We start from the raw sequence: 72,089 nt of genomic DNA on the forward strand, positions 1-72,089 counted from the left end.
GGAAAGTAAGATTGACTTCAAAAATTCCTTGAAGCCTATTGTTAGAGCAATTCATTAGTACATGCCAGGGTAAGGAGACACTGCCAGCCTGCTTTGCTTTGTGTTAGTGGCAAATTTGGTGGTGGTTCCTCGTTCTTGTGGGGAATCCTGAATCTTATGATTTTTGTTGCTTTCTAAATGCCTGGATATTTGTGGTCAAAGGAGAATCTGAGGTATCAATTTTTATACTGTTTCTAGGTCTCTGACCATCAAGAGAGATGGCTAATCCTGGTAAACGTGAAGGTGAAGATATCAGAAGTGAACGGCACCTCAGGTAGGCTAAGATTTTCTTGTTTGCTTATTTTCTTGTCTTTTTCACAGGATCACAGGATGACAGGATGGTAGAGGTTGGAAGAGATCTCCAAAAATCATCAAATCCAATCCCCTTGCCAGAGCAGGACCATAGGATCTAGCACAGATCACACAGGAATGCATCCCAATAGGTCTCGAAAGCCTCCAGAGAAGGAGATTCCACAACCCCTTTGGGAAGCCTGCTCCAGTGCTCTGTGACCCTTACAATGAGGAAGTTCCTCCTCATGTTGAGGTGGAACCTCCTGTGTTGTAGTTTATATCCACTGCCCCTTGTCCTATCACAGGGTGTGACTGAGCAGAGCCTGTCCCCTCCCTCTTGACACCCAGACCTCAGATATTTATAAACATTTATTAGATTCTCTCTCAGTCTTCTCTTCTCCAGACTAAAAGGCCCCAGGTCTCTCAGCCTCCTCGTAGGGCACGTGCTCAATCAAGCACAATACTTAAGTTGCTCTTTAATCCAACATCACAATTTGGAGAATCATAGAATCATAGAATCAACCAGGTTGGAAGAGACCTCAGAGATCATCAAGTCCAACCTATTACCCAATACCTAACACCTCCTGACAACTAAACCATGGCTCCAGAAACCTGAATCATGGACTTATAAGCATGTGAGACTGGTTGTATTTTATTTAGCTGTAGCTCTCTTTGCCTGTATATCCTCATCAGGCTTGTTCTCTATTCTGCCATTAGACCACAAGTGGTTTTTCCTCAGGCACACTGAGTACAGAAGTTGGATGGGAAAATGGTAAGCAGTCACAACATTCCTTGTCTTTTCTCACCCAAAGTTTTCTAGGGAAAGAACTGCTCCATGTCAGGGTTTTGGACAGGAAATTACCATGCTGAGTTTCTGCTAAGGTTACCTCTCTCTCAAACATTTGGTTTCCCCACATGTCACTCCTTGCTCCAATTTCCAGCTCTCCCAAACATGGAAACTGAGAAATAATGGAGAAAATGAGACAGCCTGCCCTTTCAGAAGACATTTTATAATGCCACTATGTTTCCCTGCTCACAGCCTGTAGGTGATATTGATGATGTTTACAGGAAATACCATGAGTAATTTGCAAAGCAAAAGCATCTTCCTATCGGGTTGGGGCTTGTCTGACTGGAAAGTGCTGCGCTGCATGGTGCTGGGCTCATGGGCTGGGCTGACTGCCTCCACAGCACTGTGACATGCCAGAGGCTTAGAGAGGCCAGGGTGTGAAGCAAGGCCTGGGGAGAAGGTTGTGCAATGCTTCTTCCAATACTGGTGTAGAAAGGCTTGGAAAAGCTTGTGACCAGCATAACCCTGTCAGAAAGGCATGGCTTAGGAGTTGCCATTGTACTGGAGGAAGGCCTTTCTAGAGCCTTCTTCACGTTAACTTCTTATATATTCACTGCAGAATGGAGCAGAGCACCAAAGTCTTTTTCATCTCCCTATCTCAGTCCAACAGCACACACCAATTACCTTTTCTAGGACTTGTGTCTCTATCTGTCACAATAAATTCCCTCCCTCAATGTAAGACCTTGCATTTCTGATATCTGCACAGTGCATTGCAATGTTGTAATTGCTCCTAGTTTAAAGCAATCAAGAAACAGCATCACACCACCCCCCACCTCCTCGCCCACCCCCCACTACTCCACACTGGGAGCGCTAGCCTAAAGGAAGGATGAAAATTCCTTCCAAAATACAAGATCCAGCTCTGGTGCCCACTGAGATCAGCTGCAAAACTCTAAGGGACTCCCCTACAACAAGGCTTCTCTCAAGGGCTAGTGTTTGCCTCTGTGTGTCCTGGGACAAGTCTGTGTGTATCTTGCTTTGTTGCAGTCCTAGCTGGCTACCCACACCAGGAATGCCTTGTTCCCACAAGCTTCTCATACACCACCTGCCTGCTCCTCCATGTTCTTGAGGATCCTGCCAGATCCTTTCACCAAAGCCACTTTGCTCCCTGCTTCTCCCATCCCACGCCCAGCGTCTCTTTGTTTCTGCTTGTCTGGCAGCTTCATATACTCATCTCCCTCCTCTCTCTCTTCCTTTCATTCTCTTCCCTCTCAATATCAGGATGCTCTACCTATCCTTCCATTTTTACACAAAAGGGTGTTTAGGCTTCCCTCTGTCTTCTGACCCACTTCATTCTGCACTTCCCTGAGGATTAGGCAAAAGAGTTCAAACCTCTCAACTGAAAATTATGATCTAGAGGTGAAAAAATTTCCCCAGCATGATTAGAAGGATGTCTGCAGTGCAGTCATAGTAGTCTGGATACATGTATCAACAGGGCAAAGGGTGGGGATGATGCAAGTTTTCGGGCAGTGGGGGCAGATACACTGCCAGGCTGCACGCGTGGGGTCCTGGGCTGGGTGGCACAGAAGGATTTATCTTCCTTGTTGCAGCACTTAAGTTGTGCAGTTGAAGGTAACTTCTCAAGTATTGTGATAAGGTCTGCAGTCTGAATGCACTTGCACAGGGAAGGCTTTAATGGTGCAGGGGGTTGTCCTCTACCATGGAAGTCACTTGAGCAGCCTTGGCTGAGCAGAGCCTTTGGAAAGAGCCACAGGAACACTACCCCAAGCCCAGACCCCTCACAGCAATGATGCTTGCCCTTTCTTCCAGGGCTTGGGTCTGGTTCTGAAGAAGTCTCTTATTGAGGAGACCAGGCAAGGGGTAGGACTCTTTCAGCTAGTCTGGACTCAGAACTGAGTTTGGTGCTTCTTTGAATTTACACCTGAGCTGAGAGGACTGCCTCAGTTATTGACTGAAAATTAGGAGATCCACGGTGTTGAAGACTCATGTTTATCAGTCCCTGACAGGGCCCACAGTTCACAGGCAGAAGTTAGAGACAGTAGGTGACTGTTGAGCTCTCCAGGTAGTCCTGTTCAGGTTACAGTGCTCCTGGAAATTCTGCACCTCTGATATTCCAATTCCTGAGCATCTCATGAGTGCTATCTTCTCTGTTTCTCCCTCCCTCCACTTGTTATTCAGAGTGAAAACCTAAGTTAAACAATGCAATTTCTTCCCTGTAAGTGCTGGCACAACAATGGAGGGGGACTGGGTAGAGGCTGGGAAGGAGAGAGATATGGCACAGTATCTCTTCAGCTCCTTGGCTGCTAACAGAAAGACTCCTTGCTTCACAGTGTAGTATCAGCCTAGTCAAGAGCTCTTACACCCTCTGTGAGCAGGATGGGTGACACTGAACCCAGCTGTCTCTTCAACCTTGCCTGAAGAATCAGCTCTGCTTTTCTACCTTGTGCACCAGCAGGAGGGCAGGATATTGGCTGAGCATGGTCCTCAGCCTGCACCATCCTTCCACTGACAAACAGCATCTTCAGTTTGCATTAAAACAAAAAAAGTATTCCAACCTCTAAGAAGCCTCGAGGGAATCACTCTGGGTTTTAGAAATGTTGTGACTGCTTTCAGTCTCTCCACTTACTCTTCACATTGCCTCATGTCTGCTTGTGGTTCCCAAGCCCTCTGAGCCTTTTTCCCAGCTGCTGCAGGGCTGGCAAAGCTGCTGAAACTGCACAAGGCAGGAACTGAAACAGTGGCTGCAGAAGGAAACAGAAGGCCCAACATGTGCCTTGTAACAGGGTTTAGCTGGGGAACTCCTTCCCTATGGCATATGATCAAAGAATTATAGAATGATTTGAGTTGGAAGGGACTTTAAAGATCATCTAGTTCCAACCCCACTGCCATGGGCAGGGACACCTTTTGCTAGACCAGGTTTCTCAAAACCCCATTCAACTTGGCCTTGAAGACATCCAAGGAGGGGACATCCACAGCCTCTCTGAGCAGCTTGTTACAGTGCCTCACCACCCTTAAAGAATTTATTTCTTCTATCTAAACTAAATCTACCTGCTTTCAGTTTAAAGCCATTACCCTTTGTCCTATCACTACACTCCCTGATAAAGAGTCCCTCTCCAGCTTACTTTTGGGCTCACTTTAAGAACAGATAGGCTGCTGCAAAGTCTCCCCAGAGCCTTTATTTAGCCTAGGCTAAATAACTCCAATCCTGTTAAGTAACACAAGGCCTTTCCTTGGCCTTGCACACTTGATCCCCACTGTCCCTGCTGTAAATAGCTTTACTAGCTACACACAGAACATATCAGGACTTGCCTCTCTGGGTGGACATTTTCAGAGTGCTTTGCTTGCAGCCTGAAGGCTCATTTGTGACCACCCCTGCATCCCTTTTCCTCTTCCACAGATTTTTTTGCCTCCCTTTTTGGCTCACCTTTTGTCCACTGCTTTAAGAAGACAGTTGTGGAAAGTCTGATGAGTACCAGGATGACAACTCACTCCACACAGGATACACAGTGCAGTGCAACTCTTGTGTTTGAATTCTCTCCGCAGACTCAGGATGTCTGATGGAGAGGGTCCAGAGGAGGGTCATGAAAATGGTCAGGGGGTTGGAGCACCTCTGCTATGAGGACAGGCTGAGGGAGCTGGGGTTGTTCAGCCTGGGAAGAGGAGGCTCTGGGGAGACCTAATAGTAACCTTCCAGTACCTGAAGGGGGCTAACAGGAAGGATGGAGAGAGACTGTGTACAAAGGCCTGTAATGATAGGATGAGGGGCAATGGCTTCAAACTAGAGAAGAACAGATTTAGGTCGGATGTTAGGAATACGTTCTTTACCATGAGGGTGGTGAAATACTGGAATAGGTTGGGGTCCCATCCCTGGAGATATTCAAGGGGAGGCTTGACAGGGCCCTGGACAGTCTGATCTAGCTGAGGAGTAAGCAGGGGCAGTAAGCAGGACTAGATGCAGGACTAGATGACCTATGGAGGTCCCTTCCAGCCTGGACCATTGTATGACTATGATTCTGTGATCACAGTGAACTTGCACTGTCTAATTTGTCTATCCTCACCATACACTCATCTTCACAAATCAGTTATTTTGTGTCTGATTGTGACAGAGCAAGCTGTCTCTCCTGTAAGCCAACACACTGTATTTTAAGTCTGTATTTGCCTGTGCTCTCTCCTGGCCTGCTATCACTTCACATCAGTGTGCTTCCAGCTCTTTGTCATTAATGGTGTGTATTTACATGTGCACACCATTACTAGTACTTAGAGACCCAGAATAGGAATAGGTCTTGCTGCCAAGATCTGCAAGGAATGATCCTGCCAGAAAGTCGATGTGGCTGAGCTCAAGAGAGAGCTGTAAGGGAGTACACCACGTCCGGTGGCAAGGGGGACAGCCCGTTTTTGTGTGGCACCAGCCCTTCCTGGCGTTTCTCCCTGATCCTCACAGAAAGAAGAAGATAAAAGAAGCACATTTTGCACCTGTCCCAGCAGAAGAATGGGTTTAATGTTCCCTCTTTTTCCCAGAGTATAGCAATCTAGATTACTGACTGGATATGGAGGCACTGAGAGGATTTGGAGGGAGGTGGAAGAATGAGGAAGGATATAGGGGGATATACAGGGACAGACAAAGATGGGAGATGGCAGGTCTGGGACAGATGGGGAGCAGCATCCCATGAGCGTGTAGTAGGAGGGGTACCTGGTGAAGAAGTCAGGTTGTTCTGGAAAGAGCAAGTTGCCCAAGACTAATTTTGAGCTCTGTTTGCCTCCTCACAGCAGCTTAGCGTGTTTGTACCTCACCCATTAGTAGGAGGAAACCTGCCTCATGAGCATCACACCCAGCTGACAGCCAGCTGTGCCAGCTAGCTGGGGATAACATGGCAGTGAGGAGGAATGGCACATGGTCAATATGAAGTATGACATCAGCTGTACCAGGCTCATGGGGCATTGGATGTAGGAGATGTTGACCATGGTGGGCCCAAGTCTCTGTCTAGACTCTACCTCTCACCTGAGGGTGCACCAGGCTGTCTCTTGCATCAGAGGTAGACCTGGCAGCAGGGCTGAGGAGTAGGGTGTCTGCCTTTACAGGGTTTCTGTGTTGCTTCTTCTCCAGCAAGCAAAGTGCCAGGGAATGTAAAGCTCCCTCTGGGGCTGCTGCATGGGGTTGGGGACGGAAATAGGGGGAGCACAGTGGCTGCGTCAAAGGTCCTAGCAGAAGCTGAAAGGTTGGCATCTCTATCAAGATTTTACACAGCAACAACCTATTCCTGGTTCATTTTTGTGACAGCAGGCAAGGATCAGTACCTGATGCCATGGTCCTTTCCTCACCCAAACACCGTTTCCAACCAAAACGCTGAACTGCGTAAAGACAGCAATGAAAGGTCTGCAGCCAAACTGCTCAGCAGGCTGCCTGTGTTGGTGTGCTTGGTTCAGAACAACTCTGCCTGGCACACCATGGCTGCCAGAAATAGGTCTGGAAGCCCCCTGCTTATCTGGGACTGCTGGTAGGGCTGTCTCTGCAAAGTTAAATTAATATCCTGGAATAAATGCATCTTTCTTGTAAGTATGTGAGCAAATCTATGGTGACCATAGCTTTCTTTGGCTTGGTCTAATAGCTGTGGCATGTGTGACAAGTCAATTGCCTCAGGCTTGCTTCTTCCCCCTTTGTTGTAGTACAGAGCACATAAAACATAGGTGTGATTTTTGTCTCCCCAAGTGTCTCCCTTTAATACACTATTGATCATATTAGAAGTGCTCATATTTCCATGAAGGATTTAGTTGTGGGGGTTTTGTGCCAGCCAATACATATATCTGTAACAACACCATGATTTGAGTCAGTTCTCAAGTATTTTCTTTCAGTTTCTCTGAGCCATAAATATAAGAATCTGGCACATTTGGGTACTTATTATTTTGCTCACTTGAGAGTTTCCTTGCAGCTGGAAACATGTCCTCCAGTTCTTCCATTGCCCTTGCCACACTCTCACCACTGAGTATCTACACTTGACAAGTCCAAATACTTAAAATGCCTTTCATCTCATTCTAGTTACTCTTTAAACCTGGTTCCATTACAAACTCTCTTTCCAGATTCTCCTGTCTCATTCATGTACTCCTTCCCCAGGCATGGAAGTGTGACTCATTCATAGAATCATAGAATGACAGAATGGTTTGAATTGGAAGGGACCTTTAAAGATCATCTAGTCCAACTACCTTGCCACAGGCAGGTACACCTTTCTCTTGCTCAAAGTCCCATCCTACTCAACCTTGAATACTTCCAATGATTAGGCATCTACATCATCTTTTGATCTCTTTAGGTTTCTTAGAACAGGCTTCATGGGTAGGTAAGAGCAGAGCCAAACTCATTTCACTCACACCATGTCATTCACATGCAAGACACATGCAAATTAGAAGCAGTGTAACTCGACAGGCAGTCCTGGGCACCTTGGGGGAAAAACTGACATTTTACTCTCTACCCATCTGAAAGTGGATACAACAACGCTGTGAGGCCTGTAAAAAACCTGCATCTTGGCTTGCCTTTATCAGTTCTCTGCACTTGGTGCATCCAGGCCCTCCACTGAACCAGAAACCTTGTGATTTCCTAGGATCAAGTGTATCTGAGTGTGTGTTTGTGGAAGGAAAATGCTATCTTTTTGTATGTTTGCTTAAAAACCTAGTTCACATGGACATCTTATTAGTCACTTCAGGATCAAGAGGTTTGTGAATGTCATGGGTCAAGTAGTGTCCTGTTATTGACTCTTGCATAATGCCTCCAAACTTACAGTTGCCATGGAAGGAAAGTCTCTTGTCCCTTTGGCTAAACTTGCCTGAGGTGGGGAGCTTTTTCATGTCTCTGAAAGAAGGAGCTTAATTCTTCCCCATGAACTGCTTCAAGCAAAGCTACAGCAATCAAATGGACCAAGCTGTGAGAAATGCAAAGTCACACTAGTGTGAGTCAAACATCCCCCTCTGGTGCTGGGGAGCTCAGCTAAGGAGCAAAAGAAAGACAAATACATCAGCAGCTGAAAGCAGGTGGCTTTTGCTTTCTTCATGGCTAAAGCCCAGCAGACCCTGACTGAGATCAAAAAGTAACATACCACCTGGAGGTCCATGGAGAAGCAAAGAGATTGAACCTCTCACCATTTCCACTCTCAAAGCTTCAGTAGGTTATTTTCCATGTGTTTTTTCGGAGGCAGCTTCAGGGACAGCAGCTATTCAAAAGGGACATTAGGTGTACCTTCTGTTCTCTGAACCAATGAAAATTACCCTTCAGTGTCACCAGAAGCACACACATACATCAAAAAAAAGGGAAAAATTAAGGAAGAAAACAGAAACACAGAGTCCTACCTAGGGAACTAGCTGGGGTACTGGTAATAGGACTGTGCTGCCATGCTTCCAGGTCACCAGTTCAACTTCACATAAGTTTAGAATAGAATAGAATAGAATAGAATAGAATAGAATAGAATAGAATAGAATAGAATAGAATAGAATAGAATAGAATAGACCAGGTTGGAAGAGACCTTCAAGATCATCGTGTCCAACCCATCAACCAATCCAACCCACCTAAACAACTAACCCATGGCACCAAGCACCCCATCAAGTCTCCTCCTGAACACCTTCAGTGATGGTAACTCCAGTTTAGCAACAACTAAACATGTTTATCAGTGGCTTTTGGGTGGTCTGTGTGGAGTCAATGGACAGTCTCTTGTAGGCATTTAATTAAATAACTGCTGTATGCTTATGAACAAATATCCCCAAATGAAGTTGTTTGATTCCTTGATGAGCTGATGAATGTGGAAATAAACAACAGAGCTCAATGGTGTCTGTTGCACTAATTTATTAAATGGTTATGCATTCAGACCTCTTAGCTGCTAAACTTCTACACTGTTTGATGGAGTGTGTCCAGAGGAGGGCCACAAAAATGGTCAGAGGGTTGGAACACCTCTGCTATGAGGACAGGCTGAGGGAGCTGGGGTTGTTCAGCCTGGAGTAGAGGAGGTTATGGGGAAACCTAATTACAACTTTCCAGTACCTGAAGGGGACCTACAGGAAGGATGGAGAGAGACTGTTTACAAAGGCATGTGGTGATAGGACAAGGGGCAATGGCTTCAAACAAGAGAAGAGTAGATTTAGATTGGATGTTAGGAACAAGTTCTTTACCATGAGGATAGTGGAACACTGGAAAAGGTTGCCCAGGGAGATAGTTGAGACCCATCCCTGGAGATATTCAAGGTGAGGCTTGACAGGGCTCTGGGCAACCTGACCTAGTTGAGGATGCCCTTGCTCATTGCAGAGGGGGTTGGACTGGAAGACCTTTGGAGATCCCTTCCAAACCAGACCATTCTATGATTCTATGTTTTTTGCAGCTGGACTTTAGAGCTTTAGAGCAGAGATGTTGGCAAAGGATCTTCTGTATGTTTCCAACTTACCATCTTTTCCAGTGAAAAGGTAAAGGACTACCACTTACTAGGGCATGACCACCATTACATGCAACTCTAACTTTAAACATGCCAGAAGATAAGAGCAGCATCCAATTGCTGGCCATCTTCCATACCACAGCTTGCTGAGAACATTTAGCCTGGAAAGATGCAGCTTCTTTATGTCCTGTGCTTTAGTGGGGAGAAGCCAGGGCTCCTGCTGCAGGGTTCTGTCAGAGCTTAAATAAGTCTGATGTTGCTGAGCCCTGTTTTTGCTGAGCTCACTGCATTAAAAGTGAAAGTATCAGTAGCATTCAGTTTTGGCTTTCAGCAATATTATTGCTTATTTTAAAATACTTCCCAAACTGCTCTACTGTTGCAATTTTTTTCTTGTTTGAGTGTTTTTAGTTGGCTTTGAATAACAGAAGTTAAATGCCATTAATATCAGCAAAAATGAAAAGACAGACCAAAACCACAGCTACCATATCTTTCATTTTGGTAAAGTGGGGTAAAAGAAGAGATCAAAACTGTTTTGTTGTTGGTTTGGGGGGTGTGGGGTGTATTTGTGTGTGAGCATATATACATCAATAAGGTACTCAAACTCCATTGTTAATGATAATATCTGCTAATAATATCCATCGTTATGAAGGGCAACAAGGCTGGGGAGGGGTTTGGAGCACAAGCCCTATGAGGAGAGGCTGAGGGAGCTGGGGTTGCATAGCCTGGAGAAGAGGAGGCTCAAGGGTGACCTTATTGCCCTCTATAACTACCTGAAGGGAGGTTGTAGCCAGGTGGGGGTTGGTCTCTTCTCCCAGGCAATCTGTGACAGAACAAGAGGACACAGTCTCAAGCTTTCCCAGGGGAGTTTTAGGCTGGATGTTAGGAAGAAATTCTTCACAGAAAGAGTGATTGGCCATTGGAATGTGCTGCCCAGGGAGGTGTTGGAGTCACCATCACTGGAGGTGTTTAAAAAGAGACTGGATGAGGCACTTAGTGTCATGGTTTAGTTCAGTAGATGGTGTTGGGTGATAGGTTGGACTTGATGACCTTGAAGGCCTTTTCCAACCTGGTTAATTCTGTATTCTGTACAATATCTGCTAGCAAAGGTACCTCCTGACTACCAGTAAGAGACTTACAGAATGACTTTGTTGCTGTTATTAATGTTAGATTAGTCAAGTTTTTATTTTGAGGATTTTTTCTATTGATTTGCTTTTTGCAATACTAGAAATAAACCCCAAAACTCTACTGTACTTTGTTGCTGTAGGTGCAGCCCTGACATTTTGTTGCATGTACACACCAGGCATCACTTCTGAATCTTGGAAAAGCTGCAGTGTGAAGCTGCTGCTAGTGAGCAGAAAACACATTTGTAGGTGGCGGAGGCATAGTTTGCTGACTGTGTTTTGGAAAATACTGTAGGTTGTTCAGAAAGGTGGAAGGTTCTACCACTTTGCTCTGGTGAGACCTCCCCTGGAGTACTGTATACAGGTCTGGAGCCCTCAATATAGGAAGGACGTGGACCTGATGGAGAGGGTCCAGAAGAGGGCCATGAAAATGATCAGGGGGTTGAAGCACTTCTGCTACAAGGACAGGCTGAGGGAGCTGGGGTTGTGGAGACCTGATAGCAGCCTTCCAGTACCTGAGGGGGGTCAACAGGAAAGATGGAGAGAGACTGTTTACAAGGGTCTGCAGTGACAGGACAAGGGGCAATGGCTAGAGAAGGGCAGATTTGGACTGGTTATCAGGAAGAAGTTCTTCACTATGATGGTGATGGAACACTGAAACAGGTTGCCCAGGGAGGTGATTGGGGCCCCCTTCCCTGGAGATATTCAAGGTGAGGCTCAGTGAGGCCCTGGCAACCTGATGTAGTTGGGGATGTCCCTGCTGACTGTGGGGAGGCTGGTTAGGGTTAGGCTGGTGATGACCTTTGGAGGTCCCTTCCATCCTGGACCATTCTATGATTCTAAGTAGATCAGAATTTAAATCTGGGGACTCTTGAACATTTTCCTCCTGAGATTTGTGTCTGTAGAAAGCTAATGTTAGAGTGCTCTTTCTTCTCCTTGGGGAAGGGATAATATCCCCTTGGCAACATGAGTGATCACTTAAATGGAACAATAATATTAGGCAAGTGTTTGTAGTTGCCTTTCAGGACACATTAGCATCTGAGCACAAGAGAGGGAAGGGTAAGCAATATATGGGTAAGCAATTAGGGAGATAGGAATGTGTCAGAGGGAGAGCAGCATATTTCAAAGCTGTAGTAGTTTTATAAAAGGACTGAGAAAGGTAGGGTCATTACTTGTTATCTATATGCAAATGCAAGAAGTACTCTTTGAAATAATGCTGTAATTGCAATTTTCTCATTATCCTTGTTACATTAGAGGAGGGAAAAAGAGAGATGGGAGTGTAAAGCTTTTCATTTCAGGTTGAAAGGATACTTCTAAGTGAACATTTTGGGAAGATCTGGTCCTGTGGGCTACTTATGACCTGACTATTGAATATCAGATATTCGCCCCTGGTGGCAAATGGCGTGGGCCATTGTCTAAGGCATTAAATTGGCTCAGACTTATAGAATAGAATAGACCAGACCAGGTTGGAAGAGACCTTCAAGATCATTGCATCCAACCTATCATCCAACACCACCTAATCAACTAAACCATGCAACCAAGCACCCTATCAAGTCTCCTCCTGAACACCTCCAGGGATGGTGACCCCACCACCTACCCAGGCAGCCCATTCCAATGGCCAATCACTCTCTCTGTGTAGAACTTCCTCCTAACCTCCAGCCTAAACCTCCCCTGGCACAGCCTGAGACTGTGTCCTCTTGTTCTGGTGCTGGCTGCCTGGGAGAAGAGACCAACCCCCACCTGTCTACAACCTCCCTTCAGGTAGTTGTAGAGAGCAAGAAGGTCACCCCTGAGTCTCCTCTTCTCCAGGCTAAGCAACCCCAGCTCCCTCAGCCTCTCCTCACAGGGCTTGTGTTCCAAACCCCTCATCAACTTTGTTTCCCTTCTCTGGACATGTTCCAGCAAGTCAACCTCCTTCCTAAACTGAGGGGCTGAGAACTGGACACAGGACTCGAGGTGCAGCCTAACCAGTGCAGTGTACAGGGGCACAATGACCTCCCTGTTCCCTGTTTTGGGAAACCCCTGGCCAGTGACTGCCTCTGTGAAGGTCATGCCTGGCTGGCTATGTGCTCAGTGCCTTCTTCCAGGCTGGGAAGGAAATGAACAATGAACACAGTCACCTCCTTGGCATCTCTGTGTGAAATGCAAAAGCTCCAACAGAAACAAGGTGCTTTGCACAGTAAGTCCTGGACTCACACACGATTATTCAACTCAGAAGTAGTTCCTGCAAGCCTCCCACTAACATTAACAATTTACCCCTTACTTTAAACTGAAGACTGTTGTGATGCATGAGGCTCTGGCCAGGAGTCCTTTTGGTCCAATAGGAGTGCTGGGCCCCAATCCACTTCACACTATGCCATCCATTGCAGAACTGTGGACAGTTTGAAGCTGCAGCTAAAGCTCATCTTTCTTGATCAGTTCTGATGGCATCAGTCTTGCTGCTGCAAAAGTCAGATTTTTACCTATGCCAAGTTCACGGTGGCTCCTTACTGTGAGTCCCAGGTGCCACTGCCCAGCCCTCCAGGGTGATGCCTCCCCTTGGAAAAGAATATGAAAGAGTGCATCTGGGTCGAGGCAATCCCAGGCACAAATACAGGCTGGGCAGTGACTGGCTGGAGGATAGCCCTGAGGAGAGAGACTTGGGGGTGCTGGTGGACAAGAAGCTCAACAGGAGCTCTCAGTGTGCACTTGCAGCCCGCAAAGCCAATCAGATCCTGGGCTGCATCAGGAGAAGTGTGGCTAGCAGGTCGAGGGAGGTGATCCTCCCCCTCTACTCAGCCCTGGTGAGACCCCACCTGGAGTACTGTGTCCAGTTCTGGAGCCCCTATTACAAGAGGGATGTGGAGGTGCTGGAACGTGTCCAGAGAAGGACCACGAGGATGATCAGAGGGCTGGAGCACCTCTCTTGTGAGGACAGACTGAAGGAGTTGGGGCTGTACAGTCTGCAGAAGAGAAGGCTCCGAGGTGACCTCATTGTGGCCTTCCAGTATCTGAAGGGGGCCTACAGGAAGGCAGGGGAAGGACTTCTCAGGATCTCAGGTAGTGCTAGGACTAGGGGGAATGGAATGAAGCTGGAGGTGGGGAGATTCAGGCTGGATGTGAGGAGGAGGTTCTTCACCATGAGAGTGGTGAAACCCTGGAATGGGTTGTCCAGGGAGGTGGTCGAGGCCCCGTCCCTGGGGGTGTTTAAGAGCAGGCTGGATGAGGCTCTGGCCAGCCTGATCTAGTGTGGGGTGTCCCTGCCCATGGCAGGGGGGTTGGAACTAGATGATCCTTGTGGTCCCTTCCAACCCTGAATGAAACTATGAAACTATGTCTCCAGCAACATGCAGAGAAGGGCTGAAACACTACTCACACTGCAGCTGAAGAAGGAAATTACTAGTATGATGCCAAGGCAAGCAGCAAAAATATGAAAGTCAAGGAACCCAGTGAAATTAGAGTTTGACAGATGATAGGCTGGTGCAAATCAGACACAATTATTCTCTTTACCTTGGTGGTTCTATTTTTCCCCCTGCCTTTTGCATTTTTAGCTTGGAAATAAAGGTGTTTTGAAGGTCAGAGCTCTAAGAGGCAGAACTGGGAGTGAAATTTCAAATAATTTCATAACAATGCTTATTTTGCCCACTCCTGATGCTAAGAATACTTGATGTGAAAGATCCCTAAGGTCATAATCCAAGCATCCACTGGAGGCTCATTTTGTGGTAGACTGCCTCTGGTGGTTTTGTTTTTTCAGGATTCCTCTCTGCATGTACTTGCATTTGCAGTTGTTCTGTGCATCCAGGACAGCTAACTTCTTCCCTTTTCTTTCTCCCCAGATGAATGCTGTGGCTTTATGTGGGGATGGGTGACACTTGTGACAGAAGAGCTGACAAAAAAATGGCAGAATCATAGCAGTCTGTCCCAGGGGATGGAAACACCAACAGCTGCACTGCTGTTTCTGTGTCCCTGGGGATGGGACGTATTTCACCATTGCTCTGTGCGTGCATACAGTCCTAATGCATTCAGAAGGGGTAAAGTTGTAGTGACATGATTTAAAAGTTGTTTGTTATGGCAGAAAGAAGTTGGACTCAGTTCTCAGAGCTCCAATATATTGTAAAGCTGGGGGCTGGTGTTGATCTGTTAGAGGGTAGGAGAGCTCTGCAGAGGGACCTCGACATGCTGGACAGATGGACAGAGTCCAACAGCATGAGATTGAACACATCCAAGTGCCGGGTTCTGCACATTGGCCACAACAACCTCATGCAGAGCTACAGGCTGGGGTCAGAGTGGCTGGAGAGCAGCCAGGTAGAGAGGGACCTGGGGGTACTGGTTGACAGGTGGCTGAACATGAGCCAGCAGTGTGCCCAGGTGGCCAAGAAGGCCAATGGCATGCTGGCCTGCATCAGAAACAGTGTGGCCAGCAGGAGCAGGGTTACACTGCAGTGGTTAGGCCACACCTTGAGTCCTGTGTCCAGTTCTGGGCCCCTCAGTTTAGGAAAGATGTTGAGTTGCTGGAACGAGTCCAGAGAAGGGCAACAATTTGAAGAGGGGTTTGGAACACAAGCCCTATGAGGAGAGGCTGAGGGAGCTGGGGTTGCTTAACCTGGAGGACAGGAGGCTCAAGGGAGACCTTATTGCTCTCTACAACTACCTGAAGGGAGGTTGTAGCCAGGTGGGGGTTGGTCTCTTCTCCCAGGCAATCTGTGACAGAACAAGAGGACACAGTCTCAGGCTGCACCAGGGGAGGTTTAGGCTGAATATTAGGAAGAAATTCTTCATAGAAAGAGTGATTTGCCATTGGAATGTGCTGCCCAGGGAGGTGGTGGAGTTGCCATCATTGGAGGTGTTTTAAAAGAGACTGGATGGGGTGCTTGGTGCCATGGTTTATTTGATTAGATGGTATTGGATGATAGGTTGGACTCAGTGATCTCAAAGGTCTTTTCCAACCTGGTCTGGTCTATTCTACTCTACTCTACTCTACTCTACTCTACTCTACTCTACTCTACTCTACTCTACTCTACTCTACTCTACTCTACTCTACTCTATTCTATTACTACAGGCAGCCTGTAGCAGAACTGCAGTGGTGCAGCATGACTGTTTCCAGCACTTCTTACCTGGCTGAAGTGACCTTTTTCCTGAATGGCCTACACTGCCAGGATTAATTCCTCCAATCCATACCATATCTGTCTCCATGCTCCTCTGCTGGCTACACAGACAGCACTACACAATCATGCATAATTCATTACTCTTAATTAAAATGTAAATCTATTGTCAGCCATTTGGGGTAATTAAAGCTCTGTTGTAGGAAAAGGCTTAAGTTTGGTATCTGGAGCTCCTTTTGCTAAAACAAACACAAGACATTTTATGCTGTTGGAAACGGTGCAATTAATTGCCAGGTGGGACAGAACTGAGCTTCCAGGAGAGGTTGATCCGTTGGTGTGTGTCTAATACCCAACAGAGTGTGAATCTACACTGCTATAAAGTGAGCTGTCTTACTTTCTGTGGTGTTTGATTCCTGCATTTCAGACTTGGCACAGACAAGAAAATTATTTATAGGTATATTCCTTCATTTCCCCCCAGAAAAATATGGACTATTTTATTGGCCTCAAGCTGTTCTTCAGAAGCCTTGAGAAGGATGTTTGATGGATTTTTTTTTGTGCTTACTGTAAACATGCAGCTTAAGAGAGAGTCTTGCAGGTTAGGGTTCACCCTTTATAGACCCTGAAGCTTTGCATACAGTTGGCTATCCATTGAATGAATGATTAAATACATGGGGGGAAAAAAACATATTCCACAAGGTTGGGTAATGACAGAGTGCTCAGTGGGGGGTCTTAGTCACAGTATCACAGTATCACTTAGGTTGGAAAGGACCTCGAGGATCATCGAGTCCAACCTATCAACACAGACCCCATGACTAGACCATGGCACCAAGTGCCATATCCAATCTCCTCTTGAATGCCTCCAGGGTCGATGACTCCACCACCTCCGTGGGCAACCCGTTCCAGTGACGAATGACTCGCTCGGTGAAGAACTTTCTCCTCACCTCAAGTCTAAACCTCCCCTGGCGCAGCTTGAGACTGTGTCCCCTTATTCTGGTGCTGGTTGCCTGGGAGAAGAGACCAACCCCTTCCTGGCTACAACCACCTTTCAGGTAGTTGTAGAGGGCAATGAGGTCACTCCTGATCCTCCTCTTCTCCAGGCTAAACAATCCCAGCTCCCTCAGCCTCTCCTCACAGGGCTGTGCTCAAGGCCTCTCCCCAGCCTTGTTGCCCTTCTCTGGACATGTTCAAGCGTTTTGATGTCCTTCTTAAACTGAGGGGCCCAGAAGTGGACACAGGACTCAAGGTGTGACCTAACCAGTGCAGAGTACAGGGGCACAATGACTTCCCTGCTCCTGCTGGCCACACTATTCCTAATGCAGGCCAGGATGCCATTGGCCCTCCTGGCCACCTGGGCACACTGCTGGCTCATATTCAGGTGGCTGTCAATCAGCACCCCCAGGTCCCTCTCTGTTTGGGAGCTCTCAGCCACTCTGACCCCAGCCTATAGCTCTGCATGGGGTTGTTGTGGCCAAAGTACAGCACCTGGCACTTGGACTTGTTGAATGCCATCCTGTTGGACTCTGCCCATCTGTCCAGTCGGTCGAGGTCCCTCTGCAGAGCTCTTTGACCCTCTAACTGACCAACATCTGCCCCTAACTTGGTGTCATCTGCAAACTTGCTGATGACTGACTCTACCCCCTCATCCAGATCATCGATGAGTATGTTGAAGAGGACAGGGCCCAGCACTGATTGTTAGCATTTCCCCTCTGTACCCTCAAAGCAATAAAATCCTGAAATCCCAGAAGCATGTAGAGAAGGTCTTCTTGGGGTTGTGAATGAAATGCAGGGAGCTCTTCATGAAAGAAAACTGCCATGGGACTGTCATGAGAGAGAGAGAAAATTCCCAGCTCCATTGTACAAAGAGTCATAGGGATGAGGAATATTTCACCAGCAGGCCTTCAATTATTTTTCCCCTCTAACAAAAACATGACCACTCCTCTGCCTATGTCCTGTCTTTGTCTGTCTCTCTCTCCTGTGGATAGGCGCAGAAGGTCATTTCAACTCCCAGAGAGAGCTTAGTACTGAACAGAAGCCTTTTGGACATGAAATGGAAATGTTTTGCTTTGCCATTCCCTGAAGTCACATTATTCCTATGTTTGTGCTACACACTGCTCTCTTGGAAGGTCTAGGATTCATTACCTACCTTCTGTCCATACCTTCTGGCTTTGGAAATACACAGAGAGTTTCAAGATTAGCTCCTCCTGCCAAACTGTAACATGAAACTTCAGTTGACCAAGAGGCAGACAGATTGTGTATGTGGCTCCTGGTGTGCCCAATCCTGCCCCTGCCTAAACCACCCCAGAAGCTCTACCCTTGTGCTGGCAGCCTGTAGCTAAGCAGGGTGAGGAGAGCTGGGGCAGGAATAGGCCACCAGCCTCCTTGTGTGTCCACTGGTTTGCAGCACTGGAGCAGTTTTTGCAGCAGTGCAGAAAACAGCTTGCAGCTGTCTCCAGGTTACAGTGGGTTGGAGAAAGTAGCCTGGTGTTTGTTTTCTGGGCTACTTTTTGACAGACTCTCAGGAGCCCTGTTTAAATTAGATTTTCTGTCATTGTCCTTTGCAGTACATGCTGCAGGACAAGGGATCTACAGGAAGTCCTCTGCAGCAGAGACAACCAGAGCCACCTGGCAGACAGTCTTGGATGTTAGGAAGAAATTCTTCACCATAAGTGTGATGAGACACTGGAACAGGTTGCCCAGGCAGGTGGTAGAAACTCCATCCCTGCAGGTTTTTAAAGCCAGACTGGATGGGGCTCTGAGCAACCTGATCTAGTGTGAGGTGTCCCTGCCCATGGCAGGGGAATTGGAACTGGCTGAGCCTTGAGGTCCCTTCCAACCCTAACAATTCTATGATTCTATGATTCTCCAATCCCAGTCTGAGTTTCAGGCTTTGGGCAGCTGAGATAGGGTCCAAGCAGAACATTCTGGCATGCATGTAAGGGGTCAGGGGAGGAATGGCACATCAGGCAGTAGGGCAGTCACTCAGTGTCAGAGGCTGGTTTGAAAATGGGTTGCTGAAGCTCTCTGACGTCAGCTCTGTCGCTGTAGGAAGCACTGAGTTAAACTGATAATTATCTACAGCACGTGTATGAATTATGAACCTTTTGATGTTCAGGCTCATATGTTTTGAGTTAGCCAGCACATCTTAATCAGATTTTCTTTCCTTTTTAAATGAATATTCGAAGCTCTCTTATCTCCCATTCCCTTCTCCTTTGAACTTCTCCCTCACTGAAATTTTCACAGACACAGCCTTTCCTCAGCCAGGTCCCACCAGCTCCCATCCACAAAGCCAGATCAGCAAGGTAAAATGGCAGGTGTTCTTGGCTTTGCAGTAACAGGGCTCAACCCTCAAAGGCTCTCTCTGTCACTGCTTTTCTTTCTTCAATACTGAAATGTATTTTATCGATGGGACTGGGTGGTGGAAGAGGGAGTATGAAAGAGGAGAAAAGAAGGCCCTCAAAAGAGTCACTCGTTAGTTCAATAGCAGCCTGGCTATTCTGCCTTCCCTGAGCAGGAGCAATTTCCTCACTGGTGCAGGGTGTCTCCAGAAAACAAACTCTTAAGTCTCATTGGCTCTGCTTGCAAAATTCAGTGTCTATGGCCTAACCACAAACCCTTCACCAGCACCCCACCCACCACAAAGCACAATGGCTCATTCCCTCCGTGGTTCTTCAAGTTTTTCACAGATATTAGTCAACATTTTTGTATTATCCTTACAGCTTCACTTTATTGCTTTCCATCTTTCCATAAAAATAAACCACTCATGCTGCTTTGGCTCAGGTTGGGTTTTTTAGTGATTTTTCATTAGTAGTAGTAGTATTTTATTCATTTATAACCCAATCTGTTTCAATAGCTGCTTTTGTGACTGAACTAAGGAGAAAATTTAATGTATTTGACTCATTTCAGAATCATTACTGAAGGGTTACTTCATCACTTTTAATGGCCTGCATCCTCCTGGGAGGCTCAGGTGCTGGCCAGTGTTAGGTGACCTTGTTGTAGCTTGGTGCTGGACAGCAAGCTTTCCTGCTGCAGCATGTGGCAAATCCCTTGTACTTGTCCCTCTGCCATTCATATTGTGTCTGTAATCATCTCTTTCTGTCCTTCCCTGCATAGGACTAGACATGGTTGCCACAGCCACTGAACTCAAGTCTCTGCTACAGACATGACCTTCTACTACACTTTCTATGAAGTATGTGAGTTAAAAATTATGTGAGTTAGAGATTTGCTTCCCACCCTGCCTGCTTGGGAGGCTGGTACCTAGTGATGTGATGGCACCTTCTCCCCATTCCCAGCTTCAGGTCACACACCTATTCACTCCTCAAGATGAGCAACAGCAGCAGTTTGAAACTGGCCCAATACCTGTCCTGAGAACTCTGTGGCCAGCACAAGCCATTTGTGCGGCCTGGGAGAGGCCTGGGCAGAGCCCTGGCCTCTGGGGGATGGTGGCTGAGCACATGCAATGGCTTGGCAGGATTATCTCACAGCCATGCCAGAGTGATTTCTTAGGTGGATTACTTCCAAAGCCACAGCAAGAGTGTGCTATTTCAGGAGTCTCAGGCTATGCTCTCACACGGCTCTTTCTCTGTCTGCTTGACCACTGATAGTTGATGAGCTAGTTACAAGCCATGCACTGCTCAACCTCCTGATGACCCTCAGTGCACACCTGCCCCTTGCCAGGAGGGAAGAGAGGCTGACTTTTGCAGCGTTAGAAGAGCTTTGAGAGGATGGCTGCATATCACAAGGCTCCTGAGCTCTCTGAACAGCATTATCAAGGGGGTAAGCAATGAGATGACAACTTTTGGGTCAGTTCCAGAACAGCTTGCCAGGGAAGCCTATCAAACCCCAGTAACAAAGTCTGATTTAAATCTTTCTCATCACTCTTTCTGGATTAAGTCATCTTCACCAAATAAGAGAGAGGTTGCCTTGAAAGAGGCAGAGCCAAGCTCTTGTATAGGTTTTGGGGAGAAAAGGGAAAGGTAGGCAAGTCATCATCACTTTTAGATCTTATCATCTCCATCCCAGTTCTGCTGCCCCATTGGAGTCATGAAATGCTAATAATCCAGAAGCCAGCAGCTTTTCAGGCCACTTATTCTCCTCTGGTCTGGTTGATGTATAGAGTCATTTCCTTGGGCACTCTGGAATCACGGTGGCTGCAGTGGGATTTGTGACACTGGAGCAAGAGGGCCCATGTACTCTGATATTTCTGGATTGAAGGAGACCATTTCATGGGGCTTTTTTATTTCATTTCACCCACTGTTTCTCACACTGAAGAAAATGCAGATCTTTACCTGAGGCTAAAAGCCAGCACAGGATTCCCTTGTGAGTAAGCAACACCCTGGTTTTCAATACAATGCTTTCTGTGTGCTACAAGGGCAGGAGTAGATAGGAAAGCTGGCAGGGCAACCTAGGCTTGGTCTGTCCTTTCAGTGTGTCCTGCTGCTATGAACGAAGAGAAAACATCAGCATGGTGTTGCCTTGCTCATGGCCTTGGAGGAACAGGAAAGTGGGTGGGAAAGGTCATCACAGCAAAGAGAAACAGATGGCAAAAGCTAACTGAAAGAGTTAATAAACACCACGTTTGCAGGGAGTAGTACCACCACTCAGAGAACAGTGCTCTTAAGGCATCAAGGTGAAGTAAAGGGGATCCAAACTGGCCAGATCTTGTGAGGGGAATGGCTGAAAAGGGAGGCTTGCTTTGCAGCAAGTAGGGGAAAGGAAAGGTTTTTATTTCTCCCCAGCTCAGTGCTCAACCTGTGAGTGTGAGAGGGAGGTCGTTGTGTGCAGCGCATGTGATCTTGCAGAGTAAGAGGGATCACTGGCCGGGTGACGCAGGAAAAGGAGGATTACTCTGCATGTGATGGCAGAAGAAGGATGGAGGAACATTCTTGCAAGGGGTGTAAGGATAGGGATTACTAAGGGATTTTCTTGGGGATCTAGGTATAACGAAGAAACTCCTCCCTCTGCCTTACACTTGGGGCCCCTGGAAGGGCAGGTGAAGGTTCATCAGGAGGCATGTCATGCGTGTTACAGTCCTGATGGCTTTCTGTCACCCATTTAAGTAGCTGCTGCTTACGCAGTTGACTTAACTACTGCCAGGTTTCGCTGACTTTCGCAATGCTGTTTCCAAATCTCGAGTCAAAAAGAAGGGAACGAGGCCATCTTTGTGTAAGCTAAGTTTCTGTCTTCACTGCAACAACTTAAACAGTTTGGCCACTTCCCCCTTTATAACCAAACTGCCACTTCCCATCCACACAGAACGCGGTAAACAAAAGTGTGAGCAGTATATGGAGGCTGACCCACCTCAGTCCAAGAGACTCCAAAGCCTGCTGAGTTAATGGGAAGGTGCTTCCATTCATTTCAGTGGGACTTCCTCCAAGGCACTGAAGAGACCAGAAGTGATGCCCTTTTGTGCTCATGCACTTTCAGGCTGCTCTTGCTGCTTTGTAACAAGCTGGAAAGGTCACAAATTCACATATCCACAAATATAAGAGAATACATTTTGGGGGGCCATACCCTGCTGAATCACATCTCTCATGGCTGAAGAAGACAAGATGGGAAGTTCACAACACCTGTTGCAGTGACTTCTTCAATAGTAGCAACATAGTTCTACAGCTGGGAGAGAAGGCTGAAGTCTGGCTGCAAATGATCCTGTGGAGGTAGCAGTCTCTGTGAGCAGACCAGCATAAACGGCTGAGTTTTGGCTGAGTTACTAAGTTTTGACAATGAATAATTGTTGTTGTTTACAGGACACCCATGCACAAATCATAAACATTTGGCTCTTTGACCTCAGCCATGACCACAGGGATCTGCAGTAGAGGCTCTTCTGATCCTCTGTTACACTGCTCCTTTCCAGCTGTCTCAGCAAAGCTAGTCTGGGCAAGGGATAGAAGTGCTGCAAGCAGTACCAGTGGTAGGAAAAGGGATAGACTCAGCTCCAGGTGGGGAAACAAAGTTGGCAAGGGCCCAAACTGCAGGAAACACAAGGGAAAACCAAAACCAAAGGAACCAAAGGGGGTGAAGATATAAACCAACAGGATAATTGCAGGCAGGGAGACTAAGCTGTTTGCCAGAGCAGAGGTAGCAGCAGACTGTTTGCTATTTGCACATCCCTTCATAGAGGACACAGCACAATGCATGTGACAGCTGTACTGGCAGAACAAGAGAGAGAAAATTAGCAAACACTGAAGGAAAATTATCACTAGAGGGTCAAATACTGGGAGGGAAGGAATGGGCAAAGAAAGCTAATAGAAGAAGAAGGTAAAAAAAACCCCAAAACCCAAACCACCTTACATTCCTCCGAAGGGGAAGACTTATTTTCCCACTGCTTTTTCTTGTCACCTTTGCACATCTTCTTTCACCTTCTGCTCTCTTTGTCCCTCCCTGCACCCAGTCCTTCACCCCTCCAGATTCCAGCACTTGCCTGAAGTCCCTCACTGTGCCCTGCTTACCATTTCTATTCTGTCTCCTCATCTGGCATCCCCTCTTTGTCCATCCTTCCTTTCAGCATCCTGAACTCAGCACCTCCATCCACCACAGGCCGTGTTCCTGCCAGGAGCTACCCATATCAGCTCTGCTTCATTTCTCAAGAGCTGGTCCATGTCCCTGCTGTTCTGCCCTTTCCTCTTCTGGCCCTCTCCTGTAGATCCTCCAAGTCCCTTGTGCCTCCAGGCTTCCACTCCAGGCTGTTGTGAATAGGGGAGATATTCTTCCTGTTGTAGAGAGCTCCAGAAATGCAGGTCTGCTGGTCATGGTGTTCTAGCTAAGAGTTCAGCACCCTTAGTCCCTCAGCTAGTCACTGCAGTGACTGACACCTGGCAACATGACTGACTCAGAGGAAGATGGCTGTCATCCACACTGCCAGCCCCATTATCTGCTCTAGCAGCATCTGGCTTTCCCTTGGAGGCACTCATGTCAGGCTCAAACCCATGGTAAGTCTCTTCCTGGACTGTGAGTGTGTGCTGCCTATGTATCTGCCTTTGGCCCAGCAGGCAGCAGGAAGATGCTGCCTGCTTGACCTCTCCAGGGAGACATGGAACAGAAGCAGCTCCAATCCAGCCATCCCTGCAGCCAAAGGTGGAGATAGCTGCCCCAAATTTGCAGGCCACTTTATGCATGGAGGCCAGGGATCAAGCATCAGGCAGAGGGCTTAGCAAAGCAATTTCCTCCCTCTTCTTTCTGGGTGCTGTTGGAAGGGGCACAATGGCCCCAGGGACTCTCCTCCCTGTGGTGCAGCAACATGGGGCAGGCTGGAACAGGCAGGGAGCTCTGATATGGCGGGGCATGAGGTGCCAGAAGCACAGATGACAGCAGGATTATCCCTCTGCCTGACAGCAAGGTTGAGACCAGAGAGCCAGGAAGTAAGTGAACCCTGAACCAGTGGCCACTGCTGCAGAGGGCAATAATGCTGATTTTTAAAAGCAGACAGGAAGAGCACTGTTTCCTTGTCTCTTGCAGAAGAGGTGCTGCCCAAGTCCAAGCTGTGTTTTGAGTACCCTGAAAATGCCAGTTTACTCCTTCACAGTACTACCCACCTGAGACTGAGCAGATCAGGATTTACTCTTCTTTTAGTCCTCCTCTGTTCCCCCTTCACAGACCAACTGCCCTCCACTGCTGCTTGTAGGAGAGGGAAAGACAGACTCACCAGGTGCCTCTTTCCCAGAACTGACATCCATGACTGTGGGAGCTGGACAGGAACCAGGAAGGACATTTCTCAAATCATCCAGGAGGCAAATGGCCATACTTTCCATTCTCATCACTTCTGTGCAAAACCAAGGGCAGATCCACAGCACAGCATGGTGAGACCTGGGCAGCACAAGAGATCAGCAGAGCACTACCTGCCTCTCCAGTGGCCTTGGCCGTGAGCTCTCACTTGCCATGGCTCTGCTGAGGATCATACCCACATTAGCTGGTTTATTGCCGCTCTGGGCATCATTATGTATTAGTGCCTCAGTTACAGCACAGTCAGGCTGATCCAGCTAAGGTAAAGAAACTTCCCTTTGCAACCTCAGAAAATATACCTGCCTTAGCCAATTTGCAAGAAGCCTGCATGAGAGGGTAATGGCTTTCCTTCATCTCTGCTGGTTGACTAAAACAAAAATCCAGTCTCTTTAGCTGCTGGTACAATGGAAAGCAAAAAAAAAGCCAAAACACAAAAAACCAAACAAAGGAAACACAACAAACAAACAACAACAACAAAACACACACACAAAATAACCCCCCAAACCCACAAAACCAAACAAGGATAGGACAGCCTAAGCCCCCTCTGGACTCCCTTCGTTTACCCCTGAAAAGAAACTCCTGCCCTTCAGGCTATAAGCAGACTCAAAGGACCAAAACACACAAGTCCTGCGCAAGCAAATCTCAGGTGACAACTACAATAACACTTCTCTGCGAGGATGCACTCCAGCATTTGGCTGACACTGTTGGACAAACAGGTAATTGTGTTAACAGTGAGAAGTGTAGGTAATTTGTTGTGGGAATTTGGGATTGTAGCCACACTGGCTAGAACAGAGACTGTGAACCTTCTCTGCTTAATTAGAAACATAGCTGAGTTTTGTTGGGGCAGGTAGCTGCTCTGATGTTTGCTAATGGACTAAATTGCATTTGCTAGACTGGATTTTTGACCTCCCTGGCTGCTGGGAATAAAAACTACATTGGGCCCTGCCATGAGCAGTTATTCCTCCCAGTAACTCTTTCGGGGACTAGAATTGTTGCAGCCTGCCAGCATGCTCTGGTTGCTGGGCATGCATTTCCCAGGATAGTTTCCTTCCTGGTTAGCCAGAACTTTGTCTGATCCCGTGTCTTGGTCCTACAGCCTCAGGATGACCAAACAAGTCTGGGAAAATCAAGGTGAGCAGCCTGTTTGAAGGTCTTTGCTCCAGCTGCCCAAACGTAAGCGCTGGCACCTTCAAAAGAGCAGCTGTGTCTTACACAGAGAGGAAACCACAAAGAAAATGGCAGGTGCTGGAGCACTGCTCTGCTCCGCACCCTGCTGAGGTGTGTCCCATGCTGTCACAAGCATTTCTGATGAAAAATTGAAGCAGCAATTGAAGCTGAAGTGATGAAGTGAAAACACCTGCCTGCCGAGAAACGTTAAAGCACCCACATTTACCTGCAAGGCATTCAGAGCCAGGGTCATTTCTTTTCCTGGCTACCTGCCAAGTTGTCCTTCTTATGCTAGGCTGCTGCCTTTGAGGCGCTCAGTGTGTGCTAGCTCTGCAGCTCTCCTGGCGCTAGCTGGCTCATATTAGAAAGAAAGAAAAGGGGAGGTTTCAGAAGCTTGTCTTCCCTGGTATGAGAGGAGCTGACAAAAGCCAGCTGCAGAGCCAGGAGCTGAACTTTTCCCTTCAGCTCTCTTGCTTCCTTTAGCTACTGTGTTGAGTGATGTTATTAGACTTGTTGCTCCCAAAAGCATTGCTCTTAGGATCAGCTCCAGAATGACTGCAAAATAAAGGCAGCTTATGATCCAGGCACAATTCTTAAGGTTTCTAACCCTATCAGAGCAGCTGAATAAGGAGAGCAAGAGGCAGAAACGGTCTGGAACAAATCCTTCAGCCTCTGGCATGTAGTGTTTTGGTACTCCCCTGTGACCTGAAAGCCTGTCCAGAGCTACTTCACCTGCCCAAAGACTGCATGTCCTTATGGGTGGGAAATCTGCTCCTTCCTAGTGCAGCTGAACAACACCGCTGCATGCAAGAAGATTTTTAGAAGAGGTCAATCCCAGTCCATCAATATTTTCAGTTCAAGGGCTTCATGGGATGTTCTCTTCACCTTCTGCCAGGGATCGTGCACAAAACAACCACAGAGAATTCTCCTGGTGTCCAGATACTGTCCAGGAAAAATTGTGAAGGCTCAGTCTAAGCCGTGTCCAGGGGAAAGCCATGCTAGCAACCACTCCGCAAGGCTGAATGCCCTTGGCAGCTATTAATTATTATCTGTCCTTTCCTTCAACAAAGCCTGTGAGAGGCTTTCAGATGTAGCATTCCACAATCTCTGTGCAAGCTCTTATTGATTTGGCACCAAAAAAAAAAAAAGAGGGTGATAAGTTTGTGTTTGGAGTGGGCTGGAAGGACGTGAACAAAGCCCTACAGTCAGGGAAGAATGTGCTTGTTTGGAAGGACGTGCTGCTTTCTGCTTGTTCGATTTAACCATTCCTTCCCATCAAGGTCTCTTTCCCACTCTTGGAAGGCAATTGATTGATGGAGAGGGAGCTTAGTTTTGACGTATTTCATAGAGGAAACTAGAATTAGCGGTTACTGAATGCTGGCAAAGCGTTTATGGATTTAGATTCAGTCCTCTTCTAACTCTGTTCTGAGAGCCCTTGACAAAGTTTGTCCCTGTACATTTTTGTGTAGGGTCCCAGGATCCTTAGCCATGGGACGGAAACATGTTGCAGCTGTACATAAATATGTGAGACTGTCAGATCTCCAGCAGGGCAAAAAGCAGGAATCTTAATAACTGCTCTGCTGAAGACCCTTGGTCTCTGGCACTAGGGTATGCCTCAAAGCTTCCTAGCACTGTGGAAAATGGAGCCACCAGCATTTAAACAATAGCCTAGACCAACCATGTGATTTGCCTTTAATTTGCAGTTTGCCTTTTTTCTTCTTCCCTTCCTGCTTTTGTATTCCTCACTCGCACTGTAATCAGAGGTGGGTTAACATAATGCAACTGTGATTCAGGTTTCAGTAACTGCCACCATCTGTGATGAGTCAGAGAAGATGCAGCAGGGAGGAATTGCTCAAAAAGAGGCAATTTTCCCTTTATAGATTTTGAGCACAGGGGGTTCATACAGCCTACTTCAGGTAGTCAAGGTGGGGTGCTCGTACATTTAGGGGTGCAGGATCCCTGAGTAGTTCATGGACAGAAGCAGATACATCCAGAGGTGATTGAAAGCTGCCGTGCAAGATGGTTAAGGTTGCAAGGTGTGAAACCTGCTCATTCTCCTCCTCCCTGGCACTGGCCTGGTCCATCACATGCACATCACACAAAGGCAGTATCTCTGCTAACAAATTAATTATTACTAGAAGATACCTGCTAAGCACTGCCTGCTGCTGGTACATCCACACCATCAGGATGGTCTGTGGCATGCTTTTGGCCTGAATCACTAGGATTTCCCCCTCACCCCCAGATTCTCCTGGGTGGTTTGGGAGCTGAGTGGGCCAGTGGCCATTTCCATTGGGCATTTTGCAGAGGCCATGCTGAGCTGCTGGGTGAATCAGACTGGCTGTGGGCTGCTCCCTGCCAGTTGGATGGGGAAAGATGTTGGGGAAGTTTCATGTCCTAGCACAGGCATAGCCTATTCCTCTGGGGTTTCTCTTCATTTCTTCCTCTGCTGTGCCAGAAGAGCCCTGCTCATGCCCAGCAGATGGCACTCCACCATGGTCTTACACTGAAAACCCCTCATAAATAACCTGGCCCATTTCCGGAGTAGCAGGATGGTGGGACAGGACTGACCTGCTCATCAGGACCCTGCAGGCAGCCAGTTACTGCTGTCATGCTCTTGGAAAGACATGAATGTCTTTTGAGGGCATGTATTTTGAGGAGTTTGAATAAAATTGCTTAATTCATTGATATATATATACACACACACACACATATATATATGCATACAGGCATACCTCCTTCCCTTCCTCCCTCCCTCTATGTATGTGTCCATATATATATATATGTATGTATGTATATGTGTGTGTATATCTATATCTGGCAGGAGCAAATCTGACAGCTATTGTTAGAACACCTTCAGGGCATGAAGGGCCAGGGGGAGCAGAGTATACTCAGCATTTGAGAAGGTCCAAGGGTGGCTGTGTGCTTGCAATATGGCAACACTCACAGGCCCTGAGAGAGATCAAGGCTTTGTCATGCCAGGCCTTGTGAGGACTAAACAGCAAGGGACAGGCCTAGACTTTAGTCTGCACTGATTGAGAGGAGAGTACTGCTTGATTTTGAGCAAACTGCAGCTGCCAACCAGGTCACTTTACCACACCAGCTCCATCTGTACCTGCAGAGCCAACCCTTTCTTTGTCTCTTCCTAAATACATGAATCAGTGCTCCCTCAGCCAAAAAGCGTGGCTTAGCACATCTCATAATATTTTGACTCCAGAAGCTCTTCACCTGCTAAGTCTCCCAGAGATGGCCTTTGCAGAGCATCACAAGATTATTTTTACAATCTCTAGAAAATGTTGAAAAACAAAGGAACAAAGGCAGACCTGCCAAATTTGCTCCAGTGAACAGTAAGCCTTGTCTGGGTGAGTTGAGTCAGTGTTTCCTGAGCTAATTCCCTCAGATATCTCTCCCTCTCTTGCTTCTGCTGGCTTTTCAACCAACTGGATGCAGCGACAGATGCTTGCAAGGACAAAGTTGCTGCCTCCCCTGGTACTACATGAAGCCCAAAGCTCAGCTCTTCCCACCTCCTGTGGATGATCAGGCTCCTTGGTGAACTGTAGGATTACTTTTTCACCATAAGCAAACTGACAGCTTTGGGCTTGGAATGCAGAAAGTTGCTGCTTGGCAGCATAGCACTGCCCCCAGGGTCAGCGTCTGCACGCCGGCTCCTGTGCCAGGCTCCTCGCCTGAAACGGGAGTGAGCTCAAGGAAGATAATGTGGCATTACAGGACTGCTGAGCCAACAACCACAGCTTCCTAACAAGCATTTTAACTTTCCCTAAGTGGCTTTGGATTTCATCTGTCTCCTTCTTCCCTTTGACATTTCAAAAATGTTCAGACTGGCAAAAATTTGTGCTTCAGTTTTGAAAGAGTTGCCTCCATGATTGCAATTTCTCTCTCCAGGACACAAGATGACCAGAAAGAAGTAATGTCTTAATTTCATGGCATGTAAGCACATGCTTTTAATTTTTCTAATGCAGTTTTGGGTGTTTCATGCACATGAGGGCAATTATTGGGCTATTGGTATCTTTTGTATTCTAGAGTAAGTGATCCTGTTTAACACTGGTATACCTAAGATGATAAGTGCTGGAGCTTTATTCTTGCACCTGTGTCAGAAGTGAAATGCTTCTATTGGCACATAAGAACATGTCGTGACAGAGCAAAGGGTAATGGCTTTGAACTGAAAGAGAGTAGATTTCAATTAGGTGCAAGGAAGAATTTCACTGTGAGGGTGGCGAGACACTGGTAGAGATTGTCCACTTATCCCTGAAAGTGTTCAAGGCCAGGCTGGATGAAGCTTTGAGTAACTTGGTCTAGTGGAAGGTGTCAGGGGGGGTGGAACTAGATGATCTTTAAGGTCGCTTCCAACTCAAACCATTCTATGATGACATCAGCAGAAGTGGGGTTTTGTGTTACTTAATAAGGAGTTTATGCATTCATTATTGCTGCAGCTTAGGTCCAAGTCCTTGCACAAAATTCTTGCAAATGGCTACACTGGAAACCTATGTAGCAAAGGACCTTCCTAGGAGGATTCACAGCACTTCCCCCATCAACATTGCTGTAGCTCTCAGCTCACCATCTCCTCTGGAAGCACCTCCGTGGGAAACATTTCTGCTAAGAGGGCTATGCAAGTGTGCTGAGTTTCCCCAGCCAGAGCAAACCCCTGAGCTGTGCAGAGTGCACCCTGCTTTCTGCTGGGTTGTCCTTTTATTTCCTTCTTCCTGGCCTGAGGATTACTGGGCAATCAGGATTTGTCTTTTCTAGACACAAGCAAAAAACTGTTCCCTACACAGGCTGACCTGGCAGCTGCAGGTGTTGAATCTCAGAAGGAAAAGGGCAGCAGGGAAAATGAAGAACAGAGGGAGGGAGATGGTAACACCATACAAAGGGAATCTATTTCTTCCCTAAAAGCTTCCATGAGTACCGAGATATCTCTGTTGGTCTCTAAAGTGAATGGCTTACACCTGTCAGGTCACAGGGACCACAAGCAGCTCTGTGAGCATCTCAGAATGTGAAATCCCTTCCCTCCCCTCTCTCCCACCATGGTGCTTGCTGTTTGTACTCTGGTCTGCTGTGCTGGAGCTGGTACATGTTGTCTGTTGTCCATCCCTGTCAGTCCCAGCCAGCAGAGTTCAGCTCTCTTCCCTGTAACAGGCAGGGTTTGGCCTCTGGCTGCTTCTGTGGCTCTTTTCATCACAGACTTCATTTCAGCTATGTCTCAGCTTCACCAGAAGTGAACAGTTTGAGCTGAAATTGCCTGCATTGGCTTTGACTGTCCCCTTTGGGGTTTCAGTCAAAACATTTCTAGTGTTTCCACTGAAAACATTCAGCTGTGCTAGGAAAAGAAAGGTTGAGAAACTTTGAGGCTATAGAAAGGGATTGGGCACAGAGGGGCAGAGGGTTGCAAGAGGCAGGGAAGGGGGTATAGGTGTATGATCTGGGCTGTGCATCATGCTTTGGCTTCTCCCAAGAGTGTGAAAAAGTGGAGAGAGGTGATGTAGAAGGTAGAGAAGCTTCAGCCTCAAGCAACTTTTCCTGAGTGGATATTTTCCTCTAACGGCCCTGGGTGTAAAGTCATCAGTGTTGCCCAAAGCTGGGGCAGGAGGGAAGCTACTGGGCAGTCCAGCACCCACCATTATGGCCTTGTCTCCTTTGCAGCTGTGTGTGGTGGGCCTGCCCATAGACACAATGGGAGGTCAGAATGTGGTTCCTTCTGCTGGTAATCCTCTGTGACACACAGCTATGGCTAATTAGGTGAGGCTTGCAGAATGCTGATTTTGGGGTATTTTCACCTCCCTGGGCCTGTTCCAGCCTGGATTTGCACACACAATGCTGACCTCAGGGCTTTGATCAGTGAAGGCACTGGCAAGCATGATATTCTGCTTCCACAGATTAAAGGCTAGGTATGGTTCATGTACAGACAGAAAAGTGTCCAGGCTTTTCCTCCTTCCAGTGAGTATCTGTTGGTGGCAAGAATCTTACAGGATGTCTGCCTGCAATGGTAGCAAGAAAGCTCCTACTACTATGTATGTGGTACCCTCGAAAGTTGTCACAGCAAATAAAGGAGCACAGAGAAATGACCCTCATTGCTGGGGGCAGAGCCTGCAGATCAGGTCAGTCTAGAGCAAAACAAATCATTCTCCAGCGGGCGCAGCGTTCCTTGTGACACAACTGTTCTGTGGACTTACAAAGACCTTCGTTTGCAAGACTGAATTTCAGCATCTTTCACTGGAAGTTAAGCTTCTGCTTAAAGCTGGAAAAATGAGCCCCTGCTCTTGGTTCAGATAATGGCAGAAGACTGAGATGTCCATCTGTGGGATTTTTTTCCCTAGAGGGTGGGAAGGAAAAGGGGCTCCTTCTGTGAGCATTGTCTTACTACCCCAAAGTCTCCAAAATCTGAAAGAGAGAAGAAAATGTGAATTGTATATATACTGATTTTTTGTTCTTGCCATTTCCACCAGCTGACTTGCAAACCTAACAAGAAAGCTGTACTTCTTCTATCCCAGGCTGCAATGCCAGGACTCAGTATTGCTATGATAAGCAGTTCTCAAATTAACCGAGAGAGAGGCCACAATAGCCCAGAGACAAAGGGACAAAACGTGCAGTTTTTACTTAAGCATCTAATTCCTATTGTTCTTACCCTCCCCTTTTAAATTGGAGCTGGAGGGCTGGCCCAACCACCTGTAACAGTGCACACGTGAAAGACAGCCAGATGAACCCAGCCTAGCTCTGAACTGCATTTGTGCTAAAATTTGTGCCCTGCAGTTTCCAGGGCTCCCTTTCCTCACCATCCTCCAATCTCATCCCTTGCTCTGCACCCACATAACCTCTGCGCCCTTCCAGGCTCCTGGGGCTGGAGCCGGCAGCGAGGGCTCCGGAGGCAGGTGTCCCGATTCCCAGCGCAGCCACACGGGCAGGGAGCAGCCCAGCTGCAGAAAGCGATAAGCCCTCGGCCAATGTGGCGTTTATCTCTCTGACAGCCGTGTCGGCGGCGGGTGAGAACAGCATGTCCTTGACCTGGGCAGATGCTGGGCATGCCAAGCTGCCTGCAGCCGAGCTATCTCAAATATCAGGTCCCATGGGAGCAGCACAAGCACTCCCCAAGTGATCGAAGGGGCTTCAGCCCCCCCAGCTCATCCAAGTCAGCATCCAGAGTGAAGACACCTCACATTCCTGAGTGTCTCATGGTGGGCACAAGCTGTGGAGTCCAGCAGACGATGGGCAGCCTGGCATTCTAAGGGGGTTTACAAGAAAGCTGGGGAGGGACTTTTTAGAGTGTCAGGTAATGATAGGACTAGGGGAAATGGAACAACAATAGAAATAGGTAAATTCAGATTGGATGTTAGGAAGCTCTTCCCCATGAGGGTGGTGAGACACTGGAGCAGTTTGCCCAGGGAGGCGGTAGAAGCCTCATCCCTGGAGGTTTTTGCATCCAGGCTGGATGTGGCTCTGAGCAACCTGCTGTAGTGTGAGGTGTCCCTGCTCATGGCAGAGGGGCTGGAACTGGCTGATCCTTGAGGTCCCTTCCAACCCTAGCAATTCTATTACTCTATGGTTCTGTGATTCTATGGTTTAGCAGTTGTGCTGGGCTGCTGGAGTTTGGAGGAAAAATGAAGGAGTCACTGTGTGTGTGGCTTTTCCTTCCCCCCCCCCGGTTTGTTTTCTCAAAAAAAAAAACCCAACCAAAAAACAAAGGCATTTTAATTGTGTGAGTTGCCATCTGGAGGTCAGGCCACTGTGAACAATAAGGTTAGGTTGTAATTATGTTTATTCTGGGTAGGTTTCTTCATGCAACTCATTTCAATGCCTTAGGCCTCCCTGGTATGTTCAGCTAAAGCAGCAGAGTTAATTGGAGGCGTCTGGCTCAAATACTAAAGGTTACTTGAAACCTGCCATTTCAGACAGATTAAAGAAATCTATGAATGCACTGAAATCAACCACAGATCCTAAAGCATACCAATAGTACAACTTCTATTAGCCTGCAGTACACCACAGGCATGGAAAAATGCTTTCAATGAATATTGGGTCTAGAAAAAGCTAAACATTTGTGATTTTCAAAGCTCCCCGTGGCAATTAATTGAGTTGTCAGCCATGGCACAACCTTGCTTTCCTTACCAAAGCAACTGGGCCCTGGTCTGCAGCATCTATGGAAAGATTTTGCAGGGTAAGGAATTATCTTTAATATTTTCAGGAGGAACTTAGCAAAGAAGCACACCCCCACACACTCTCCAACCCCCTGCACATCTCTCACCCCTCCTCTGCCCCAAGCCCATCTTCTGGAAATCAGTCTTTTGTGCACTCTCTTGAGGGCTGTGATGAAGCTGCATTAGCTTCCAGGAATCACTGAAGGAGCACTAGCACATTTCTGTTGGACCACTTATCCCCTTATTGCCACCAAACTCTTCTGCATTACACAAGGATGCACATATCTCACATCACTTGGTCACTGAGGTGAGCTATTGAATTGCCATGACCTGTGATAGAAGGACTAAGAGGCAGCTGAGCATTAGACTGGGTTTGTGATGTGCTGTCTGCACTCAGACTGAAGTTCAGTGTAGAAAGGGCCTTTCCTGAACAACAGAGATATAACCAACACCCCCCTCCATTCTAGCATGGGGCTACAAAGATGATGGGTGTCTGATGGGTGTCTGATGGTTGCAGGGGAAGGAGAAGAAAAGAAATTTGCTTAAAACCAGTTGTCACATTGGAGTGAACAGCAAACAGAGAACCTTGCAAGTCAGCATGAAATTGAGTTTGACCCAAGAGCTGATCCTGGCCCCATGTGGGAATGATGTCCTTTTGAGGAGCAAATGTATGCCCAGGCTTTGTGGACCAGGCCACAGGCTCTGAAAAGACAATCTTCCTTTGGTCTCACAACTCTCTGAGTTTTGTATATACTGGTTGTTTGGTTGGTTTGTTTGTGGTTGGGAGTTAAAAGAACAAAAGAGACCATTTTAAATATAGGGTTGGTCCAGCTCATCCATCTCATGTTCTTGAGATGCTGAATGCTGAGTTGGCCAGGCTACATCAAGGTCAAGAAGCAAAGATAATTTCAGTGGTGCATCAGAATTTATCAGTAAAATAAGGATGAATATCATGGCAATGGAAAACTATGGCACTCCCAAATGTGTGGTGCTCTGCACTTTTTTTCCCATATTAGCTTCACTGCTGAGAAGACTTTCCCTGGGATAGATTCTGCTTCTGGAGGCTGGACAGAAAGAGCCAGCTCAGTAGAAGAGAGTGATTTGGCATGGGAGACCAGAGGTCTCTTTTAGTCTTTTGCCAGTAAATACTGTGAAGAGAAAGAAATCACCACCATGAGCACTGAGAAGGAAATCTGGGAGGGAGGCCAGCAGGCAGGCAGGAAAGCAGGCAGGAAAGCAGGCAGGAAAGAAGGAAGGAAGGAAAGAAAGAAAGGGGGAGGAGGAGGTAGGGAGTAGGGAAGGAGGAAAGGGGGGGAGGAAGGGAGGGAGGTAGGACTGGAGCAAAGGAGGAAGGGAGGAAAGGAGGGAGGGAGGTAGGACTGGAGAAAAGGAGGAAGGGAGAGAGAGTGGGAGGGTATTCACTGTTCTATCTATACAAGAGCATCTAAACTATGATAGTTCTGATCGGAGTTTCTCTGAATCTGGGAAAGAAAGTCTCACTTTATTCTGATGCTTTTAGTCTGTTGCCCTTTAGAAAACTTCAGCCAGTTGTGCCATTTTGCCTTTTATCCCATAACTGCTGCTTTGACATTCAGGTTATGGAGGAGGAGCACACACTGGCACCAGTGACAGCCATTGTTTTCATTACAATGCTTGGGTTGCAAACCAGTAGGGAAAAAATGGCATTCAATTCATGAGAACTGTTGCAAAACCCCAAATGTTGCAGAGCAAATGCCCCACCTTTCTTCTTGTTTCTTGGCTCCCAGAGACTGTCCAGTAGTGCAAGCATTTTGCTGGGAACCAACAAACTACTCCCAATGTGTTTGATTTAATTTTCTTCAATGAATATTGTTTTCATTTGGAGTTTCAGTAGTAACAGGGTAAGTGTTAAGGTAAAAAGTACCAGATGGGAAGAAGGCATGAGGAGGGGAAAAGGAGAAAAGAAAATGAGGGGAATTGTGGGCAGAGGAAAAGGCAAAAGAAGGTGGCCAAAAAACGGAGATGTTAATCACAGCAGCAGAACTGTGGGAGAGGCAAATGCAGCTCAGCAACCCCAGTCCACAGTAGAAAGTGAAGTAACTTCTCCTTAAATCCTACAGGAGGGGGTGCAGCCATTTACACCATAGATGGTTGCCTAATAAATAAATCCAATTGCATGTATTGTCCTTATTGTTAACATAGGCTTGAAACCCTCTGCTCTGAGACCATCCAGACCTCTGAGACTAACCAGCCAAAACCCCATTTATGTTTCTCTCAAGTGCAGTTGTATTAATAGAAGCAACTCAAGGAAGCCCTCATGCCAGTTTCAACACTTTATACAGCAGGGGATCTTAATGGGATCTCCTCCATTCAGGGTACCATTAGCTTCCCTCCCTGTCTATTTCCCCTCTTTTAATAACATTCTAGTCTAAACACACACTGGGGTGTTAAGAGGAGTGATTTCTGCACTGAATATATGTGTGTGTATGTGTGTGTGTGTGTGTGGACTAGCTCTGATTCAAGACTTCAGCTTTAAATGTTTGCACCCATGGGAAAAAAAACCCACAAACAAAACCCTGCAGAGTAAGCTCAAGTGACCCAGGTGCTGGTTTTCTCTACCACTGCATCACAACTTCTGTTTTGCTGACCCTTCAGTCATTTCATCTCAGTCTCTTGCTTCGTGTCAGGGATACTTGGTACCTGTTGACAGTTTCATTCTCACTCTCTTGCTCAGTTTGAGCTGCTGGTTGCCAGTGGGCAGCTGGGCATGACTCTGGGGCATGAGCAGCATCTCTGATGGCCTCAGCTGGAGGACTTTGCTCTCAGAAGCTGTAGTTGGCAGATGATAAACATCTGTGTTGATTATCTATTAAGAAAATGTTCCTCAGAGTCCCTGCACAGGACTGGAAGGCTGGGGATTTGAGCAAGACACCACTGATTTTTAGTCCTGAGATGCCTTAGCAAAGAAATAGTCACTGTAAGCAGCACCTGTTTGATTTGGTATAATTTTGTACACAATTGTGTAGATGACCAGGACTACAGATGGGACAGGTCCACGGTGACTGCTTGCTGTGCTGCAAAGGTCCTTAACCTAATTGCACCCTGCTCTGGGAAGGGCTCGTGTCTCTTGAGGAACCTGCCCAGGGACTGACACTGTTCCCCTTTCTGCACTGAAGCATCCAAACCAGGCTGAAAGATGTGGCTTAGTGATTTAGCCACTCTACAGGGTGAAAGCAGCTACTTCAATTTCAGGAACATTATTACTCTCATTACAGCCAACATGGGTACTTGGTGATCATTCACTTTGTCCCCTCAGTTATCCATCCAGTAACCTGGGTGTTATTATTCCCATCAGAAAGCCCTTAGATAATGCTTTTCTAATGGGTCAAGAGTTGTGGAAAGCATGAATACTGTGTGTAAAGGCTTTTGTTTGTGGTGATGGCTTTTTTTTTCCTTTCTTGGCCTGCTGGTTGACTGGCTTCTTATTCCAGCTCTCCTCTCTCACCATTTACAAACTAATCCAGCACAGCAACCTTCTAGACTTTTTGTGCTGACTTTCTTCTCCCCAGAAAAAAAAAAAACCAGATAGAATCACAGAATCATAGAATTGTTAGGGTTGGAAGGGACCTCAAGGATCAGCCAGTTCCAAGCCCCCTGCCATTGGCAGGGATACCTCACACTACAGCAGGTTGCTCACAGCCCCATCCAGTCTGGCCTTAAAAACCTCCAGGGATGAGGCTTCTACCACCTCCCTGGGCAACCTGTTCCAGTGTCTCACCACCCTCATGGGGAAAAACTTCTTCCTAATATCCAATCAGAATCTACCCATTTCTAGTTTTGTTCCATTCCTCCTAATCCTATCACTCCCTGACACCCTAAAAAGTCCCTCCCCAGCTTTCTTGTAGGCACTCTTCAGATACTGGAAGGACACAATAAGGTCTCTTTGGAGCCTTCTCTTCTTCAGACTGAACAGCCCCAACTCTATCCTCATAGGAGAGGCTCTCCAGCCCTCTGATCATCCTCGTGGCCCTTCTCTGGACACGCTCCAGCATATCCAGATCCTTCCTGTAATAGGGGCTCCAGAACTGGACACAGTACTCCAGGTGGTGTCTCACCAGAGTGGAGTAGAGGGGAAGAGTCCCTTCCCTCAAACTGCTGGCTATGCTTCTCTTGATGCAGCCCAGGATGTGATTGGTCACAGGGAAGCTCTGTTCTTCAGTTTCCCAACATAAAGCTAAGACAGAAGTGACAAATTTGAAGAACAACTGAAGTGCTCTCCTTACTCCATTGCCTCTGATCTCCTTCCACTTCTCTTGAGCCATTTGGAGCCAGAGTTTGGGGAAAGACTGAACATGGCTTCCAAAGTGGAGTTCTTAGAAACATTTTGTTTTCACATATGTGCCAGTCAGTGGGAACAGTGACCTGTGTCACATCCTGCTTTGTCTGCCATGTTTTGTTATGCTTTTGAACTGATCTGTTCAGTCTCTCCTGCAGTTGGGGAGAGGAGATGATAAATTAGATGTATTAAAGTAAATACTTCACATCCCCTCAGGTCTTTGCAGTTCCAGCTGTCTGAAATCACACTTTCTTGCACAGCCAGAGCACTGTGACAAATGAAGAGTCCCCCAGTAACTGCGGTTGGTGCCTACAGAGGCTTTGAAAGAAGTCTCTGCTTCTGGGAAGGGAAGCCTGCTTCAGGCAGAACAAATAAATGCTGCCATCTTACTGACCTCTTTCTTTTGTCTCTCTTTTATTCATTCTAATTGTATTTCTGTGGGCAAACCAAGCAATGCACAGCTTGCTTGTTACTGTCACACACTTGGGTCACCCCAGGGAGTCACGATGCAGATTTTCCATTAGCGTCAAACATACATAGATTTATGAACTCCCATAACCTGGAGCTGATGAGAGCAGATTAGGGAGCAACTGTTTTTAGATAACTTGCATACCTAAGGAATCAGCTAATATAAAGCTGCCTGCTGAAAGGTCATTTATTTCCCAAAGAGCGTGAGAGAATATCATGGTAAACCTTCCTTGTTATAGTGTCACTGTGTTATAGAATCATAGAATCATATAGAATCACAGAGTTGTTAGGGTTGGAAGGGACCTCAAGGATCATCTAGTTCCAACTCCCCTGCCATGGGCAGGGACACCCCACACTAGATCAGGTTACTCAGAGCCACATCCAGCCTGACCTTAAAAATTTCCAGGGATGAGGCTTCTACCACCTCCCTGGGCAACCTGTTCCAGTGTCTCACCACCCTCATGGGGAACAACTTCTTCCTAACATCCAATCTGAATCTACCCACTTCTAGTTTTGTTCCATTTCCCCTCGTTCTATCACTACCCAACATATCATGTAAGTGTACATTTAGAGTTTGGTGTTCACTTCTCTTTCTCCTCACACTAATATAATTCACCATGTGTTATGTGGTGCATCCTGTATAAGGACTTCTCATATGGTGTGGGACCTTTGGGTTGCACCAAGGCACCTATCTAGTTTTAATGCAGATAGCTGCACCAGGGGTCACAAGCCTCAGCACATGCCAAGTAAACTTGACCATCTCCTCCAGGTGGATTCAGGCTGCAGGTACCCTATGTGAATCCCCATTGCTATAGGTCACCAAGACGAAGAATCTGTACCCTGTAGTTACAACACAGCCTTTTAGCAAAGATCCAACCACACCAAATGAGAGCCACGAGTGATAAACCTTGCACCTCCCCAGCACCCATCATCATCAGAGCTCTGGTCTTATTTAAGATATTGGTGTGTCCTGCCCTACAACACCCCTACTACACAAACAGGACTGTTCCATGTTCATATGTCCCATGGCAAACTGCCTCACATGACAGGGTCTGAGACTTTAGAGTAACTGCTTTATGCCTGGTCACATGAGAACTCCCCTAACAAAATGAAAACTCCTAAATCCTGGGCATTTAAGACAAGATCATCACTGTCCATAACAATGCCATTCTGGGCTTGACTTTAGTTTCTGTTTTAAAGAAAAGTTTCATTTAAAGCTGTGTATTCCTTCTACAGGGAGACAATCTGGTGCTGGAGTTCAGCCTTTGTATGGAGGCATGATGAGGAACATACCACAAGGAAATGAGATGGAAATTATCAAGTCTGGACATACCCAAACTGTCATCATTCTCAACTTTTAATTACTGAGGTCTTCCATATCACCCCTTCTTCACCTTTGAGGCCTCCTTCCTAACACCTTGGATTTGGATTAAGCTCAAGTACTTGCATTTGTTCTTAGAGAAGGGGAGGCTTCAAAGCAGCCTAGTGAATGTGTTGAAATGGCATCTGGTAGCTTGGGTTTTGAATAGCCCTGAGTCGAAGTGGAGAGGTCAGAAATGCATCACAGGATGCTGGGCCTCCCTCATCTCCCTTGGCAGTTTTGCTCATTGTGGGGAGAGCTGTGCTGTGGGGGCAGAGCACTGCTCTGAGCTCCCTGGCTGTCACTACATTAAGCCAGGGGAAGTGGAAAGAGATTTCCTTGGACCAGGTGCTTTATCTGACAAAAGTAAAGGTAAGCACTGATGCTTTTCTCCCATGTGTTGGAGAGTGTGATATGGTCTACATAGGTAGAGGAAGGAGAAGATAAGTTGACTTCTGTGATGGCACTATAGAAACTGAGAGGACACCCTGTCCTTCTCTTCCATCAGGCTCAAGAGATGAGTGACTCCAGGGTGGGAAATGAGGATCATTCACCCAGACCTCTATTTTTCCTCTGCAAGGAAAAAAAAGTGGAACTGCAAGGGAATGGAAGATCCACTTTTCCTCAGCTTCAGCATGCCCTTACCTTGTCCAAAGCAGATGGAAGCCACATGCAGACCTGGGCTCACTGGTAACCCAAGATATTGCCCAGGTTCCAGCCTGACTTGGCCTCATTTGCATTAGCTCTGCAGGAAAGTAGACAGATGGGTTTCTTTGTAAGGAACAATTGCTGCATGTTTTTTTTGACCACTGGTAAGAAGCATACATAGCCTCCCCAGAACTCTTGTGTGCTACTTGAGGGATCCCAGCAGTGCAAAGGTGTGTGCAGCTGCTTGCTGCCAAGGTTAGCACTGCTCAAACTGGGAGCAAATCTTCCCAGGATATGCACAACAGCCTTGTCCAGCTGAGATGCCCCTACATACTTTGCATTTCTCAGTCAGGGTGAAAGCCTGTGGTCAAATATTTTCCTGAGGAGCAAGTATTCAAGTAAAACCACTGATGTCAGCATCAAGAATCCAGAACATTTGGAGGGCTGCTGGGCAAGCCACACCAAAATGCTGGTGCAGTAAAATTGAAGCAGATTGGGTGAAAAATTGTAAACCTGTACAGTTCACACAATTTTCATGCAAGGAGCAACTAGCATAGACATGGGTTGTGAGTTGTATGTGTTCACAGGTCAGAGAGAAAGCTCAGTGCTCCCCTTGCCTGCTCAGGAAGAAGACACAGCTTCCTTCTTCCAAGGAAACTGAAGAAACAAGGACACTCTGATGAATTTCTCAATCAGAAGAACAACTTTTAAATGGTACCAAAAGTGCACCAGTTATAAATGCCTTTTCCACCTAACTGGCTGAGTGCAGAAAGGAGACCACCACAAAGCCCCACAATGCAGCTCGTTCTTATCTGCTGCGTTTCTGAGAGCGGTCAAAAGTAACTCAGAAATGGGAACTGAGTTAAGAGGTGTCTACCATCTGGTCCAGCATGGTCCAGTCATCACAGCTGTTCTCACCAACCTCAGTCTTTAGACAGAGACAGACACTTCCATTGACTGAAGGCAGAAGAAAGCCTGTCTCTCCCTGAGAAGAAGGGATGGGACACAGGGGACGATGGTTGCCCAGCAGATGGCTTCTGCATGTAAACCAATGCTAGCATACCCTGCACTGGTTAGGCCACACCTCGAGTACTGTGTCCAGTTCTGGGCCACTCAGTTTAGGAAGGCGGTTGACTTGCTGGAACGAGTCCAGAGAAGGGCAACAAAGTTGCTGAGGGGCTTGGAACACAAGCCCTATGAGGAGAGGCTGAGGGAGCTGGGGTTGCTTAGCCTGGAGAGGAGGAGACTCAGGGGTGACCTTATTGCTCTCTACAACTACCTGAAGGGGGGTTGTAAACAGGCAGAGGTTGGTCTCTTCTCCCAGGCAGCCAGTTACCAGAACAAGAGGACACAGTCTCAGGCTGCACCAGGGGAGGTTCAGGCTGGAGGTCAGGAGGAAGTTTTACACAGAGAGAGTGATTGCCCATTGGAATGGGCTGCCCAGGGAGGTGGTGGAGTCGCCGTCACTGGAGGTGTTCAGGAGGAGACTTGATGGGGTGCTTGGTTACATGGATTGGTTGATTAGGTGGTGTTGGATAGTAGGTTGGATGTGATGTTCTTGAAGGTCTCTTCCAACCTGGTTTATTCTATTCTATTCTATAAAGAGTTGTGCTCTACACACCTCCCAAAGGGAAGCACCAGCAGGATAAACATTTCAAAACTTCACATCAGGATCTGAGCTGCTTTAAAACCAAACAGTGCCTGAGAGGGCTGACACAGGCAGAAAGAACAGTCCAGAGTCCTGGGTGTCTTTATACTCTCTGCTTGAGACATTTTGCTTCATTTTCATAGTTTCATAGTTTCATTCAGGGTTGGAAGGGACCACAAGGATCATCCAGTTCCAACCCCCCTGCCATGGGCAGGGACACCCCACACTAGACCAGGCTGGACAGAGCCTCATCCAGCCTGGTCTTAAACACCTCCAGAGACAGGGCCCCAACCACCTCCCTGGACAACCCATTCCAGGGTCTCACCACTCTCATGGGGAAGAACTTCCTCCTCACATCTAGCCTGAGTCTCCCCACCTCCAGCTTCATTCCATTCCCCCTAGTCCTATCACTACCTGAGATCCTGAGCAGTCCCTCCCCAGCCTTCCTGTAGGCTCCCTTCAGATACTGGAAGGCCACAATGAGGTCACCTCAGAGCCTTCTCTTCTGCAGACTGAACAGCCCCAACTCCTTCAGTCTGTCCTCATGGGAGAGGTGTTACAGCCCTCTGATCATCCTCCTGGCCCTTCTCTGGACATGTTCCAGCACCTCCAGATCCCTCTTGTAATAGGGGCTACAGAACTGGAGGCAGTACTCCAGGTGGGGTCTCACCAGAGCTGAGCAGAGGGGGAGGATCACCTCCCTTGCCCTGCTGGCCACACTTCTCCTGATGCAGCCCAGGATCTGATTGGCTTTGCGGGCTGCAAGTGCACACTGAGAGCTCCTGTTGAGCTTTTTGTCCACCAGCACCCCGAAGTCTCTCTCCTCAGGGCTGCTTTCCAGCCAGTCACTGCCCAGCCTGTATTTGTGCCTGGGATTGCCTTGACCCAGATGCAGGACCCTGCACTTGCTCTTATTGAACTTCATGAGGTTGGCCTGTGCCCACCTCTCCAGCCTGTCCAGGTCCCTCTGGATGGCCTCCCTTCCCTCCAGCGTGTCTGCTGCACCACACAGCTTGGTGTCATCAGCAAACTTGCTGAGGGTGCACTCAATGTCACTGTCCATGGCACCCACAAAGATGTTGAACAAGACAGGTCCCAGGACTGATCCCTGAGGGACTCTGCTTGTCCCTGGCCTCCACTGGGACATGGAGCCATTGACAGCCACTCTTTGGGTGCGGCCATCAAGCCAGTTCCTTATCCATCTAGTGGTCCACCCATCAAACCCATGTGTCACCAGTTTGGAGACCAGGATGTGGTGCAGGACAGTGTCGAAGGCTTTGCTCAGGTCCAGGTAAACGACATCAGTTGCTCGCCCCTCATCTATTAATGTTGTCACCTGCTCATAGAAGGCCACCAGGTTGGTCAGGCAGGATTTGCCCTTGGCAAAGCCATGCTGACTGTTCCCAATCACCTCTTCACTATTCTTTTGAGCGAGTAGTGCCTCCAGGAGGATCTGCTCCATGATCTTTCCAGGCACAGAGGTGAGACTGCCTGGCCTGTAGTTCCCTGGTTCCTCCTTCTTACCCTTTTTGCAGATGGGGCAATGTTTCCCCTTTTCCAGTCTGTGGGGACTGCCCCAGGCTGCCATGACTTTTGGAATAGAATACAGAGGGGTTTAGCAACCTCATCTGCCAGTTCTCTCAGTACCCATGGGTGTATCCCGTCGGGTCCCATGGACCCATGAAAGGGAGCAGAGACAGGGAGCAGAGGGAGTGTGCTGTGATGTAGTTTAACTGGCTCTATGAAGTTCGCCCAAACTGCAACTAAACATCTCCTGATGTGCCAAGCTCTTAGTGTTTTGCAAGAATGCTCTGGGGCTTTCAGACCTGCCAGTGGGGCTGTGCTTCAGTTAGCAGTTCTGCATGCTCTTGTGTCCTGGGATAAATCTCACTGCAGGAATTTTTGGTGCCCATAAAGGAGAAACTGTCTCCTGCCAGAGGTATGCATCTTTTAGCCTTCCTCTTGTTGGAAGTCTGCTTCTCCTTCTGCATGTGTCTTGCCTAATACCTTCTTTTTCACTCCTGGGAGTGCAGCACTTGCCTTTGAAGATCCCTATGAAGACCACATTGGTCTTATTCATTATCTCCAGTGTGGCAAGGATGGCTTGCTTCTTCCTGCAGCTCCTGCAGGTGTCTATCAGAAGTGCTGACATGGCCTGGCTCAGAGCTCTGCATCCCCAGATTAGAATAGAATAGAATAAACCAGGTTGGAAGAGACCTTCAAGATCATCGTGTCCAACCCATCAACCAATCCAACCCACCTAAACAACTAACCCATGGCACCAAGCACCCCAGCAAGTCTCCTCCTGAACACCTCCAATGATGGTGACTCCACCACCTCCCTGGGCAGCACATTCCAATGGGCAATCACTCTCTCTGTATAGAACTTCTTCCTAATGTCCAGCCTAAACCTCCCCTGGTGCAGCCTGAGACTGTGTCCTCTTGTTCTGGTAGTGGCTGCCTGGGAGAAGAGACCAACCTCTGCCTGTCTACAACCTCCCTTCAGGTTGTTGTAGAGAGCAATGAGGTCACCCCTGAGTCTCCTCTTCTCCAGGCTAAGCAACCCCAGCTCCCTCAGTCTCTCCTCATAGGGCTTGTGTTCCAAGCCCCTCACCTTCTCTGGACTTGTTCCAGCAAGTCAACCTCCTTCCTAAACTGAGGAGCCCAGAACTGGACACAGTACTTGAGGTGTGGCCTAACCAGTGCAGTGTACAGGGATAGGTTAGTGTGGCATTTATATCCCAGACACATCTGCCCTTTCTAGGGGCTGGGGTCCTGCCAAATTGAAGTTTACAGCTCCCACTTTCTTAGTGGATCAGCACAGTCCAGCATGGTAAAACAGTGCTGGAAAGCAGGAGATATCTGTACTCATCAATCCCAGATGGCCAAGTATTCTTGTTCCTCCAGTGGCTCCCCCTCCTCTTAACGCTTAATCATGCTAAGGGACAGCTGAGCTGGGGGGAACAGGTCAAATCTGACTGCATTAAGGTGATTTTCCCTCCTCAGTCTAGATCTCTTTTCTGACTCTGAAGTTTGGACAAGGCTGTTGAAACTGTGGCTGCAACAGCTCAACTGGATAAACTATTAGTCCTTTCCTGATCTAGTGAAAGACTTTGCAACCCTACTCTGGATGAATGAGTTGGTTTCAGGTTTCTTTTTGCTTTGGGGTTTATTTTGAGGTTTTTGCTGCTCAACTTTGCTTTTATGTATGGAAAGTGTAGTGGAATGGATTATGGATGTGTGCAAAGACCTGTATACAGATGTTTCTTGCTTACAGCTGTGAATGTTTAACAGCAAGGCAGGAGTTCAGGAGGAGTGGCCTCCGGAGCTGGGTGATGGGGTCAGGGAGCAGTGCAGTGCCCTGGTAATCCATGAGGAATTAGTTCGGGACCTGCTGAGCCACTTGGACACTTACAAGTCCATGGGACCGGATGGGATCCATCCTAGGGTGCTGAGAGAGTTGGCAGATGAGCTGGCCAAGCCGCTCTCCATCATTTTCCTCCAGTCCTGGCTCACAGGTGAGGTCCCAGATGACTGGAAACTGGCCAATGTGGTCCCCATCCATAAGAAGGTTCGGATGGAGGAACCTGGAAACTCCAGGCCAGTCAGCCTGACCTCAGTGCCAGGGAAAGTGATGGAGCAGATTATCCTGGCGGCAATAACTGTGCACCTGAAGGATGGCCAAGGGCTCAGGTCCAGCCAACATGGATTTAGGAAGGGCAGGTCCTGCCTCTCCAACCTGATCTCCTTCTATGATCAGGTGACCCGTCTGGTGGATGTGGGGAGGCCTGTGGATGTGGTCGGTTTGGACTTCAGCAAGGCCTTTGACACCGTCCCCCACAGCAAACTGCTGGCTAAGCTGTCAGCTCGAGGCTTGGACAGCAGCACTCTGAGCTGGGTTAGGAACTGGCTGGAGGCTGAGCCCAGAGAGTGGTGGTGAATGGTGCCACATCCAGCTGGCAGCCAGGCACCGGTGGTGTGCCCCAGGGATCAGTGCTGGACCCCATCCTCTTTAACATCTTCATTGATGATCTGGATGAAGGGGTAGAGTCAGTCATCAGCAAGTTTGCAGATGACACAAAGTTAGGGGCAGATGTTAGTCAATTAGAGGGTAGAAAGGCTCTGCAGAGGGACCTCGACTGACTGGACAGATGGGCAGAGTCCAATGGGATGGCATTCAACAAGTCCAAGTGCCAGGTGCTGCACTTTGGCCACAGCAACCCCATGCAGAGCTACAGGCTGGGGTCAGAGTGGCTGGAGAGCTCCCAAACAGAGAGGGACCTGGGGGTGCTGATTGACAGCTGCCTAAACATGAGCCAGCAGTGTGCCCAGGTGGCCAAGAAGGCCAATGGCATCCTGGCCTGCATTAGGAATAGTGGCCAGCAGGAGCAGGGAAGTCATTGTGCCCCTGTACTCTGCACTGGTTAGGCCACACCTTGAGTCCTGTGTCCAGTTCTGGGCCCCTCAGTTTAAGAAGGACATTGAGATACTTGAAGGTGTCCAGAGAAGGGCAACAAGGCTGGGGAGAGGCCTTGAGCACAGCCCTATGAAGAGAGGCTGAGGGAGCTTGGATTGTTTAGCCTGGAGAAGAGGAGGCTCAGGGGTGACCTCATTGCCCTCTACAACTACCTGAAAGGAGGTTGTAGCCAGGAAGGGGTTGGTCTCTTCTCCCAGGCAACCAGCACCAGAACAAGGGGACACAGTCTCAAGCTGCACCAGGGGAACTTTAGGCTGGAGGTGAGGAGAAAGTTCTTCACTGAGAGAGTCATTGGTCATTGGAATGTGCTGCCTGGTGAGGTGGTGGAGTCCCCATCCCTGGAGGTGTTCAAGAGGGGATTGGACATGGCACTTGGTGCCATGGTCTAGTCATGAGGTCTGTGGTGACAGGTTGGACTCGATGATCCTCGAGGTCATTTCCAACCCTGGTTATACTGTGATACTGTGATGTGTAGTGTTCATCATGCTAAATGCATTCATTATTTCCTCCACAATCAGCTCTTGTCAAATATTTTTAAACTGATTGTTTTGAAAAGCGAGGAAAGACAAACAAGCAAGGTAGTTACTGGTGTTTGTAAGACTTGTGACTAAATAGTTGGACATAAGCCAAGACCTATGAACCGTCTTCCATCCTATAGTATCATAGTATCATAGTAGTATCAGTCAGAGTTGGATGGGACCACAAGGATCATCTAAAGGATCATCTATTTAAAAATAATATCCATGATTAAAAAAATCAAGTAAAGAAGCTACTTTTAAGAGGGTGTTTTTAGAATAGAATAGAATAGAATAGAATAGAATAGAATAGAATACAATAGAATACAATAGAATACAATAGAATAAACCAGGTTGGAAGAGACCTTGAAGATCATCGTGTCCAACATATCATCCAACACCACCTAATCAACTAAACCATGCAACCAAGCACCCCATCAAGTCTCCTCCTAAACACCTCCAGTGATGGTGACTCCACCACCTCCCCAGGCAGCCCATTCCAATGGGCAATCACTCTCTCTGTGTAAAACTTCTTCCTAACCTCCAGCCTAAACCTCCCCTGGTGCAGCATGAGACTGTGTCCTCTTGTTCTGGTGCTGGCTGCCTGGGAGAAGAGACCAACCCCCACATGGCTACAACCTCCCTTCAGGGAGTTGGAGAGACCAATAAGGTCTCCCCTGAGCCTCCTCTTCTCCAATCTAAGCAACCCCAGCTCCCTCAGTCTCTCCTCATAGGGCTTGTGCTCCAAACCCCTTACCAGCTTTGTTGCCCTTCTCTGGACAAGTTCCAGCAAGTCAGCATCTTTCCTAAACTGAGGGGCACATTTTCTACCATTTTACGCTACCACAGCTTTTCTACCTTACACACATCACCTCTGTAATGAATATAAGGAAATCCTGGGCAATCGTTTTCACTCAGGAAAAAAAAAAGTCCTAATAAGCCACCAAAGAAGATGGGTTGCTGCTAGAAAGGGGAAAACTTCAAAGGAAAATTAGAGCTGAGTTGATCAAACAAGTGATTCTCCTCCAGGCAAAAGAAAAAGGCATGGTATTTTAAGGCAGCTTCTAGTAATGAATGAATGCATTTTATTTTGGTTGTTTGTTTTAAACTTTGACTGTTTCTGCAGGAAATTAATGGTGGGGGGTTGGAGTAGATGACCTTTGGTGGTCCCTTCCAACCCAAACCATTCTATGATACTACGTCCCCCCCAGGGACTGTAGCTCTTCTGCTTGCTTTTAAAAGATGACTTTCCTCCCAGAGCCCATGGCTGTCACATCCCCAGAGACCAGGGGACTCAGGGCTCTTGTGCAGCCCCTCTTGCAGCCTGGCAGCCAGCTGCAGCCTGGTGCCCATCACTCCTAGGGTGACCAATCTTGCTCATCCCTGGTGCTATACAGCTTCAGGTCTCCTCTGTGGCAGGACTTTACCTGAGTGAGACAGGATTCTGCGCAGATTTTGGGACGGGAGCCCACAGTTTCTCAACGACTGCTGCTGGTGGTGTTTTAGTGCTGAAGATGTGCATTAATTACCCTTCACCACCCAGAGTTTCAGCACGAAGAGCTCCTTTATCTCACCCATCTAGGCAGGAGTACAGTTGCTAGCAAACTCATAAAGATACACATCACATGTACCAAGCTCACACACAACACTGTGGATATACCATGAATCCACAGCATCTGTTGCACCGGGTTTGCACCCGGTTGGACCGACAGCGCCTTGTGAAGAGGCTGGCAGCTGTATCCCCATCCAGCTGAGCCTGGCAATCCTTGACTTGCTCAAGTCTTATCTAGTCTACTTTAATTGCATGCAAATAGTTTCGCTCATCTGACCTAATCTCTGCTATCTGCCATGCGGAGCATGAAAAACATCTTGGCGTCATGTACCTTTCTCTAAAGAAAGTACCGCGCGGAGCAGATACAACGGAGCGTGCCACGGGGGCTTGGCACATGTTTTGAGCCATTGCTGCCTCTGCTGGGCTGGAGAGCGGCCAAAATCGGGAAGCATGCCTAGAGACTGCACCTGCATTGCAAAGAGCCGAGCAGCAAGGCAGCTCTGTATCAGAAGGGCAAATTCTGGATGTTGATGGCTACCCAACTTTTACTTTAAAACGTTCAAATCCATCTGCTTTGTCTGTCGAGGCTGGTGAAGCACACAGCGGCATTTGCCTCAGTGTGAGACAACAGGACCCCTGTACAAAATCCCCTACGAGTGACTCCTGCGTCAGGAAATTGATACCACATGCTCCCGGAGCAGCATGTTCTCCAGAACGCTGGCTCGCTGCCATATCTGTGCACGGGGCACACATGGCTGAACTGGAGATGGGACTGAACCCAAATTCTACATCTGAACATCCTCAAATGTGCTCTGGATGTGAGCAACAGGGTCCTCTGTGGAGGACAGTCCCATGAATCCTGCTGCTTGTGCTCTGAGCCCCTGCCCAACCCGGTGTCCTGCTCCTCAGAGCCCCTCGAGGATCCTCTCACCCTGGCAAACCCCCCTTTCATCCCACTGGCACACGCAGAGGTTTCCCATTTCCTGAGTCCCCTGACAATTTAACTCTTTCCATGCCTCAGTCTGCTTTGCCGGAAAAGTGAGCAGGTGAACTGAATTATAGGGGTTTAGCTTGGCAAGCTGCTCTTCCTGAAGCTGTGACAGCAGCATGGTTTGCACACTAAGAGGTCAAACACAGGTTAAGAAAAAACATATGTGCCCCTGCTGTCCTGCCGCTGTGCTGTGCAGGAGGTGTGTTGTGCAAAGCACCTACCACTTATTGGAGGGACAAGCAAAATCCACCCAGCTCCCCCTCCCTGCCAGCACTGCATGCTGGTGCCCAGTGCATGCACGAGACCCCTCTCCCCTCACCATCTGGAATTTTACCACTCTTGTAGCCTGCTGTGCTCCACAGCTGCCTCCTTTGTTTCTCCTAAACCCAGGCTTAGTTTTGCATACAGATGAGTATGTGTAACATCTTGTGCTGGACATAAGCGGTACCTGGTGAAAGCTAAAACACCAGAGAGTCAAATACCTATCATGTCCATCCCTGCTGCATTCACAGTGAGCTTTGGGGGTGTTGTGCACTTTAGCAGTGTTGATTCCCCTCACCATCACCAGTTACCCTTTCCATGCATGTGCCTTCCGCCATCGATACGCAAAGCTGCTCAGCTGCAGCTCCTCTCCAGTGTGAGTGCATTCACTGCTATCTTTTGGGCCTGTGACACAGCAGCAGTAATGGAGGGACAGCTTGTCACTGCCAAAACAGGTCAGGGGCCCAGAGGAGCTGCAGGGCAACCCGCAGTCAACTCCCATCAGGCACCAGCATAGCTGCACGCAGGTGTGCTCAGGTATGGCCTTCCATGGCTATTTTATAAACAGAGCACACCATCGACTGTGCAGGAATTGTGCATCACAAAGCAGATAATTATGTGTACCAAACAGAGCTTTGCAGGGTGCAGCTGGCCAGGGAAGGCTTTTCTCCTCATATCTAAGAGAAACACATTTCTCTTCCTGTCAAGGAGAGGAAAGGCATCGTCTGCAACTGCCAAACAGTTATGGACATCAGATGTTAGACACACCTCAAACACACCAGCTGCACAAAAGGGGTTTGCATCTTGTTAACAGACTCTGTGAAGCCATGGCCCCTGGAGATCTCTTCTGCTGCTGCTGCTGAAATGCAGAACTCCTTGAACTGTACATGATGAAGAAGTCCCTCAGAAAACATCCCACAAGAGTGATGGCATTACAGGCACATGGCTTTCTACCCGAGTGCTAGACCAGATCCCCAGCTCAGGCAGCAAGAGCCTGCCTGCTCCTTTGAATATTCATGTGGCAATTGCATTTAGTTCTGCTTTCAGGAGCTGCCTACTTCCAGAGGTGCAGACCTGCATATGTGTTTCAGTGGTGCTGGAAGTGCCCGCACCTGTACCTCCTTTTACCTGCCCAGTTTGGGTGCCCCATGGAAAGCACAGACACTTGGAAGGAGCTGGGCCAGGCTAGGGCTCCAGGCTGTAAGTCAAGAGTTTCTCTGTGCTCTGATGCAAAGGGAAGGGACTGCTTGGACATTAGTGACAAGCTAAGCTTTGCTGTCTGGATGCCAGCAGACCTTGTGGCAGCTTCACTTCACAATCAGGGGGGTTTGATGCACATGGATGGCAAAGACCCATGTGTCCTGGGCATCCTGAGTGGCAGCCCATGGAAACAGGAGACATGCTGGGCTGCTGGTCGTGAAAAACCTGCACTGACTGGTCCTTGGGGACTGATCTACACTGAGCCCTGTTTTCCTCTGTGACAGATGTCTGCATGCAAGGTGCCATGTACCCTCCTCAGCATGGTGCAAGCAGTCAGAAGCAATGGAATCACAGAATCATAGAATTGTTAGGGTTGGAAGGGACACCAAGGATTGCCATTGGCAGGGATACCTCACACTAGATCAGGTTGCTCAGAGCCCCATCCAGTCTGGCCTTAAAAACCTCCAGGGATGAGGCTTCCACCACCTCCCTGGACAACCTGTTCCAGTGTCTCACCACTCTCATGGGGAAAAACTTCTTGCCTGAATCTACCCATTTCTAGTTTTTTCCATTTCCCCTAGTCCTGTCACTACCTAACACCCTAAAAAGTCCCTCCCCAGCTTTCTTGTAGGCCCCTTTCAGATACTGGAAGGCCACAATAAGGTCTCCTCAGAGCCTTCTCTTCTTCAGACTGAACAGCCCCAACCCCTCAGTGTGTCCTCATAGGAGAGGTGCTCCAGCCCTCTGCTCAGCCTCATGGCCCTTCTCTGGACACGTTCCAGCACCTCCAGATCCTTCCTGTAATAGGGGCTCCAGAACTAGACCCAGCACTCCAGGTGGGGTCTCCTCAGAGTGGAGTAGAGGGGGAGAATCACCTCTCTCTACCTGCTGGCTATGGAGAAAAATTCTTTCTATGTGCAAATTTTTTACAAAGGGAGGGGCTAGTGGTTATTGTATTTCACTTGGTGTGAGCTTTTTGCTGATGAGAATTGTGTTGTGTATCTGAGTGCTCCATATGATAAAGGGAAAACAAATGTGAACGTGTCTGATGAAAATGGAGCTGACTGCTGTCAAAAATACACGAGCAAAGGAAAATGCAATCTATTCAACAAGTGTCTGCCTTCCTGTAGCTGTGTTTTCAAAGACCTTAATTAGATGAAGACTGAGCCCACTATTGTCTTAAATCACAGCCAACCAATGACTACACTGGGTTTTTTATCCTGTGATGAAATCATAGTGAAAGTAAGTCTTCATGCTGCTAATGGAGAGTCCTGCTGATCTTTAATGCTTATCTCTATCTGTTACTCTTATCTCTAACTATAATCATAGAATCATAGAAGGGTTTGAGTTAGAAAGCACCTTAAAGATCTAGTCCCAACTCCCCTGCCATGGGCAGGGACACTTCTCACTAGACCAGGCCACTCAAAGCCTCATCCAGCCTGATCTTAAACACTTCCAGGGATGAGGCACCCACAACTTCTCTGGGCAACCTCAGTGTCTCATCAGCCTCATGGTACAGAGCTTCCATAGCAATGAACTCTTCTTCCTCCCCCTGTTTGTCTCTGAAGTTATGAGTATAGAAGTCTGGGAATTGGGTGGCTCTTTGCAACAGTTTTTCCTGTGTTATCCTGACATGTTTGCACAGATATCTCTAATTTATGTGCAGCACTTAATATCTGCATCAACCTTCAGTTAGAGAGATCTGAAACAACTTCATGGAGACTGTGAAACAAGATTTTAGTATTAAGCAGCCCCTAAGTAGCGTGGTTATGCTGCCACATTTGACACGTTATAGCAACAAAGACATGCGTGCAGCACAGCATCTCATGCAGATCCTTCAGTCTCTTCTAGGCTCACAGGCTGCATACCAGTTTAGGACATGAAGCTGTCAAGTCACCATTTTCCACTTGAGAACCACTATATCAATGTCTTTGATGCAGACACAAGGCAACTGATTTGAGGGTAGTCACACTGAATTGCCCACATTCACTTCCAATGCTTTGTGCCTAATTGCACTGCAAATCTCTTGTTGTGGAAGAATTGCCTGATTTTCAGAGTGCTGAAGCATGACTGGTATCAGTTGAAGTGGTACTGCAGCAGAGCACTCTTGCTGTGAACAGGCTTCAGCCAGCCTCTCTTTGGGTCCTTCACAGAAATGCCAGAGCTAGTGTTGGAGGTGACTTGGTCTGACTTAACATCAGTGGAGAAAACAAGTGCTCAGAGGAGAAAACAGAGGTAACCTTAAATACTGTCTTGGTGTGTCTGTGTCCTTTTCCATCCATGACACTAGAGCAAAGGTGGGCTCCAGCCCCACCAATGATGCACCAACTCGATGTCGCTGCAGAGGGACACCATCCCTTGCCCTGAGCTGCCCTCTCCTTACTCCTCCTCTTACGTAGGCTCTGGCGTTGACATGATCTCTCGGGGAGCCCCTTCAGCCTGTGAAACCAGCAGTGAATGGGTCTTCTTTTCTCCTGTGGGTTCATATGAAACCATTCACCTAAGCTGGGATGAAATGAGTGAAGGCAGTGTGACTGCACACAGATGGGAGCTGGCCCATCCTGTTCCTGCTTCAGTGAGTCACTGCTGTGGCTTCAGTGGTACCAGAAATCTTCACCCTTTAGACTTGTAAATTTCACATCACTGCCCACTGGCTGAACTTCACCAGGATGAGTCAGGTCTTGACTATGTAAAAAGGATTTTCATGTATTTAGGATTTTGTCTTTTGCCTCCATTTACAGATAAGGGCAGAGCTTAGATATGACTCATGTATGAGAACTATAGGTAACGTTTAATAACTGCCCATTCCCTGCTCTCTTGAACACACTTAGTAATGTATTTTCCTTCATTTCCCATGATTTCTTTGATTACCTGGATTTCTTGTCCTCCTTTCTACCCTGTTTCTTCCCCTGGCAAGCTACCTAACATTTTTGTGTCTGACTGATTGTGAAATCAGAGTAACAGTACTGCGTACGTAAAAGAAGCCCTGGACATCTTAGCCTTTGGAGGGACATGAACTCACTGTCCCAGCTCCCACTGAAACATACTGAACTGGAAGAAGTTTCAGCAAGGAGAGTGAGACCACAGCTGTGGGCACGGAACTCCTCAGCTCTGTGAGAGATTAAAATGATAGTTATAATCACTGCTGTAGTCAGTTGATTCTTCACTTAAAAAAATAGCATGAAACCTCCCAAGTATGAGATTTTATGTGAGCACCCTGAGATTTCTACCAAGGGTAATAGTCACAAATTCAGTTTGTTCTTGCAACTAATGCAATAATTAGCAGCTGACACATAAAAGGAGAGAGAAATATGCTAATTCATTCTGGCTTACAAATGAAAACCAGAATAAAATATATCCATGAACCTAGATCATGAAGGCTGTTCAGTTCCCTCCCAATCCATTTTGGTAGGGGGCAGCAGAAGAGCATCCAGATCTCCTGCTGATGACCCTCTTGTCTTCAGTGGCCAGCACGTGGCCATCTAGTAGAATAATTATCTGGACGTGCAAAACCTAACAAAAGAGAACATTAAAAACCAATCCCAAACCGGTTTTCACATGGACCAGGCACCTATAGAAATTTGGAAAAAGCAGTGCTGGAGCTTTCTTCTTGGCAGCACAACCCCTGTTAGCCGGCTGGAGCTAGAGGACAGAACATTCAAATGCTCATCAGAGGGGAAAGGATACAGCATTTTGCTGATTACATAGCTGGAACAGAAAAGCCTCCAGATACTCATTCACTCACTCATTTATTTATTTCTAATGAGTTAGCTGGGAGCTTGGAGAAGTCAAGAGAGAAAGTATGAAGGATGCTTTTACCTCTGACCTGTGCTTGTCTCCCAGGGAGTGGGGAGAGATGGCTTATTTGGGGGGGGATGTTCTTGGGTTCTGGAGACTGGAACCAGATTCTCTGCTTGTGACTGTAACCAGCCAGTTGGCCAACTGGCAGTGCCTGCAGCACCAGAGTCCACACTGCTAGAAAAAGGAGAAGCTCTGTCCACCTTCCCAGCCACGTGTTCCTTTCCTCTCCCTCGTGCCAGCAACAGCCCTCACCCAGCTTTTGGCGAGCCTAGACAGAAAACCAGTCCAGCAACCTTTTTTGGGGAAACCAGTACTCATCTCCTGAGAAAACATTGAATCTCTATGAGATCAGTTGCCTGGAGGCAGGGCTGCATTTTTCTGAAGCATTTCAGACAGATCAGCTCAAATTGGTCTTGAAAATACATCCTGTAGCTTTTTTCCTGCATACTTTAGGGCCAGTGAAACTACCCTTTTCACAGAGCTCTTTGTAAGGCTGGGAAAAGAAGAAGTGATAACACAAAGATAGGCACTAAATTGTATCTATGTGGTCCCTCCGAACCCAAAGAGACAGCAGCATGGTTGAGTGGTGTATTATTTGGGGACAGTCTTCAACATCCTCAAAGGGCTTTCACTCACAGATCTGACCACTAGAATTATGGCAGCCACTTAGAAATTATTAAAGTATATATTTCTGAGTTGATTTTATTTGCCTTCAGATATTGCACCAGCAGTGTTTCCAAGCTTTTCTCTGCCACCAGGAAAACTTTCTCTCCCAACACTTTTTTCTTTTCTTTTTTCTTTTAAAACCAGTGAAAGCTGAGATTCACACTTAACAAACATAGCAAATGGAGTCTGGAGAAAGCCACCAAGTGTGAAGGAGCCGTTGTGCTTGCCTTGCCAAGTTGACAGCATTGCTCTGGATGCACAGGGGGGTGGGAGGGTGGGTGCTGGTAGAACAGAGCTGGTCACACAGCTCACAGCCACACAGAGGATCACATGCTGCCGTGGTGGGTTGAAATTCCCCCCCCAGCGTGAAAGTGCCAGGCCAGCTCAGTTGGAAGCAAGTGAAGCTGTATTTACAAGCAAAACTACAATCTAGGAATATGGAATGCAAGGAATATATACATCTGGCCTGCATTAGGAATAGTGTGGCCAGCAGGAGCAGGGAAATCATTGTGCCCCTGTACTCTGCAGTGGTTAGGCCACACCTTGAGTCCTGTGTCCAGTTCTGGGCCCCTCAGTTTAAGAAGGACATTGAAACACTTGAACGTGTCCAGAGAAGGGCAACAAGGCTGGGGAGAGGCCTTGAGCACAGCCCTGTGAGGAGAGGCTGAGGGAGCTGGGGTTGTTTAGCCTGGAGAAGAGGAGGCTCAGGGGTGACCTCCTTGCCCTCTACAACTACCTGAAAGGTGGTTGTAGCCAGGAAGGGGTTGGTCTCTTCTCCCAGGCAACCAGCACCAGAACAAGGGGACACAGTCTCAAGCTGTGCCAGGGGAAGTTTAGGCTGGAGGTGAGAAGAAAGTTCTTCACCAAGAGAGTCATTGGTCATTGGAATGTGCTGCCTGGTGAGGTGGTGGAGTCACCATCCCTGGAGGTGTTCAAGAGGAGATTGGACGTGGCACTTGGTGCCATGGTCTAGTCATGGGGTCTGTGTTGATAGGTTGGAGTCGATGATCCTTAAGGACTCTTCCAACCTTAGTTATACTGTGATACTGTGAAAATATACCAAATTAACATGTATTTACAATTTATAAACAACACAAGAACTGCCCTGGACAAAACCAGGGGGTTACTAACAGCTTTCCCCTCTTCCCTGCCCCCCTCTTCTGCCCTGTACACAGGACAAGAGAAAAAGGGAGAAAAGCAGAGAGGGAGCTTATTAGTACTTAGTGTGACAGTCTAGGCTGTGCCTTTAAGAAAGGATAGCTGCAGAATTCTCTAGCTGAATGTTTGGGTGTAAAAAGGAAAACAAAAGGAAGATAATTCTAAACGAATTTCATTGGCAGATGACTGGGATGTAGTTTTATGGTCTTACATTTTGCTCTCAGTCTGTCTTCTGTTTCTTGGCCAGGCTGCATGAATGCTGACCCTGGATCGAAACTGATAAGATAAGCAGCTAACTTCTTAACAACTGCTTTGAGCTAACTGGAATTCTCCTAACATCCTTTTTCTACTCTTCTCTTTTCTTCTAATTAACTAGAGGGAAAGGGAAGGGAGAGAGAGGCTGGGGGGAACCCGAGGTGGGATCCTCCTCCTCCTCCAGAGGATTTCTGTGTTGCTTCTTTTCCTGCAAATGCTTGTATAACAGTGTAAATACTGTACATTTTGCATATATTCATTGCATTTCATTATTGCTTGTGAAATACAGCTTTCATTCGCTTCTCCAGCTGAGTTCAGCTGTGCTTTTTGTTGGTGCAGTTGGGCTAAACCATCACAACTACAGCACTTAGCCACAACCAAGAATGCAGTCAAGGTCAGCAAGCCAGCAGAAGCACCAGGTACTACCTGCTAGAGTGAAGAAATCTAAAAGAGGAGTTAGTTTACCCAGCTAACTTCATGTTATTCTTCAGACCAATGGGGTTATTTATACCTTATTGTTATTTTCCCTTGTACATCCCGTGGTGACTCATTTACATTCTACCACTTTCTTACTCAACCTGTGGAAGATTTTCCTAGGCACAGCCTAAAACTGCCACAGCTGCTTGTACGACTGGCTTAGGAAGAGTGCTTAAACCTGGCAAGCTTGAGTGTTTGTGTCAGACGTGTCAGGTTTTATGGCAGATTAGACACTGCTTCACACAGCAGGTCCTCTTGCCAGATCCCTGGCACAAAGACAATTAAATGAGCCAAATAACCACATCCATCTCAGCATGTCCATGCATGTGTAAACAATGATGCTGTGGGACCGTTGTTAAAGGAAATTGTATTGTAAGTCTGTACCCGGCCAGGAATCCTTAAGGGAGACTAATTTTCTAGGAACCATCCAGTGGCCACAGCCTGAGTAGCCCTGGAAAGGTTTATGAATCTGCTCTTAAACTCCCTAATCCAGATTATCAGCTACTGTACTTCTTTTAAAAACCCAAGACTTCCAAGAAACTGAGGAATTCAAAAGCTCCAGGGACTGCTGCAAATGCAAAGGACTTGCAAGAACTTGGGCATTTGTTTCCATTCGAGGCCATTTTGGGCCACTTAGGACTTTGTCCGAAGTAGTTCACTTTTCAGCTGAAATAAGACTGGCTTCTTGCTCTCCAGCAGCAGCAAGCTCAGTTTTTACCATTTCACAGTATCACAGTATCGCTTAGGTTGGAAAGGACCTCGAGGATCATCGAGTCCAACCTATCAACACAGACCCCATGACTAGACCATGGCACCAAGTGCCACGTCCAATCTCCCCTTGAACGCCTCCAGGGTTGATGACTCAATCACCTCCCTGGGCAACCCGTTCCAATGACCAATGACTCTCTCGGTGAAGAACTTCCTCCTCACCTCGAGTCTAAACCTCCCCTGGCGCAGCTTGAGACTGTGTCCCCTTGTTCTGGTGCTGCTTGCCTGGGAGAAGAGACCAACCCCTTCCTGGCTACAACCACCTTTCATGTAGTTGTAGAGGGCAAGGAGGTCACCCCTGAGCCTCCTCTTCTCCAGGCTAAACAATCCCAGCTCCCTCAGCCTCTCCTCATAGGGCTTGTGCTCAAGGCCTCTCCCCAGCCTTTTTGCCCTTCTCTGGACACGTTCAAGTGTTTCGATGTCCTTCTTAAACTGAGGGGCCCAGAACTGGACACAGGACTCAAGGTGCAGCCTAACCAAAGCAGAGTACAGGGGCACTATGACCTCCCTGCTCCTGCTGGCCACACTATTCCTAATGCAGGCCAGGATGCCATTGGCCCTCCTGGCTGCCTGGGCACACTGTTGGCTCACATTCAGGTGGCTGTCGATCAGCACCCCCAGGTCCCTCTCTGTTTGGCAGCTCTCCAGCCACTCCGACCCCAGCCTATAGCTCTGCATGGGATTGCTGTAGCCAAAGTGCAGCCCCTGGCACTTGGACTTGTTGAATGCCATCCCATTGGACTCTGCCCATCTGTCCAGTCGGTCGAGGTCCCTCTGCAGAGCCTTTCTACCCTCTAATTGACTAACATCTGCCCCTAACTTTGTGTCATCTGCAAACTTGCTGATGACTGACTCTACCCCTTCATCCAGATCATCGATGAATATGTTGAAGAGGACAGGGCCCAGCACTGATCCCTGGGGGAAAGCTGTTCATCTGTTTTCAAGGAGATGAAGAATGGCAAAGCCTTATAAATAAAAGAAAACACTCTTTTGCCCCCCAAAAGGACTGACATTGGGCATCTGCCTGGAATTTCAATAAATGAAGTGAGACTGTGCTAGCCCTTCCAGTGGTCTGGTTTGTCATATGTGTAGAAGTGGAAGTGCAAAGAGCAGTACAAGTGCAAGATACGGTTTTTCCTTTATGTGATAAATGTTCCCTTAAAGTCTCCTCAGGCTGCTTAGATGATTCCCACTCCTAATGGGGACAGCTGGCTCATTGATGCAAGAGGCCATCCATCAGGCTGACCCACTGAAAGGTTTCTACTGTGGCTGCAGTTGTAGCTGCCAAAAGCAGCACTCCAGAATTGCCTTTGAAATATTGTATTTTTGAAATGGATAAGGAGGGATTGGAATGTCCTCATCCAGCCTTTATTATTTGGCTGCTTTTGAATGATCCTTTTCAAAAAGAGGCTGGGCAGCTATGGGAAAAGACAAAAAATAAAAAAATAGCAGAGAATAACAAGGCTTCATGCAACTTTATACATTCCATAGGCTTCATATAAGAGTAGGTATAACAACAGCACAAATCCCATGGTCTGCAAAGGCTGTAGCGAGTTGGTATTTGAATGAGTCCAGAATATTGTACTTAATATTAATAATAATAATAATAATAATAATAATAATAATAATAAATAACCAGGTTGGAAGAGACCTTCAAGATCATCGTGTCCAACCCATCAACCAATCCAACCCACCTAAACAACTAACCCATGGCACCAAGCACCCCATCAAGTCTCCTCCTGAATACCTCCAATGATGGTGACTCCACCACCTCCCTGGGCAGCCCATTCCAATGGACAATCACTCTCTCTGTATAGAACTTCTTCCTAACCTCCAGCCTGAACCTCCCCTGGCACAGCCTGAGACTGTGTCCTCTTGTTCTGGTGCTGGCTGCCTGGGAGGAGAGACCAACCTCTGCCTGTCTACAACCTTCCTTCAGGTAGTTGTAGAGAGCAATAAGGTCACCCCTGAGTCTCCTCTTCTCCAGGCTAAGCAGCCCCAGCTCCCTCAGCCTCTCCTCATAGGGCTGTGTTCCAAACCCCTCACCAACTTTGTTGCCCTTCTCTGGACTCGTTCCAGCAAGTCAACCTCCTTCCTAAACTGAGGGGCCCAGAACTGGACACAGGACTCGAGGTGTGGCCTAACCAGTGCAGTGTACAGGGGCACAATGACCTCCCTGCTCCTGCTGCCCACACTGTTCTTAATGCAGGCCAGGATGCCATTGGCCCTCTTGGCTGCCTGGGCACACTGCAGGCTCATGTTCAGCCTACCATCAACCAGCACCCCCAGGTCCCTCTCTGCCTGGCTGCTCTCCAGCCACTCTGACCCCAGCCTGTAGCACTGCATGGGGTTGCTGTGGCCAATGTGCAGAACCCAGCACTTGGATGTGTTCAATCTCATGCCCTTGTGTAGACGACGGAGATAGGAATCAATACGGCTGACCAATGTGATCGAGTATTGTTCCTTTATTGTTCCAGTGTTGCAGGCTGATGGTGCAGGCCTGAGGTGCAGGCCTATGGAGCAGGCCTGTAGTACAAGTATAGCACTGTAAAGTAAGGAAGAACAGGAGACAGGAAAGGCAGAAGTGCGTAGCAGGGCAACTGCTACAACTTATATGAACTCAGAGAGCCTCGTTGGCATGGCTTCATTGGTTCCCTATGAGTGACCACACATCACACTCTTATAGATCATTGGTCCAACTACTAATGACACGCGAGGTGGTTGATGCAGGTGCATGTCCTGTTGTCCCAAGATAACTCTCTGTGTTTATAGCTACCAGTGTCCTGCTTTAGTTCCATGCTGCAGGCACAGCACTGTTTTGCTACACTGCTAGCTGGCTCTGCACTTATGCTGAGCATGGCCTCCCACCATGTCAGGCTCTAGGCCTGCACTGCCAGATTGCTCACACTGCTCATCACTGGCATTGCCACACCCTTGGACTCTGCCCATCTGTCCAGCCTGTCGAGGTCCCTCTGCAGAGCCTCTCTACCCTCCAGCAGATCAACTCCTGCCCCCAGCTTGGTGTTGTCAGCAAATTTACTGCTGATGGACTCAATGTCCTCATCCAGATCATCAATAAAGATGCTAAAGAGCACAGGGCCCAGCACTGATCCTTGGGGCACACCAATTATTAACTCCTCAGAAGCCCCAGAGTAGGAAAACATATTATTGCTGCCTGGTTTGGAAGTCATTGTTTTAAGGATATTTTCAGACCTGCACACCTCTTTCAGGCTGCAATTCTCTATCTCCTGAACAAGCAAAGCTGAAGTTCCCTCTCATGGTGCACTGTCCCATAATCTGAAGCTCTGATAAGAACATGCAACTGCTCCATGAAGATTTGCTTCAGATTTGTTTTCAGAGGTGAAAAGATGAAGTGAAAGCCACTGATCTCTGATTTCTGCACACTTCACTAGCTACACCACAAGGTGTAGGGGATGGACCAAGAGAGACATTCACTGGAGCAAACACCATGAGACATTCAGGAGAGAATAAACTGTGTGAGTGAAGAAGCAGAGGGTTCCACCGTTTGCCTGGGATTATTGCTCACCTTATTTCAGCAGGGAGTTTGCTAGAAAAACTTCTGCCATCATTAGCAGCGTGTTCACATGTGCCATCTTGGATGTTAGTTTCTAAAAACAAGCCTGTAACCTCCTTGGACTGCCCAGGGGACTAGGTGACATGTCCTGTCATGCTTTAGCTGAAATACTCTGCTGTTTCTTTGTGCTCTTACACAGGAACAGCTAAGCCCATTTTACACCAACAAGTGCCAGATGTTTTTGATTAGTTTCCAAAGATAAAAAGGGTTATACTTACCAGGCTGTCCCTATCCCCCCTTTAACTCACCAACCAAGTTCAATCAAAACTGGCAGAAGTGCAGGGTGCGCTTCTTTAGGAATGTCTGTAGCTCTATGGACAAGAGAGGTCCTCAGAATGGAGCTGCTGGCTACACTAGTGTGTGTGCCATTTGGCACTCAAATCTCACTATTCAGTCCATGTGTATGTAGCTCAGAAAAAGCACCCCTGCCTCTTGCTAGTTACACTGTGCTAAGGCCAGAGATTCAGGTGGGAGATAGGGCTAAGACTGAGCCCTGATTATTTTGGCAGGAGGTGTGAGACTATGCAACAAAATTCATGGGAAGCCAATCTTCATTAGCCCCATTGCCTAATATATGACCTGAATTTTGGAGACACATCTTACAGCTTGAATAGAAATTCCCCAGGACTGTGATATTATGAAAACCAGGTTCATTTGTTTTAAACTATCAAATGTAGAATCATTAGGATTGAAAAAGACCTCTAAGATCATCAGGTCCAAACATCAACCCAACTCTACCATGACCACCAAACCATGTCCAGAAGTGTCATGTCCTTTTGTTTAATGCTTCCAGGGATGATGACTCCAACCCTTTCCTGGGTAGCTTGCTTCAATGCCTGACCACTCTTTCACTGAAAGAATTTTTCCTAATGTCCAATTTAAACCTCCCTTGGTGCAAGTTGAGGCTATTTCTTCTTGTCCTATTGTTGATTACTTGCGACAAGAGACTAACCCCCACCTCCTTACAACATCCTTTCAGCTAGTTGTAGAGAGCAATGAGGTCTCCCCTCAGGCTTCTCTTCTCCAGACTAAACAATCCCAACTCCTTCAGCTACTCAAGGGAGAACTGGCAGACACTGTAATTTTAAAGCCTGAGTTTCAGGCATCCACACATGAAAAAATGCTGTCAAGGCCCTAAGTATAGGAAGAAGGAATGAGCTTGTACAAAACAGGAACATCCTTGAAGAAAAGAAAAAAAAACAACAAACAAATAATTTTTAAAAGACTTTAAAATTCTGCTGCTGCTTCTCTGCAGGGTAAGTATTGAAATGCTGTCTATGGAGATGATTCCTCTGGGAGAGAAAGAGAGGACACTGCACGTGGATTTTGGTGGCAGTATTGGTGCTGCATGACAAAGCGCCAGTTACCGACATCACATGAGGCTGTGTGACAAAACTCCCAATTTGTCTGATCCCTGAGCCTGTCACCACCACTTGGATCTGGAGTGTGGATACCCTAGAACAGCCCACAGCAGAAGTCACTCAGGCATCACTATATTACAGAATACAGAATTAACCAGGTTGGAAAAGACCTTCAAGGTCATCAAGTCCAACTTACCACCCAACACCATCTAATCAACTAAACCATGGCACTAAGTGCCTCATCCAGGTTCTTTTTAAACACCTCCAGTGATGGTGACTCCACCACCTCCCTGGGCAGCACATTCCAATGGCCATTCACTCTTTCAGGGAGGAATTTCTTCATAACATCCAGCCTAAACCTCTCCTGGCACATCTTGAGACTGTGTCCTCTTGTTCTGGTGCTGGTTGCCTGGGAGAACAGTTCAACCCCCAGCTGGCTACAACCTCCCTTCAGGTAGTTGTAGAGAGCAATAAGGTCTCCCCAGAGCCTTCTCTTCTCCAGGCTAAGCAACCCCAGATCCCTCAGCCTCTCCACACAGGGCTTTGTCCTTCTCTGGACTCGTTCCAGCAAGTCAACCTCCTTCCTAAACTGAGGGGCCCAGAACTGGACACAGTACTCGAGGTGTGGCCTAACCAGTGCAGTGTACAGGGGCAGAATGACCTCCCTGCTCCTGCTGGCCACACTCTTCCTGATGCAGGCCAGGATGCCATTGGCCTTCTTGGCCACCTGGGCACACTGCAGGCTCGTGTTCAGCTGCTGTCAACCAGTACCCCCAGGTCCCTCTCTGCCTAGCTGCTCTCCAGCCACTCTGACCCCAGCCTGTAGCACTGCATGGGGTTGTTGTGGCCAATCTGTAGAACCTGGCACTTAGATGTGTTAAATCTCATGCCCTTGGACTCTGCCCATCTGTCCAGCCTGTCAAGGTCCCTCTGTGCTAGGAACTGCTCTTCCCCTGGCAAAGAGACTATGGTTTGTAAGCTCAGCTTCACAAACTGGGTAAGGGTTTCTTAGCAATATTGGATCAGCCACCTCTGACCTTCTGGCACAGGGTAAAGAATAAGGAAGAGGCAGTGGAACTGCCCTGTGGATGAGGAGAGGAGGATGCTCTGGTGCCTATGCTCCTTTGTGGATTCCCAGAGCACGGGGAGGAGCAGCCTCTTTTAAGGGGCATCACCTGCAGACAGTTTTGCTCCATGACAGAAACACATTTGTAGATGCTGATATCAGACAGATTTATGAAACTGAAATGGCCTTTTCTTCCCTCATCCCTGAAATTTCCTAACCATCTCTCTTCACAGGAGTTGTGCATTTGTATATAATTATTTCTTTTCCTGTATATTGATCCTTTCCTCCTTCCCCTGGAGGCACTGTAATTATATTTTCTTCCAACCAGCATAAGGAGCAAACTGTCACCGGTATACAATGGCTCAGCTTTATCAAACCAGAAAAGAAAAAGACCCTGTTTGGGGGGGAGGTTTCAGGCAGCAGGCTGACAATTGCAGGTTCTGATTCATACCTGTGCAACCGCTACTCTGTAATCAGGCAGCGATTAGTCACTGACAGCCAATTACTGCACCCGGCTTCCCAAAGCCATTTACCTATCAGAAACTCTATAGATCCTGCTTAACTCTGTCAGGAATGGTCCAACAGTCTGGGAGCAGGGCAGAGAGTAAGCACATCCTCCTGTGTGCCATCCTGGGGCTGGCAGGGAGGCTGGAATCAATAAGGTTGGAAGAGACCTCAAAGATCATCGAGTCCAACCTGTCACCCAAGACCTCATGACTACTAAACCATGACTTCAAGTGCCACATCCAAACTCCTCTTGAACACCTTCAGGGACAGTGACTCCACCACCTCCCTGGGCAGCACATCCCAATGGCTAACAACTCTCTCCGTGATGAATTTTCTCCTCACTTCAAGCCTAAACGTCCCCTGGCACAGCTTGAGACTGTGTCCCCTTGTTCTGGTGCTGGCTGCCTGGGAGAAGAGAGCAACCCCCACCTGGCTACAGCCTCCTTTCAGGCACCTGTAGAGAGCAATAAGATCTCCCCTGAGCCTTCTCTTCTCCAGGCTAAACAATCCCAGCTCCCTCAGCCTCTCCTCACAGGGCTGTGCTCAAGGCCTCTCCCTGCCCTTCTTGCCCTTCTCTGGACACGTTCAAGAGTCTCAATGTCCTTCTTAAATTGAGGGGCCCAGAGCCAGGTGGCTGTCCAGATCCTGGTAGGCAAGAGAGCAACCTCCTTCTACAGACAAGTGTCAGATCTGCAGGCACTGTCCCTGTAATGTACTATTCCATATTGGACAAGGGTGTTTTCTTAGTTCCTAGGGACCACCAGCAGGGGTGAGCCCTTCCTGTATGGTGGGGTCTTCACCCAGAGGTTTGTACATGCCAGAGTTAGGGCAGCTGGTGCTAGAGGTTTGTACAAGCTGCTGCTACATGACCCTGACAACTCAGGTATCCTCTGCAGCAGGGACCACTCTGCCTTTCCCCATGCAGCTGCTCCCCACCTTTCTCAAATCCACTGCTTGCCTTCACTTACCTGCACCCCAAGTTTTATCCAAGGCTCATCACTTTGCTTAACAACAGTGACACTCAGTGATGCACATAACCCTGTCACTCCCCAGCCCTGTGAGAGTGGTGCATGGTGCCACCTTCACCACTGAAGGACAAGTGACTTCAGAGGATGCCATGGGTGAGCAAGGGTCTGTGAATCGCCAGCCGATTTTCCTTAACAAGCTCTCTGTGTGGCTCACCACAGTTATCATTAGCCTTAGAAGCCTGACAGCTAAAGTGGTTTCAGAGGGAATGGACAATGGAGCCTCTGCTTTTATCTCCTGCTGGTATTAAGAACTGTCCTGTGCTACTCTCAGGTTCAGGTGGGCTTCTGCTGGGGTCACCATCTCACTGAAAACCCAAATATCACAGGCATAAAGAGACTTGCTACCTGCTGGTAGGTTATTCTTTCTCAAGCAGAAGTGAGCAGCATTTGCTGAAAGCATTTTTACCCTGGTCTAACTGTGAAGGAGTGATTCCTGCTGGTTTGACTCTACCAGCAAGTGTGAAGTGCCAGAATATTTCTGGATAGATTAACCTCCAGTGTCTTCCTTCCTGTCAAGACTACACCAGTTTGAAGATTAGTGGAAAAGCAGCCACCAAAGTCAGTGCCTACAAAACAGCACGACTGGGAGCAGGCAAGGAGCCTGGATTGGGCACAGGGTGATCCAGAGGAGGAATGTTCTAGCTGAACCTCAGCCCTTGTGTGGCTGCACGGGTACATGTGCAAAGGGAAAACAAAGCCCTAATGCAGGGGCTCACCCTCCCCCCCACCCCCCCAAAATTGGCCAGGACACAAGCAAATGCAGGAGACTGGCTGCATGTTCCACCTGGCAGTCCTCACCCTGCCAGAGCATTATTTGGGGTAACATTATGGTTTCTCACCTAAACACTTGCTTATTTCCTTCACACATACTGCACACACTGGATACCCCCCTACTTCACAACACAGCAGTATGATTGCTGGTGTCTTTGCTCTTCAGAGGATGGTGACATAATACTCTTACATGCATTATGTCACCAGCCTCTGGCCTGGAGTTACCTAACATGCTACCTTTTGACCCCTCATGACTACATCATCTTGGGCTTCAGACTCAACCTGTTTCTAGGGGAAGCTCATGGGAGACACAGCTGGCCAGCCAAGCAGAGGAAGGTGCACGGGGATGGAGAAGATGCTGGAGGCAGGTCTGGTGCCAGGTCTCTCCCATGATGCAGCAGGCTGGGGACACATTTGTGCTTCTGCCTGTTGCTTTTGATGACACTCCCCTATAGTTTCTCTCCTTGTTTGGTTTGGTTTGGTTAACCCCTGTCTGTTACATTCTGTCTTTCAGTGACTGCAACAAATACATTTTTTTAATATATATTTATATGTAGTTATTTATATTTGGTCATATTTATATATGTGGTTAAATTATAGTGAATCCAACTATAATGACAAAAAAGTGTGACTGAGGAAGCAGTACACAGAGCAGCATACAGAGCCTGTAGTCTTGGGGGGAGGAAGGGAAAGGTTTTTATAATGTAATAAATGTTTATAACTATCTGAGGGTGGGGGTCAGGAAGGAAGGGACAGCCTCTTCTCACTTCTGCCATGTGATAGGACAAGGGGCAGTAGATGTAAACTCCAGCACAGGAAGTTCCACCTCAACGTGAGGAAGAACTTCTTTACTGTAATGTTCATGGAACACTGGGAGAGGCTGCCCAGAGAGGTTGTGGAGTCTCCTTCTCCTGAGACTTTCAAGACCCATCTCGATGTGTTCCTGCATGACCTGTGCTAGATTCTATAGTCCTGCTGTGGCATGGGGGTTGGAATCAAAGATCTCCAGAGGTTCCTTCCAACCCCCAACATCCTATGATCCTGTGATTCCTTCCAGACTCCTTGCCAAGTGGCAGACAGGACACTGTCCTGTACCAGCATCTCCAGAGGCTCTGGCACAAGAGATGGGCCTGAAGAGAAGCACACACCAATCCTGCTCTCCATTGCTTCCCATCCTTCCACCTACCTTTCCCCAGAGATTGCCCAAGTGCCAGCAACCTGGCTGATTCCCCTTTGTTTATCTCATTGTCATATCAACAACATTCACAGTTTCTACCTACTATTATTTCCCTCTTCCACCACCTTTGCAACAGAAAACAAGGCTAGGAGTAGTTTATCTTCTCATGCCTTACATATTTTAAGTGCCCCTGTCCCTGAGGCCCCCAGCCCCAAGGTACTTGCTGTTTGGCTGCATTATGTGTTGCTGCATGCTAATCCAATAAACCTGAACTCCCATAAATTACCATACTGCATGGGGGAAGCTAAGTTTAGCTCTTGCATATTTAGACATCTGTCAAGATAAAACTTGGATTGAAAGAAGTTTCTGGCATGTTCATCCATATTAAATGTGGACAGTGACACAGGCATTTCCTCTCCTTACTCTGACTAAATCACTTCAGTATTATTAAGTTCACATGCAGTTTCTCAGCATGTGCTCCAGGGACCTGCTAGAGCACAGTGCAGGCTTGGAATCAAGCCTTATGACTTCATGGCTCTGAAGCATGAACTTCTACGCTCTCTATTCCTTCAGCAACTTGGGTGTTGGCTACTTCATGCAGAGTGTTAAAAACTTGTACTGTTAAATATCTACAATACGATGTCTTCACTCTTCTCCCTTGTTGAATAAAGCTGAGAATTGTGGGAGCTTGGGGGCTTTTTTTTTTTTGCTTGGTTTTGGGTTTGTTTTGTTGTGTTTTGGTTTGGTTTTGCTTTGTGGAGGATATAATAAACATGCTGGGAAATACGGTTTGAGGACTTTTCTGTGCATTGGCTTTTGCTCAAAAAACAGACCCCTTTTAAAGGGTTAAGAGGGGTGACATCATTCAACAAATGAAATGGCCTCTTTGGGATGCAGTGAAGCATTTTGCAACAACTCCAAGTGAAGTTTTTCATGGGTTTTGTGTGTGACTGGAAAAGCAAATCAAGTTTGGTTCATTTTCTCCACCACCACCTTTCCTTCTTATTTATTGAGGAAATCAGACTCTAAAACCAATAATTTGCTTCCCATCCCTCCCATAGTATCACAGTATCACAGTATCACAAAGGTTGGAAGAGGCCTCAAGGATCATCGAGTCCAACCTGTCACCACAGACCTCATGACTAGACCATGGCACCAAGTGCCACGTCCAATCTCCTCTTCAACACCTCCAGGGATGGGGACTCCACCACCTCCCTGGGCAGCACATTCCAATGACCAATGACTCTCTCGGTGAAGAACTTTCTCCTCACCTCCAGCCTAAACTTCCCCTGGCGCATTCATGGTAGTCTTTTACCTTTCTTTCTGCAGATTGTTTCTTCCTTGGCTTGTTGAATTGTCTCCCTGGCAGGTTCAAATCCCTGTCAGTATCAGCTGTTCCTTCTCCTGTTTCATCCTGCAGTTTTTCTAAATCTGCCATTGCACAAAAGTAATGAACTCAGTCCATTTAAAGAATGAGCTTATGCAGCAAATAAGAAAGGGGAAAACCTCTATTGTGACCGTTTTAGGCTGTGCCTTTAAGAAAGGGACAGTTGCTGGAACACTCTGGCTGAATGTTTTGGTGTAGAATGAAAACAAAGATACAGTCTAAACGAATTTCATTGGTAGATTGGTAGAATGAAACTTTAAGTTTCAGTTCAGTTTGAGTCTGTGTCTCAGTTCCAGTCTGTTCTGTCTTTTCAGCCTGTCTGCTTCTGAGCAACAGCTGCAGGACCTGTTAACCTTGAGATAAGAAAACTAATCCTTGCATGTGCTTTAAGCTAACAGAATTTCCCCCTTAATAATTACATTTTCTCTCTCTCCAATCCCTTTTTGGGAAAAAAGGGGGGGAATCCTCCTCTGGTTGGAGGAGGGAGTTTTGTTCTGTATTACGTTCTTTTCTGTGTATTTCTGTATATATTGTAAATACTGTATATATTGTGTACATATTCACTGCATTTCATCCTGCTTGTAAATATAGCTCATATTTCATCTTTGCTTCTCCGACTGAGTTAGCTGTGGTTTCTTTGTGGGGGAGGGAGAACTGAACTTTCTCTCACCACCACATCTATTCACCACTATTAACCTCTGTGGAAGAGCTTTCACCAACCTTTCTTCTAGGTTCATGGCCACTTATGCTGCTCCTTTTCTCCTCCGTGAGGAAGAGGATGATCCCAACTGGTCCAGGCAGTGCCTGGGAGCTGAGGGTGAAACCCCCTTCTCAGTTTTCCCAGGAATTCCCTTGTCTTGCCAAATCATTTTTTGAGAAGTTCTGTATTTTCTACCTTCCTCTTGTTAAAAAAGGTGAAAATCCTGTCACTTGAGTGAGGAAGAGGTTTTGTCCTGATTGATTAATATTTCAAAAGGTCCTCATAAATCTATAATCTCTCCACGTCAGCACGATTCACTGCTGTGGCTCTGTCCCCCTGCTTTGTGTATGAATCCCCTCACAGGCAGTTGTTCATCTCAATTTGCAATAAAGATCTATTGAAACAAGCTCTAAAGGAAACAGAAAAGGAGTATTAAACGACAGGGATGTGGGGCTGAAAGAAAAAAAGTTTACTATCTATTTCCTACCCCATCAATAAGCATTTTACTTTCTTCAGACTGATCAAGCCAAGTGCCACATTATCTGTCACAGATTTGATATAAGACTGGAGTTTCTGGGTTTAGTCTTCAGTTGTGACAATATCTTTAAAATCCCTCTGGAGCCTGGAAGAGTAGGTGAAAATCTCCAGAAGCTTTCACCCTCAGATGGGTTTTGCTGTAATGCTTGTAATGGGCACTGAGATCTTTGCAGTGCAAGTGCATGAGAAACGCAAGCTGGATCCTCCTAATAACTTGATGTGGTGTGCACTGTGCAGCCCTGGCTGGAAAGCTGACCAGGATGAGACATACCCTGCAGATACTTACATGAACACAGGAAGGGCTGCAATGGCACAGATGCAGAAGAACCTTGATGTCCAACAGGTGTCATGTCTTCCTGTGAATAACCTGGCCAGCGTCAGTATGGACCTGGTACTGGTTCTTGTCCTCATTTCCCACCTGAGCAGCAGGGCAGGAGGCACCTCAACAAATATGGGGCAAATACCCAACTGGGGAGCAATGGGACACTGGAGGGCACGCTGCAGATGGGCTGCCAGGGGCTGTTAGGAGGCTCCTTGAAACCAAGTACAAAATCCTGCAGGCAGGATGCATAAGTCCCACAGCAGGGCCAGCTGGGACCAATGGGTAGGTAAACAGCACTGCAGGATTTCATAGGCCTGTGTGGCAACAAGCTCCCCTGATGTGGACTCATGCAGAAGATGGAGCCAGGTCCTTTCTGAACATCAACAACAGAGGGGGATAACAGACACAAGGTGCATGAGGGAATATTCTAGTTAGCTTTATGTGAGAGTGGTTTGACACAGGGAGAGGCTGTCCAAAAACAGTGGGAGATCTCCATCCTTGGATATAGTCACAAATGAGAAGCAAAAAATCCTGAACAACCTGATCTAACTGGCAAACTGGCCCTACTCTCAGCTGGGGATGGGTCTGGATGAATTCCTGCCAACTGAAATTATTCTTTGAAACTTAGCTCAGATAAACAACTTTTAACATTAGTTATTCCACCTTGGCATTTCCCTATCATCCACTCTCAGATGTAATACATTGTGCTGGAAGAGATGTGGGCTGGAAGAGATCTCACTTCTGGAGAACAAATAGGGGCAGCAATCTCAGGGACACTTCACAGTATAACTAAGGTTGGAAGAGACCTTGAGGATCATCGAGTCCAACCTGTCACCACAGACCTCATGACTAGACCATGGCACCAAGTACCACGTCCAATCCCCTCTTGAACACCTCCAGGCATGGTGACTCCACCACCTCCCTGGGCAGCACATTCCAATGACCAATGACTCTCTCAGTGAAGAACTTTCTCCTCACCTCCAGCCTAAACTTCCCCTGGCACAGCTTGAACTGAGTCCTCTTGTTCTGGTGCTGGTTGCCTGGGAGAAGAGACCAACATCTGCCTGTCTACAACCTCCCTTAAGGTAGTTGTAGAGAGCAATGAGGTCACCCCTGAGCCTCCTCTTCTCCAGGCTAAACAATCCCAGCTCCCTCAGCCTCTCCTCACAGGGCTGTGCTCAAGGCCTCTCCCCAGCCTTGTTGCCCTTCTCTGGACACGTTCAAGTGTCTCGATGTCCTTCTTAAACTGAGGGGCCCAGAACTGGACACACTTGCCAGGGTGCTTGAGGCTTTCATGATCTAGGATGGTGAATTTGA

The sequence above is a fragment of the Melanerpes formicivorus genome, unplaced genomic scaffold, assembly GCF_026170545.1.
Source record: "Melanerpes formicivorus ecotype bairdi unplaced genomic scaffold, bMelFor1.0.p_v2 SCAF_30, whole genome shotgun sequence".
Taxonomy (NCBI): domain Eukaryota; kingdom Metazoa; phylum Chordata; class Aves; order Piciformes; family Picidae; genus Melanerpes; species Melanerpes formicivorus.